Source organism: Octopus sinensis, linkage group LG1 (genome assembly GCF_006345805.1).
Source record: "Octopus sinensis linkage group LG1, ASM634580v1, whole genome shotgun sequence".
Taxonomy (NCBI): domain Eukaryota; kingdom Metazoa; phylum Mollusca; class Cephalopoda; order Octopoda; family Octopodidae; genus Octopus; species Octopus sinensis.
This window is the reverse complement of record NC_042997.1, coordinates 137095936-137168024: the sequence shown is the minus strand read 5'-3', so window position 1 is coordinate 137168024 and position 72089 is coordinate 137095936. Positions and strand designations below refer to the sequence as shown.

The following is a 72089-nucleotide window of genomic DNA, read 5'->3' as shown; positions in this document are numbered from 1 at the left end:
ATCCTGATTATTTACATTGAACAAATAGCAAGAACTTTTTTTTACTGTAATTCATAATTTAGTGAAAATGTACACATAATCCTATTGGCCTTAGTTGTAATGTGTGCCAAATTTTCACATTATCCAGGCATCACTTGTGTGTGTGTGCATGCACCTTTGGCAAGTGTCTACTATAACTCCTTGCCAGCCAAAGCTATGTGAATTGATTTAGTAGATAGAAACGTATGTGTGTGTATCGTTGTCTAGACATTACTTGATAGCTGTAAACAAGCATCATCAAAGTTGGGTTTATTTCCAGTTTCTCATGAAAACATGTCTACCTATGGGAAAATAATACTTAGCTTGGAAACAAGTGAGGGTTGGCAATAGGGAGGCATCAGCCAGAAAAATGACAATGATGATATACATGTGTGTGATTGTGTGTATAGATATATATACAGTGAGCTTCTTTCTGTATCAGTCTACCACATCCATTCACAAGACTGATTAGCACAGAGTTATAGACTACACTTGCCCAAGAGGTAGTGCAGTGAGACTCCCAAAACCACATGGTTGCAAAACAAACTACTTAACCATGTAGCTATACTTATGTGTATATAATTTAAATATAAGCAACTCTATTTAACTATTAAGTGAATACTGGGTTAAAGTAGAGGGGTCAATATAATTGACTAAAACAGATCATATTTTGGAATATAAATCATCATCATCGTTTAACATCCACTTTCCATACCGGCATAGGTTGGACGATTTAACCGAGGACTGGCAAGCCAGTAGGCTGCACCAGGCTCCAATCTGATCTGGCATGGTTTCTACAGCTGGTTGCCCTTCCTAATGCCAACCACTCCGAGAGTTTAGTGGGTGCTTTTTACATGTCACCAGCACAGAAGCCAGTCGGGTTCTAACATCAACCACGTTTGGATGGTACTTTTTATATGCTACCAGAATATAAATTTTGGAATGTAAATGTATTATATGAAATTATCTTGAATATTCTTCTACGAAATTTCTCAACCTATTTTCTGATGATTAAAAATATTTATAGTAGAGATGTATTTTATTATATTTTTCTGATTTTACCTTTCATGAGACTCTTTTTGGTTATCTTATAGGGAGAGCTTAATGATTATTGATGACATCAAAGCTATTATCAGTGAATTAGAACAAGAACAGGACATGCCACCTATAAATGTTGAACTTGTAGAACATGATCTGGCTCTGGTTTATGAAAACAGCAATAGAGCTACTGTGAGTACAAGTTTGTGTGCTAGAGAGTGAAAATTTGATGTTCCAGACAAAGTCGTGTTTTTTTGGTTATGTTACAAAAAAATGATGATTGGAACCATCATTACTTTCCTTAGATTCAAGTTATTTTGTTTTTTACCTTTTTTGTCTTAATGTATATTAGAGTATGACTTTAAACTGCATCTGGTATTGGGCTCCTGGTTCAGTACTTCATGAGTTTTGAGGAGTGTGAAACCACCTCTTAGCCGTTGTTATTCCCAAATCTACTCTGATCTGGAGTAGTAGCACCTGTCAGGGTCCCAGCTGTGAGTTAATTAGCCATTTATGGAACAAACTCCACTTTGATGAGTGTCTTGGGAAAGGAAAAAACTACAGAGCGTCAGCCTCAATGGTATATCAAGGAATGGAGCTCCTCAGGCAGTCTGGTGTCCTCTTTGACACCCTTCTGACAGTACCAGGGTAGATAGAGCTCTTCAGCCCAATAAAGTAATTCACCTAAGAGATGGCTACTCCAGTGTAAAACCTGCAGTTTTCTGGTCAATACAGAAATCCTAGCCTGCTGAGCCACTTTGGTTAGAGTGCACAGACTCTCACTTAAAAATACTAAGCACAGGCAGGAAGAGGGGCCCTGCAGTGTCAAGGATTGGTTGACATAACCACTTAGAGAGTGTGCCGTTATCTTTGAACACAAAGAAATTGCCATCTTTATATTAGTTTTCATAAATAAATTTCGTGTTGTATTTCATTTATTTTCTTTTCCATGTTTTTATTCTTTGATCTTGATAACCATTTGTTAGGTATAACAGATATTCTTTAAGGCAGTAGTCATTTTGAATTTATTACTTTTTCTTTATAGCAGTTTCTCTTTGTATTTATTCTGCATTTTCAAATTTTGTAGACTGATTTTCGTGAATACCCATCAGTACTTCGGCATGCTGTTTCTATAGCACGTCGACTTCAAGACCCCTTAGTTGAATTTGCATCATTATGCAATGCTGATGAAGATATCCTTTGCCTTAAGTATCACCCTTTACAGGTAAATATTTTAAGCATTTGCAAGGTAACTTCTATGATTTTCTTCCTTAGATTGGTATTAAATGTAGAAGCTATTAACTTTTGAATAGATTAGAAATATTTGATACATGCCTTCTAAATTACTTCAAGTTCATCAGTTGAATTTAGAATTTGACATTTTTTGTACCATTTTCTTACAGCAATTCTGCTCAGTTTGTAGAAACAAACAGATAAGTTGTTACTAATTTTATAATGTAGCTAACAGTGTAGGGAACCTGTGGAAGGGGTAGACCCAGGAAGACATGGGACGAGGTGGTGAGGCACAGCCTTCAAATGTTGGACCTCACAGAGGCAATGACAAGCAACCAAGACCTTTGGACATATGCCATGCTTGAGAAGATTGTCAAGCCAAGTGAAATTGTAGTCGCGGCTGATGCCAGCATCGCAAAACTGGCCTGTTAAAAGCACGCTTCAATTGTTGGGCGATATGCTTTGCTTGTGAAGATCTGTCAGACCTAGTGAAATGGTAGTTGTGGCCTATGCCAGTGCTGTCTGGCTGGCACGTAAAAAGCACTGTTTAAGCATTGGGTCTCATGGAGGCAGTGACATCAAGCCAAGTGAGATCGTAATTGTGGCCGATGCCAATGTCGCGTAACTGGCCCATTGAAAGCACCCTTCAATCAATAGAGAATATGCTGTGCTTGTGAAGACCTGTCAAACCAAGTAAAATAGTAGTTGTGGCCGATGCCAGTGCCATCTGACTGGTGTGTAAAATGCACTGTTCAAGCATTAGGCTTCATGGAGGCAATGACAGGTGATCAAGCCCTTTGTGCTTGTGTAGACCTGTCAAGTGGGGCCATAGTCATGGCCAATGCCAGTGTTAGGTCATTGACACGTAAAAAACACCCACTACACTCTTAGAGTGATTAGCGTTAGGAAGGGCAGCCCCCTCTTCCCTGTTTTACCAGTTTTCATTCAAACTGTCCCATGCCAGCATGGAAAGCGGATGTTAAATGATGATGATAACTTCTGTGTGTCCTTAGTTTTATTGTTCCTGCACGTCTGCTACGGATAAAGATTACTTTCTCTGTTATCCTACCTGTGATTCCTCTGCACCTCTTATATGTCCATAGCTTACATGAGTGCATCAAATGGAATTTCTTCCAACACCTCTTCTACATATTGAGCAGGATCATCTACCTGCTTTCAAGCTAACTACTTTGATCTTCACTAGATTAGCTTTAAAGCTCTTTGATTCCAGGTCATACCTGGGATTTCTTATCTAATTCTGCTACAGATTACACTATAGGAGCATGGTCACCAGCATATAGTAGTTCACATGGCAACCAGTCTGAAATTTCTGTTATGGCCTAGAGAACTATGATGAATAAAGGGGGACTGAGAACTGAGCTCTGGTGAACTCCTAGGATGCATTATTCAATAAAGTAATTTAACATTATAATCTACTAGTTTCAATCATTGGACAGTGGCCATGCTAAAATACTGCCTTCAAAGGACATAGTTGTGTGCATACAGAGTTCACTTTCTTAACTTGTATTCTTGAGTTTGATCTCACTATATGGCACCTTGGCAAGCATCTTCTAGTATAATCAATGTCTTGAAAATGAAATACTAGTCGTGATGAAGCCTATTGTGTACATATATGTGTGTGTTATTTTGAATGGTTACATTCTGCATTTCATATAAAAGCATTAAACTGATATTCCCTGTCAAGAAATCATTCTCTAGTTCTGCACTTCCAAAGATAAGCGGGGGAAAATTTTCCTTACATAAACATTAATTTAAGCAAATAGAACCCTTTGAAGGCAGGACTCCAGCATGGTCACTATCCAATGACTGAATTTTGTAAAAGAATATAACAATGTTAATTTCTTTATTGAATAATGTTTCCACTATTTTGTTTTGAGTAATCAATTTATTTTTGTTTTACGTTTTTATTTCCTAACTTTTTGAATTAATACTTTTTTTTATCTTCAAGGATTGTATTGCAAAGGAAGATCTGTTGAATGGTTTACATCTTGAGTTTATCAATAGAGTGAATGAAGTTGGTGTTGATGTCAATCAAGCCCTTGATTTCCCTCATCATGCTTCACTATTACAATTTGTGTGTGGATTAGGACCAAGAAAAGGCTCCCATCTTATAAGGGTAATTCATTAAGTTTTTATATTTAATAGCGATAATTTTCATTTAATTTACAATATAAATATAATAAATAACTAATGAAAGTCTTTCTGCATAGTGAAAGTTACATGTTTTAGTGATGCACCAGATTTTTGCACTTGCGTGAAAGATGATGGTCTTGAATATTATATATGATACAAAACAGTGTTTTGTAATGTCAATGAAAACTTAAAATGTTTTTGATTTGTTTGATGTAATTATTAAATCTGTTTTAATCTCATATTAAAAAAAAATGGCTTATGCTTATATTTATGATTAGATATTTAGGTATTTTTCTGTTAAATATTTTAGATACTCAAACAGAATAATAGTCGTTTGGAAAATCGTACCCAACTAGTCACTGTCTGTCACATGGGACCTAAAGTATTTATTAACTGCTCAGGCTTCATAAAAATTGATACAAGTTCTCTTGGAGACAGGTGAGTGTAAAGAACATATGATATAAGTTTGAAACAATCATTTTTGGGATTATAATTTTTCAGACTAGTAACCTCTTCTTATAACGTTACTGTTGTCTCCCCATTCCTCTGCCCAATGTTGTAATCACTGTATTATTAATTCCTTTCTTAACAGTGTGTTGGAACAAAAAAAAAAAACATAGCACAATGGTCTATCGGTTGCAAATATTATTACACTTTGTTTAGGAATAAAGTCCAAGTCCAGTTTGGGGCTGGACATTCAGAAATAAGACTTCTGGTGTTGACTGAAGATGAAATTGGTCAAAGCACTAAAATCTTGTTTATGCAAATATTAATAAAATGTTTTATCTCTAAAGATGAGGTTATTAGTTCAAAAAATTACAATCATTTTAACAACTTATCTGAAGCATTTAATTTATGTTGGCTTTAAGTATGTATTCTTTTTTTTTTCTTTTTTCCTTTCGTACTGAAACATGTCACTCAAATCATGTCAATAATCCTTTCTACTCTATGAACAAGACCCAAAATTTGTAGGGAGGGGGCCAGTCGATCAGATCAACCTCAGTATGCAACTGGTACTTAATTTATCGACCCTGAAAGGATGAAAGGAAAAGTCGACCTCGGTGGAATTTGAACTCAAAGCATAAAGACAGATGAAATACTGCTAAGCATTTCGCCCGGCATGCTAACATTTCTGTCAACTCATCGCCTTTCAAATCATGTCGTCAACATTTAACGTCCGTTTTCCATGCTAGCATGGGTCGGACAGTTCGACTGGGATCTGGGAAGCCAGGAGGCTGCACCAGGCTCAGTCTGATCTGGCAGAGTTTCTACAGCTAGATGCCCTTTCTAATGCCAACCACTTCGTAAGTGTAGTGGGTGCTTTTACATGTCACTGGCATAGGGGCCAGAGGAGGCTAGCAACAGCCATGATCGGTTGGTGCTTTTTACGTGCCATCGGCATGGAAGCCAGTCAAGGCTGTGCTGGCATTGGCCACGTTTGGATGGTGCTTTTTATGTGCCACCGGCACGGGTATCACAGCTACAATTTCCATTTGATTCTCATTTTGATGTTGATGTACTTGACTCAATAGGTCTCCTCAAGCACAGCAGGTTGCCTTACAATCCAAGGTACTTATGAATGGGCTGGGGCTGATTATGTGAAACTGGTGTAGGACACAGCTGTGAACTCACTTTATTTGCCGGGTCTTTGCAGTCAAGTATATCTCCAGAGGTCTCAGTCTTCCGTCATTGCCTCTGTGAGGCCCAATGTTCAAAGATCATGCTTCACCACCTCATCTCATGTCTTCCTGGGTCTACCTCTACCTCGAATTCCTTCAACTGCCTGGGGGTGGCACTTCTTCACACAGCTCTCCTCATCCATCTCTAGTACACGACCATACCAGCACAAATATCTCTCTTGCACACTATATCCGATGGATGCTTCGTATGTCCAACATTTCTCTTGAGGTGCTTACATCCTGTCGTGCGTGCACACTGACATTACACATCCAGCGGATCATGCCAGCTTCATTTCTTTCGAGCCTACGCATGTCCTCCGCAGTCATGGCCCATGTTTCACTGCTGTGAAGCATGGCAGTTCACACACATGCATCATATAATCTACCTTTCACTCTGAGTGAGAGGCCCTTTGTCACCAGTAGGATTAGAAGCTTTCAAAACTTTGCCCAGACTATTCTTATTCTAGTGGTAACACTCTCTGAGCATCTACCTCCACTACTAACTTGGTCACCTAGGTAGCAGAAGCTCTCAACTACTTCTAGTTTCTCCCCCTGGAGTGTGATGGAATCTGTTTTCTGAGCATCTGTGGTGTTTATTGCCCCTGTGCATCTGCCACACATGAAAGCTATCTTCCCAGTTAATCTTCCTTTGATGTTGTTGCACCACTTATATGTCCATAGCTTACACTGGGTACATCTTATGGAGATTCCTCCTATGCCTTTTCTACAATTCGAGCAGGGCCACCTACCTGAGCGGGTGTGTGATGTGTTCGCCTTCCTACTTATTAGAACTTTGGTCTTTGCTACATTGACTCTAAGGCCTTTTGATTTTAAACCTTGCTTCCACACCTGAAATTTCTTTTCTAGTTCTGGTAATGATTCTGCAATGAGGGCCAGGTCATCAACATAGAGGGGCTCCCAGGGGCAATCCGTCTTGACTTCCTCTTTTATTGCCTGGAGGACTATGTTGAATAAAAGGGGACTGAGGGCTGATCCTTAGTGGACTTCTTCCCGGAATTCTTCACTGTACTCGTTGCCAATCCTAACCTTACCAACGGCCTCTCTGTATAGGGACTGTACAGCCCTTATTAACCATTCGTCAACCTCCAGTTTCCACATCGCCCACCAGATAAGGGATTAGGGGACCCTGTCAAAGGCTTTCTCCAAGTTCACAAAAGCTAAGTATAGGGGTTTATCTTTAGCTAGGTATTTCTCCTGCAGTTGCTGCACCAGGAATATAGCATCAGTGGTGCTTTTACCTGGCACAAAACCAAACTGCATCTCATCTAAGCAGACTCTCTCCCTAATGAGATGCACAATGACCCTCTCCGTGACCTTCATCACCTGATCCAGCAGTTTGATACCCCTGTAGTTATTTCTATCTAAAGCATCACCTTTACCCTTGTAGCAGTTGACTATAGTGCTGCTACGCTAGTCATTGGGTATCTTAAACCAACATTGGCAACATTACATATCTTGTGATAAATAAGAATTTGAAAATACAATTATACTGTGTCTCAATAACGTTTTTTTGTCTAATATTTCAATCTGTAATTGCTCTGTGTAATTCCTTAATGTACTTTCATAGATTTTTAAAATCTTTATTAAATCCATATAAAGTTATAACACTCGGAGCTGCATTTTTATTTTAGTACTGAAGCCTATGTTGAAGTCTTAGATGGCTCTCGTGTTCATCCTGAAACATATGAATGGGCTCGAAAAATGGCAGTAGATGCTTTGGAATATGACGATACAGCAGAAGATGCAAATCCAGCTGGTGCTTTAGAAGAAATCTTAGAAAGTCCTGAAAGATTGAAAGATTTAGACCTTGATGCATTTGCTGAAGAACTAAATAGACAGGTTTGTAATTCGTTAATAATTATTCAACTTAATTTGCTTTATTTAAGCTACCTGTGAGGGCAATGGTTTACTGTGTCTGTAACTTGGTATCACTTATTGATGTTAAGAGATAACTTTCATATAATAGTATTAAAGGTATGGTCAAATATATAGCCAATTCTAACAGGCATTTTAATATTGTTTTTAACTAAATATTAAATTTTAATGAATTTAACTTCAGCATCTGTTTGTGCATTTATATTTAATTTAAATTGTCCTAATGTCATTGATGCAGATCCATATGTCTCATCTTCATACTCTATTCTTGTACTAGGTTTGAATGAGTGTGTGTATACATATATTGAGTCATCCCATAAATAATGCAGTTTTATTTTTCAAAATTAAGAGAAACAAAGTTCTTTTTTAATCTAAAATATACTCTCCTTTATTTTCTATAATGCTTTTCCATCTATCTGGTAGACTTGCAAGGCCCGCCCCTCTTTCAAAATCCGCTTGTCTGTGATGAAAAGCACTCCTCTAGTACTGTTCTGACCTCGTCTACAGAATTCATATTTTTTCCATCCAAATGATTTTGAAGACTGTGGTATTATGATAATCAGTTACGGCACTCTTCAAAATTGCACTAAGAATAAGTACTAGGTAAAATTACTGTCTGCTTTTATAGCAAGTTGATGCAGATAGTTTATCCCATCCCCCTCTGACTTTTTGTTCATGCAATTGATAAAACTACATTATTTATAGGGTAACCCAATATATATATATATATATACACAAGGTGCAGTGGATATATTGTCATCTAAATTAGAAAAAATGAAAATAAGACTGATACCTCATTTTAACGGATATGTTTACCAAAATTACATAAAAATATCATGAAATACTTAAGAATAAATTTATTCAATAAAATCACCATTGGCTTCAACCACTGCCTCCAGACGACTACGGAATCTCCTGCAATTCTTCTGGATGGTCTCCTTGTTTAAGTTAGTGAATGCTGCCATAATCCTTGCCCTCAGTTCAGCTTTGGTGTTACAAGGTGTTTTGTTGGTCTCTAAATCAGCTGCACCCCAGACATGATAATCAAGGGGGTTGCAGTCTGGGGGGTTAGGTGGCCAGATGTTAGGGGTGATGTGATTGCAGAAATTGTCTGACAGCCATGACTGGGTTCTCCTGCTTGTGTGGCATGGTGCAGAGTCCTGTTACTAGACATAGGGTCTTTCAGCAGCCACCCTCTTGACCCAGGGCAGCACTATCTTCTCCAAGCACTTGATGTAGGCCTCCGTGTTGAGTCTGAGGCCATGTGGGAAGATGAATGGAGACATAATGTTGCCGTCACTAGTGTCACTCCAAACACCATGATGTTGACTGACTGTTTGATTTTTATCGCTCTCAGTACATGTTTTGGGGACACCGCAAGCCAGTGGTTGTTTTGTATGTTCACCATCTGTTTGTATTGGAGCTTCCAGCACGAATGCCAAACAGTACATCATGTCATTTCCAAATTTCTGGCAGAGTGGATTGCGTCATGGTGCTGTTTTGTCATAGACAGTGCCCAACTGACCCTACCTTACTGTGTAATCAACAAAATTATAAACAAACAATGCACGAAAATAAAAATATATAAAATGGCAACAATTTACTCATCACACCCTTTGTGTATATATATATATGTGTGTGTGTGTGTGTGTGTATATATATATATATATATACACATACACAGCATACATTATTTTCTGTTATCTTTTTGTAGGGCTATGGAAATAAACATATTACTTTGTATGACATTCGAGCTGAACTAAATCACCGTTATAAAGATCTGAGGACTTCATTTCGTTCTCCATCAAATGAGGAGAAATTTAATATGCTTACCAAAGAAACTCCACAGACATTTTATGCTGGTAAGATTTCATTTTTCTGTACTTCTAATTCAGGCCATTGCATCTTACCTTAAAGGATATGGCATTGTAAACAGTTTTTTTTTATAACAGTAATTAAGGATAGACTTCTGACCTAATCAGTTTCAGTGTGACATAAGTTCATTGTTTCTAGATGGATTGTTTTCACCATAGTTTGAAGAATTATATCAACTCTCTGTAAAATCTGTATGCAAGTATAAAATGCTTAACCATCATTTACTTATGATCTTTTCTAGAGTTGTATTGTGCTCCTGAGCAAGTCGCTTAACCCAATTTGCCCCTTTCTACCAACAGAAACTTCTTTTACCTCACAGTAAATTTGTTAGCAGGAGGTAGATCATCTAGCCATATAAAAACAGTTGTTCAAGGAATGTGGAATTTAAAAAATTTTTAAGTAGAAGCTGCTTAAAATAGATCAAGTTATGAAGATTATCGAAATTGCCACAGTGATGGTAATACAAGCTAATTAGATAGAATATAATTTTAATTTGTACCTCAAAAGTGTTCTTTACACCCCAGGTCAGACCTCTGATCAAAAGTATACCTGCTGTGACCATTGCATCTTTTTTGTGTTCCTAGGACTATAAGTTCTGCATGATGTAATTAGGTTGGTAATAAGAAAATTAACTGTTTAGGTTAGATATGATATTGTTACGGTTGGCTAGGTGCATTTCTGGTGACCCACATAGGAATAATGGCACCATGATGTCTGGTGAAATGTGACGGGTTCTTTGTTTAGTGGGAGACTGATGAGTTTTGGAAGGACCTGTGACCTCGTGCGGTTGAGAAAAGGGTCAGGAGAATGTGAAAGAAAAGGGACAGATTAAGGGCTGAGAGCAAATAGAGATAGAGTATAAGCAGTAAGGGACGGATGGAGAGGCTAAGAGTCTGGCAGGCGATAGAGATTGGCAGTAAGATCAGAGAGCAGATAGAGAGGCTAAGGGACAGTAGGCGATATAGATAGAGTAAGGAATGAGATAGCAAATAGAAAGGCTATATGAGGGAGTTGAAGCGAGGACAGGGACGAAGTGAGGTCTTGGCAGTCGTTGAGCGGTCGTCGAAGAACACAGACGGATCTTGCGGTCGCTGGCCGGTCCTCGAAGAAGACAGACGGACCTTGGATTTAAGGAGCAAGCGTTGGAATTCTTAGGAGCAAGTTGGATGCGAGAAAGCTTGGCGGCACAGAAGGGAATTAGCAGTATTGGGAGGAATGGGACACTGGCAGATTCAATTAGGAATTGAGGTATGTGTTTGTGCATTGATATGTGTCACGGTGTAGGTAACAGTGAAAAGAACAGTCAAGGACTCTGTCGATGTGGTCGATAAAGGACATTGTGAAGAAGAGTAAAGGACTTGTTGATTGTGATGTTTAGGAAGAGACTTTAAAGAACTGTTGTCTTGGGACGTGTACTCTTGAATTGTTACATGATGTTGTATTATGCTTTGAGTTGTACTCTTGAAATGCTGTTGTATTATGTATTGAGTAGTCACGTGCATGCTTTGATGTATCTTGATGTTGTAACAATTGTAATTGTCGTATAAACTGTTGTTTGAATATAAGCCAGTGTTGCCAGTTGTTGCCTTGCCTCTTTGGGTTGTATCTCGGGTTGTGCCTCTGTATCTCTGTGCTGTTGAGGTTGTGGCGGTATCTATCTGTATCTCCTCTCTCCGCCTCTTTGGGTTCCGTGGCGGAACTTGTGTTAGCCGTTCGGGACGGGCGACGACGGGTGATTCCGTAACAATATGTAATAATCATCTCAATGAGTAATTTAATGTATAAATGGGAGTTGATCAAAGCTTTGTTTCTCTCTTTGTAGTTGAAGCCATCACAACTTGATCATGTGACTGTAGTGTAGGAGTTAAATCATTGTATTTTGTAGGTCATTTATTTGTTGGTATTTGAAACAATACCAATGAAATTTTGCCGCTTTTGTCATTTCATGAAGAGAACTAATCCCTGCTTACTCTTATACTTAAAACACTGCATCATTAATTTTGATTTCCTGCTACTAAATAGTATATTTGTCTTGATCATGTTAACTTTCAGACATCCAATTATTGTAGCTCTCATTGATTCTACCTATTTCTTTATTACTCACAAGGGGCTGTATAATCAAATTGCAACATGCAGAAGTTGTGATCATCTATTGTTGAACTCTTTTGTAAAGCAGTGGGGCCATTCCATTACTCTGGAATCTTGTAGAAAAAGTAGAATACCAGAAATTGTTACAACTGCTATCAGTTGAAAAAGAGACTGAATACCAAAAACATTAACTATTACAGACAACTATGAAATGTGATTTGATGAATGATGTGTGAATTGGTGGTGACATGTACACGCAGCACTGGTAGATTTGGTGAAACTGTGTCAGATTTGAGAACTTTGAGCCTTACAGATGTATTGTGATACATTGATACATAAAACGATATAGTCTAAAGTAACCAGCTCTTTCCATTCAACCTCAGAGAATGACCATTGAAATATTGATGAAGCACTTACGTACATACACTCTCACACATTTGTTACATGAATTATATTTGTATTACATCTTCATAGGAAAATTAGTCCTTTGTGGTGTTACTGGTATTGCTCGGAAAAGGCCCCAAGGTGATCAACTGGATGAAGCTAATCCTGTTAGAAATGAAGAAACTGGTCTATGGCAATGTCCTTTTTGCCAGAAAAAAGATTTCCCAGAGTTGAGTGAGGTAAGGATTTATCATTTCATTTAACATATTTCAGATTGATCTTCCTCTCCCTCCATTTAAGATATACTACGTAGATATTATGTTAATGTTAAAGGTATTTTATGGGATAACTGATTTTTCATTAAATGCAGGTGTCATTTTAATGATTTCAACATTTTTTTAACATTGTATCCATCATTAATTTTTATAAAGGTATTAAAGATTCCAGTAAAAGTTTAACTGCTAATTCTTCATAATGTTTTTTTTTTTTACTTCATAAACTTATTTCTAGGTATGGAGTCATTTTGATGCCGGAAATTGTCCTGGATCTGCTGTTGGTGTCAAAGTCCGGTTAGATAATAGTGTATCTGGATTCATTCCAACAAAAATGATAAGTGATAAACTGGTTACTAATCCAGAAGATCGAGTAAAAGTAAGTCTGTTTTACTGTATATTGCTTGACTTAAAGTAGATTAGAATATGTTTAAGACAAACCAAACATTTGAGGCCTTTGTGAATCTGTCAGTATAAGATTTTTGTGGTTATATTTATTGGCAGTGAGTTTAATGTCTGCTATAGAAGTTCAGTTACCATAAATTTGCAGAATCAAACATTTTAGACCTTGTTCTTTCTCTGAGATTGGAGCAAAAATAGAAGTGTTGTTACTTGCTGAAAAGTGGACTTGAGTTCATTGGGATGGCTGCTGATGCAGACAGTTACTACCTGCCTTGGATTCCACAATTGACTCAAGTGCTTACTGTGCTACGTGTACTCTGTGTTGGCACCACAATGAAATAGGTTTGATTGTTAACTTTTATAGGAGGTTATGTGAACATGCCAATGTCTACTGATGTGATTGTGCTATGATGTCTTGTTAGGGTGCAGTCTCTCATCAATAGTTAAAACGCATTGATATTCACTGTGATATTTATGTTGATTTATTGGTTGTATTATATAGAAATAGCTAGATACAGCAAGATTAGTGCTTTTATGTAGAATCCTGTTAGTTTGTACATGTTGTAAGAAAATATTTAATGTTAACTACATCAAAGTGATGTGTGCAGAATGTATAAATGTTGAGTTAGTTTTTCTGTCCAATGAAACTCCTCCTGTAAGACTGCAGTGTTGCTTTCTCTTCATTTACCTATTTGTTATTTCTTGCTTACTTTCTTCATAAGCTACCGTCATACGTTTCTCTTGTCTGCTTTCAAGGTCACATTGTAGAGTTTTGTATTGTATCACACTTCCTGGTTACAATTTTTTCAAACCTCGTCTATTTTCATTTATCTTTTAGATTGGTCAAACACTTCATTGTAGAATTACAAAGATTGATATCGACCGATTTCAAGTAGAATTGACTTGCAGGTCCTCTGATCTTCGAGACAAAGAAAACAACTGGAAGTAAGTAGCTTTATTTCATTTAAAATTTTGAAGATTGCTAATAAGCATTTCACTATTTCTTTTAATTAAATTGAAAGCATCGTCAAGAAATTAATTTTCAAAAATATTCTTCTAGAGATTGTGAAAACTAAAGAATAACCCTTTGAACCTGCAAGAACACTTTAGAGGGTGTGATTTTTTTTTTCTCTTTAGGCTATAGCTTGAGAAGGCACAAAAGTAGGCAGCCATATTGTTTTACCAAGCTGTAAACACAAAACCATATGGCCACTTGCTTTTGCATCTTCCAGAGGTCTAGCCAAACAAAATAGTACCAGCTAAAGAATACAGGTTCAAAAGGTTAAGCATTTCAATCATAGGATAATCATCTATGAAATTATACCCACACACACAGGTGCAGTTAAATAGTGCTTTTATGTAGTGTCCTGTTAGTTTGTACATGTTTGCTTCCCAACCACATGGTTCAAGTTCAGTCAAGCCCTATAAAAGAACTCGGAAGTTTGGGCCTCCCAACCAGGCTTTTTGTGATATCCTTAAAGCCGGAACTTTTCAGCACCCCCTCATATGTGTGTCTGTGTCACCTTGTCTTGACATTGCATGATAGTTGTAAATAAGTGCCACTGTCATATAAGCAATATCATTCATTTCTAATAATCTGTGAAAACATATCTGGCCTTGGGGAAACACTACTTTGTTTTTGATTAGAGAGAGGAACATTTTAACTAAGTGGTTAATTTTTTCTTTTATTTTATATTGTCTTTCTTTCTATAAAGAATACTATATCTAATTCAATTTATTTTTTATATTTTACAGACCCCAAAGAGATTTATATTTTGATTATGAATCAGAGAAAAGTGATGCTGCAAAGGAAGAAGAAAAACGGAAAGTTCAAGCTCGACAAAGTAGATATTAATTTTGAAGATATCTTATTTCTAAAAATATGCAAAAATAGCTTTTGTTTGTTATTTAAATTTTATAGAAATTTGTTTGTTAAACCTGTCTACTTCACCTTTTCTTCTTCTAGCGTACATTAAACGAGTAATTGTACATCCAGCGTTCCATAACATAAGCTTTAAAGAATGTGAGAAATTGATGGCTAACTATGACCAAGGTGAAGTTATAATACGTCCTAGCAGTAAGGTAATTCGTGATTTCTTATTTTGTGACTAATAACACAGTATATGACAACTAAAATATCATTGCTCCCTGATATTAACTTGTGCTAGAAATATATCTGAGATTTATCCTGATTGTACCCTTATAAGCTTTATTTTATTGGTTTATGTGTTCAGTTGACATGGACATTTCTATTGACCAATTAAGAACATGTTGCAATTTATGATAGTAACTTTTGGCATGCAATTTAGTTATCTAATTTAAATAATTTCTTCCTCTTCCTCCCATTCGTTTTTTTTGGGGGGGGGGATATATCCACATGCTACATAACTGACACAAACTAAATGCAAATTTGACGGTTTTTCTCCCTCAGAATTTTGAAAATACTAAATGGACGTTTCTGTTTTACTGTAGATGGCATGGACATTACCATTTTCTGTCAGTAATAGTGAAAATGAAATTAAAGAGGAAAAAATTTTAGAAGTAAATGGCTCACTCAACATTACATAACCAGTTTTCAGGTCTCACACAAAATTTAGATGAAAATACAATTTTTAAAAATACTTTTCCGTGTAGTATTACCACTAGTGAAAAAGCACTATTTAACCAGGTAATATGGAAAAGAAAACATGCAAAAATTGTTCAAAACAAGAAATATGTCAAATATTTAAATATAGAGATTTTTTTTTTCAACTATATTGCATGGTTAAGTTTTACAGGAAATATATCATCAGTTAAGTTGGGAATTTTTTCTTTTTTAAATTTTTAGAAATTTTATTGAAAATTTCATATTGTATTAAAAGATGATATATTCTCAGTTGAACAGTCAGTTTTATAGTAATTTAATCGGCTAAGGAAATTTTGATAAAATTGAAGCATCACAAAGTCCACAAGATGTTTATTAGTGAGTGTCATTTAAAATCTTCTTTAAAAAGTGGATAGACAGCTCCTCCTGTAATTAAGACTTTTATGGCTGCAAGAGAAATAAATAAAGCTGTACACAGTGTAAGCAGAGGGATGAAAAGTTTTAAATTTTGGTCCTAGGTCAGTTTTACTCCTCATCCTTTTGGACTTGATAAACTGACTACCAGTGATATTCTAAAAGTTGATTCAATTTCGCATAAATTTGTGTAACTAGTGAAAAATGATTAAAAATTACACTTTATTAATCTTTGAGATAATCGTTTTGTATGTGTAAAATTTTAAAATTGTACTCTATTTCTTTCTTTCCCAGGGAGCTGACCATTTAACTGTTACTTTGAAAAGTGCTGATGATGTTCTACAACACATAGATGTGAGGGAAGAAGGAAAGGAGAATGCATTTAGCTTAGGGCGATCTCTCTGGATTGGAAACATGGTTAGTTTTGAATGTTTTCTCTTTCATCATCATTATCATGATTTAACATCCGTTGTCCATGCTGGCATGGGTTGGATGGTTTGACTGGGCTGGAAGGCTGCACCAGGCTGATTTGGCATGGTTTTCTATAGTTGGATGTCCTTCCTAATGCCAACCACTCGGAGAGTGTAATGGGTGCTTTTACGTGCCATTTGCATGACATTGGTATCTGCTACAGCTGTGATTTTGCTCATCTTGATGGGTCTTTTCAAGCACAACAATACCAAGGGTCTTGGTCATTGCCTCCATCAGGCCCAACACTTGAAATGAGCTCGGCCACCTTGCCTCCATGAGGCCCAACACTTGAAAGGAACTCGGCCATTTTGCTTCTGTCAAGCCCAATGCTCAAAAGGAACTCGGCCACTATGCCTCCATGAGGCTCAACACTCAAAAGGTACTCAGCCACTTTGCTTCCATGAGGCCCAATGTTCAATGGTTGATTTTTTTTTTGCATGCTACCAACATGAGTGCACTTGGCTTGACAGGTCCTCTTAAGCAGAGCACCTTACCAAAGGTCTCAGTCACTACTCATTGCCTCTGTGAGGTTCGAAGGTCATGTTTCACCACCTCGTCCCATGTCTTCCTGGGTCTAACTCCACCACAGGTTCCCTCCGCAGTTAGAGATTGGCACTTCTTTACACAGCTGTCCTCGTCCATATGCATTGCATGATCATACCAGCACAGTTGTCTCTTTTGCACACCACATCTGATTCCTCTTATGCCTCACTTTTCTGTCAAGAAGCTTACACTCTGTTGTGTATGCACACTGACATTGTACATCCTGCGAAACATACTAGCTTCATTTCTCTCAAGCCTACACGTCCTCCGCTGTTATTGCCCATGTTTTACTACCATGAAGCATAGCTGTTTGTACACAGGCATCAAACAATCTGCCTTTCACTCTGAGAGATAGGCCCTTTGTTGCTAGCTGGAGTAAGAGCTCTCTGAACTTTGCCCAACCTAATCTTATTCTCACAGTTATGCTCTCGGAGCAACCACCTCCACTACTAACCTGTTTGCCTAGCTATCTACTACCTCTAACTTGCTCCCCTGGCAGTTGATGGAGTCTTCTTTCTGCACATGTTCAGCATTTATTATGCCTGTGCACCTTCCACATACAAAAGTTAGTTTTTCTGTTAACCTTCCTTTGATGTTACTGCACCTTTTGTGTGTCCTAAGTTTACACTGGGTGCATCTTATGAAGTTTTTACCTACACCTTTTCTACAGATTGAGCAGAGCATCTACCTGAAGGGATTTGTGATTTGTTTGCCTTCCTATTTACTATGACTGGTTTTTGCTAGGTTAGACCTTGTTTCCATACTTGGAACTTCTTTTCTAGCTCAGGTAGTGATTCAGCTATAAGAGCTAGGTCATCAGCATAGAGGATCTCCCGAGTCAGCCTGTCTTGAATTCCTCTGTTATTGCCTGGAGGACTGTGATGAACAAGAGGGGGCTGAGTACCGATCCTTGGTGAATCCCTACTAGTATCCTGAATTTTTCGCTGTACTCATTGCCTACCTTCACCTTACTGGTACTGTCCATGTACAGGGCTTGTACGGCTCTCACCAACCACTCACCTATCCCTAGTTTCTGCATTGACCACCAGATAACAGATTGGGAGACTGTCAAAAGCTTTCTCCTAGTCAACAAAAGCCAAGTACAGAGGTTTATCTTTGGCTAGGTATTTCTCTTGCAGTTGCCCTACCAGAAATATAGCATCAGTTATGCTTCTCCCTGGCACAAAACCAAACTGCATCTCATCTAAGCTCTCTCCCTAATTAGTTGGGCTATAGCTCTCTCCGCAACTTTCATCATCTGATCCAACAATTTGATGCCTCTGATTATTTCTATCTAAAGCATCACCATTACCTTTGTAGCAGTTGACTATGGTACTGGTACACTAGTCATTGAGTATGACTCTTTCATGAACCACCTGATTTACAATAGGGGTGACTAGACCATAACCCACATTGCCAGATATTTCAAGCATCTCAGTGGTGATTCCTGATGGGCTGGGGGCTTTCCCTGTCTTGTTGAAAGAGATTGTTTATAATACTTTGCACTATAATGCATTATAATTTTACATTGAAAGGGAATCTTACGAGATTAGGTTCATAAGAATTAGAAAAGTTTGAAGTATTCTGCCCGAAGATAAATTTTTATAGGATATGGAATATGATTTTCATTACACAATCCATGTTTTTACGTGTCAGGGCATGTCTCCCATATTTCTTAAGAAATAGCTGCAAGAGAAACTGACATTATGATGATGATACACCTTAAAATTTCTTATTTAAATCTTACCACTACGTTTTGCTCCTAATATTACACAGACAATCAGTTTATGATAAGGCTTCACTCTCTTATAGTTGAGTTGTTAGTGAAAGGAACATTACTTCATAGTCGAGTTTGTAAATTTATGCTATAATAGAAATGTCACAGGAGCATTTCTGTTGATGTTAGCAATGTAAAGAACATAAATGGTTTGTGTGTGTTTGTGTAAATCTAACATAACCACTAAGGTTGCTTAGAATGTGATTTGAGTGAACGATTTAAATATTCTAAAAATTTAAGGTATTTAAACATTTAAATCTTCTAATTGACTGGATAAGGCCAGTTTTATAATTCTCTATTTCTTGGAAATTTTTCAGGAATTTGAAGATTTAGATGAAATAATTGCCCGTTATATTCAACCAATGGCATCCTTTGCACGTGACATTATGCACTTCAAATATTATAAAGAAGGTGTTAGTGCAAAAAAAGATGTAGTTGATAAATATCTGATTGATGAAAAGAAAAAGGCACCCTCTAGGTAACTATAATCACACCTTTATACTTAAGTTGTTCTTAACAATTCCATATACTGTTGTCATTTTTATGTTATTGTACAATGAATTGCCAGTATTTGGCTGCTATGACTACATCTATCAAAGATTAGAGTATATACAAAATATTTTATTTGAAAAATATAGTTTTCCAATTTGAATTAAAAGGAAAAATAATGAACATATTTCTTCTTCAGGATTCCATATGTATTGACTGCTTCACCTCAATATCCTGGAAAATTTATGCTTTCATACTTACCAAGAAACAAACCCAGACATGAATATGTTACTATTTTACCTGATGGATTGCGATATCGATCACAGACTTTTCATTCATTAAATTCCATGATACGTTGGTTCAAAGAACACTTTCGAGAACCAATTCCAGGTTAGTTGCTAACTTACTTAAATTTTCATGTTTTCATTGCTGTAAGTTGGTTTATGGTATTTGTGGCGTAGAAAGATCAAGAGAAACTTAAGAAGTGGTTACTTTGGACTTAAGATATAATCATGTATAATCAACAGGAAAAACAAAAAAAAAACATGTGACTAGGTAAATAGAATACTTTTATGAAGAAGATTTTGTGCAAACTTCTATATTAATATTTATCTTTTACAGGAACTCCGTCAAGCAGTTCTAGAACACCTGCTCCATCGTTTACTACACCTGCTCTGAGCATGCAAGGTATTATATTTCAAATTTTTATAAACTATTTTTTTATTAATGCAAATTATATTCCAATTACTTTTATGAACTACATGTTGTTATATAAATTATAGTTATTGGACTGTATTCATATGTTTCAATATTGTGTCTATAATCATTAGGTGTAGATGCAGCAACAATTCACCGAGCTGCAGCTGGTCTTCCAAACAATATTTACAATACTCTGGCCCAAGTAGCTACTGGAACCCCTCAGCATATTGGAAGCAATTCGAATTACACTGGTGCATATAGTGGTGGCAATTATTATCAGGTGAATTTTTATTTCATATCTAATAATTTACAGAATCTAATTTTATTTAGAATATGTAAATTATTTAATATACCAAACATTTATTGTAAATAATAGTCATAAAAATTAAGATTGTCTACTGATATTACAGTTTGTACTCTTTTTACATTATTATAAGTTTCAAAAAAGGTTTGTATTTCTTTTGAAAAGTTATATTTTATCATTTATTTCAATATATAATTTTCCACTAAATTTTTTCATAATCTTAGTTTATATCTTAAGAAATAAAAATTTCTTTTCTCTTTTAGCCTATGGCCACACCAATGATGACTCCAATGTTAACTCCATCATACCACAGTCAAACACTGCAAGCAACACCAGCACATTCATTGGCTACACCTTCTTATCAGCCTACTCCAAGGTCTGCTATCTGGCCTGGGGCCACACCAAGTCGCACTCCTCAAAGAACACAACCTCGCCCCACAACCAGTAGTACTGATTGGGCAAAAGCTGCCGAAATGTGGGCTAAGAGAAAACAAAGTGGTGCCTCTACTCCTAAACCAGGAACTCCACGGCATGGCAGCAGTCCTGCTGTTAGATCAGTTTCTAACACAACTGAAGGGACTGGAGATGCCACACCACTTATTGATGAACGCTAGTTAATATAGATTTTTTTCTTTATTAGCTAACGGAAATGGAAGACAGTAAAATTTACTTTCCTATTTATAGGAAATCTTTATATATATCCTTTAATATCACTTATTAACTTTGTTCTTTATCATCTTGTGTTTTTTTGCTTTTAAATGATTTCATCTGAAACTAGAAATGTTTTTGCTTTTTATTTTCTTTCGGATTTTTACCATTATTATTGTTTATATACATAATTTTTTCAATTCTAATTTATTCTTCTGAGAATAATGATAGCAAACTTTCCTTAAGAAAATTCCTGATACTGCTGTCATTACTACATCTTGCATATATCAGCAAAAATAAAGTGATCATGTCTTTATTGATTGGATTAATCAGATAAATGCTTGGGTTCAAACTATTTTTCTTATTAATGCAAATTATATTTCAGTTACTTAAGTATTAATTAAAAGCAAAATGCCAAACAAAATATTCCAGTTGTTTTTAATTTTAATGTAAGTCAAATACCTCAAGTTATATTTTATTTTATTTTAGTTATTTTTAGCTGAAGATGTCTTTGAAAGCAAGTTTGTAACTAAATTTATTTGTTCACTGTCTGCTAGCATGTCTTTGTTTTGATTTCTGTAAATAAAACCTTTGCTCCAATCAAATATTTTAAAATTTTATTTTGTTATTCTATTTGAGAAAATCAATGTGCTGAAAGTTGGCACGTAGGTCCATTATAGTGAAAACTCTAACTTGCCAACAGACATTGAAATATTGCTAGCGAACAAAGGAAATTCATAAATACTACAATCGTGAGACTGATCTACCTTCTGTGAAAATATACTTTTCCTCAAAAAAGAGAATTGGTGTGTGGATCAAGAATTAGAACCATTAATTGGCATAGATGATTACTAGGAATTTCTGAGAGAATCGATTGTATTTTTAAGGATGATGCAACAAGTAACAATTGGAATAGTGCCAGACAAAAAAATACCTTGCAGTATTTAGTTACATTCTTATATGTTCTGAATCAAATCTCACCAAGTTTTGCCTTGCCAGTCATAATCCTGAGGTTACTAAAATATGTGCTAGAATAAATTAAATTGGTGTGCTCCATTGTTAAAATCTGTGTTCTTGTGCTAAAACAATGAGTTTTGCATCAAGTAGCAAAATAGTTTTAAAAACCTTGAAAACTTACGAAAGAAGAAAATCGAGAATATTTAATGTTTTTCAAACATTTGTTACTTACAGCTGCCTTAAAAGTTTCTTATTATTTATTGATATAATTGTTTACACATGCTTTTCTGTGCTAGCATAGGTTGAGCGGATACTTAATTAAGGCAGTATTTAATAGCCAAATGATCTTCCTGTCACCAATCTTACCTGTTTTTTATGTTATGGATTATTTTTTTTATTCTACTAAACTTTGAAACAGAACCAGGAATGTAAACATGACATCATGTTCAGCTTGGCACAAATCCATGGAAATGATAGTGTCACACTTATATGTACAATAAGCTTGTAGGCAGTTTTTGTCTGCCAATTGCACTCGTAGACATTGTTGAACCAAGGCTATAGAACACATTTGTCCAAGGTGCCAGGTAGCTGGGCATGCACCTATATTTTTAAGTATATTGTCAATGATTCTTATCTGTTAATGGACAAGTATTGTATATTTGGTAATTATATTAATCCTCTTTGCATTGTATTTGGCATTCTAATTGTTTTGCAAAAATATTAGCTGTACAAAGCAGGGCACTTTCAAATTTCTTGCAGTTAAAAGAACACGTGTAATGTTTTCTGATTTCCAACCCAGTTCACTTTATAACCACATGGTTTGGATTTTACTCACTGCATTGATGTTCTGTTGATTACCTCTACTTATAGCCAATTATTAACCAGTACGAGAGTCAGCTGAAAAGTTCATAGGCTGAATAAGATATTCTTATGCATTGTGATCAAATGAGGTTTACTTTTCAACATAGTCCCCCTCGCAGTCCTCACATTTCCATTGGTGGTGCAGTGCTTGGATCCCATTGGTAAAGAAGCATTCATCCTGTTAGTCAAAAATGTCAACAGCCAAGTGTTTTTTCATGTAAGGGAACAGATGATAGTATGATGTGGCCAAATCAGAAGACTGGGGAACCTGATCAATTTATTCAAAGCTACAGTCATGCACAGCAGCTATTGAAACCAACAACTAATATAATATGCTGGAGCATTGCTCTGGTGAAACAAGACCTCCTTTTGTCAGTTTTCCTGAGCATTTGATCTTGATAGCCTTTCATAACTGCCTCAGTAAGTTGGCATATTACTCTCCATTAGTGGTGTGGACCTCTTGAAGATAGTCAATAAACACAATGCCTTTTTCATCCCAAAAAATAAACAGACCATCACTTTCCTTGCAGATGAAATAACCTTGTTCATTTTTGGATCAGGTGAAGAGAAGTGTTTCCACTGCATGGACTGTCTCTTTGTCTCTGGCTCAAAGTGATGAAGCTAACACTCATCCTGGCTTAGGAAATGTTCAAGAAAATCAGCTGGATTTGCCTCAGATGATGTCAAATTTTCCCATGATGTGATCAGCCTGGTGCACAAAGATGTGACACCCACTGAGCAGAAAACTTCACCATGTCAAATTTTGTCGATTTTCAAGTGAAATCACTACTAGTTACTTTTAAAGTTTTTGAAGAGTCAGAAAGAAAAAATGCAGTTATTAATAAGAAGTGTTGAAATGAATGCATGCAAGATTTCACAGCTCTAGCATCTCTCATTCATAGCCCAGCCTTATACTGTATATGTGAAATTTAGTCAATAGAAATTAGAAGAAGGATGTCTTACATATACATACGTGTGTGTGTGTGTGTGTGTGCACATTGATTGGAAAGCATTCATACAATGTTTGCAATCCTCTGAAAGCATTTCCAGTTTACTTGGAAGCATGATGGTTGGTGATGAGTAAAGCATGTGCCTTAAGAAAATTACAAGAACCTAAAAATCAACTATTAAATTTTGTTATAGTACATCTGATCCATTTTACTTTTCTCTTGTTCATGTGAAGTCTAAACTACATACAAAAAGTGTGTCACCAAATAGGAAATAATTAATAAAATGAAATGAAGGAAAGCTGAAAAATTCTGTAGAATTGCTGAAAAGTATTGTGGGTGCTTTTTTTTTTTTTCATCTATACAGAAAAGGATAAAAGATATATACACATACAAATAAGCCACTGTAGCTAGCGTTTATCAACCTGGAGAAGGCCTATGACAGGATCCTTTGCTCTTTAATCTTGTAGTCACTGGGGAAGCTAGGAGTAGAGGAATGGCTTGCAAGGGTTGTACAAGTACAGTCAATGAGTAAGGCTGCAACTTTAGAATCCTAATAGGAGTCTATCCAGGGTTAGTTCTCAATGTCCCTTCTCTTAGAATTTTAGTATTTAAGTTCCAGATGTGGAAGCAAAACCTTGAATCAAGAGGTTGAAAGTAAAGTTAGCAAAAACTAAAGTATTTGATTACTAGGAAAGAAGACCGGATCCTGCTACTGAAATGAAAATGGTTTGTTGCCAACTTAATGTGGCAGTCCTAGGAAAGGGAAGAATGCTCCTGCTATTTAGACCCAGGAAACATCCTGGGACTGCCACATAAAGTTGGCAACAAAGCATCATATATATATATATACACACACATACATATATATATATAATTTGTTTTAGGTCCAGTAGAAATGAATTGCGATGTCACTAGTGCAAAGCTGTATTGGCCTTTGCCTTTCACTTGGATAACATCAGTGGCATGGAAAGAGGAGGCTGGTATGCATGAATGTTGGTCTTCCACAAAAACAGACTTGTGCCTCGGAGAGGAACTGTCTAGGTGCAATCCCATGTCATTCATGACCAAAGAGGATATATATATATATATACATACATACATATATATATATATAAGAATTTTTTGCATAATAAGATAAAAAAACCAAGGCTGTACAGATATTAGAGCATTTATAGATAGATGGTCTTACAGCTGTTTCTAGGATATTAATTAATAATATCTCTTCATCAGAGATGGTGTGAGAGGAAAAATTAAGTCATAGTTAGCTTCGATGTGATACAAAATAGAGAGTGAGGTGGAGGAAAGAAAATAGATGTAAGATATGTATGGGTATTGAATTTGTAAATCCGTTTTATAGGCATAGTGGTATACCACTCTCTATTTTGTATCACATTGAAACTAAGTATGACTTAATTTTTCCTCTCACACCATCTCCGATGAAGGGATATTAATAATATCCTAGAAACAGCTGTAAGACCTATCTATAAATGCTCTAATATCTATATACCCTTGGTTTTTTTATCTTATTACGCAAAAATTCTTATATACACACGCTGACATAGAACCAACATTGAACCATTTATTCGCAATATTACCAAATCTGGAACTTAACTAAGGTCTGTCTATAGCATTTATGCAGCATTACTTGACACCTTTGGGTCTCAATGACACCATTATCTCTTTTATATATATATATAAACCGTCCAACCCATGCTAGCATGGAGAACGGACGTTAAACGATGATGATATATATATATATAAATGCGTGCGCGTTGGTGTTTGTGTCTGTGTGTTCGTGTATGTGACAGAAAGGTGAATGCATATGCAACAGAAATACAGAGCATAAGATGAATGTCTCAGCATATTGAGTTAAGATGGAATTTATTTACCAGTTCATAAGTGAGGTACACGATAGCAAGTTCTATAACAAGATGTTGTGGCCATGAGGCAGAGGCCAGTTGGGGCACTCAATGCCGTGCTGAGTCTCTTGATACAGAAAGTTCTTTCAGGTAGACTGCAACTGTTTTACATAGGTGTATATTCACAACAGCATGAGTTTAGACCTGGGTGATGTTGATGTGTACATATTGCTGAAGTCGACAGAGTTGGAGACGACATAGAGTTGAAGGACGACGATGGTGATGACGGTGGTGGAGATGGAGAACGTCCTACGCTGCTGGTGTACATTAGCGTCATCGTGGCTGAAGCAGGAGCATGGCTGGCTGATCGTCTGTCACTTGAACTGGAACATGGCCGAGTAGCTCTGTGGTCAGTGATTAGACCTTAGAAGGTCTAGAGCTAAAGACTCGGAATAGTGAATGCTGGCCTTTTTATAGCCTGTGGTAGGCTCAAATGAAGGATCAGAGAAACAGTGTCACAAGACCTTATCCAAAGGCCGTGATTGGTTGGCTTACATACCGGCATGAAATAAGTCAAGACACAAACTGCGACAAATGCCAACCAATCAGAGCAGTGGATACAACAAGGTCAAACTAGCCAAAGATGGTTGTAATCTCAAACAAGATCATTCCTAAAGTGTCTCTCAAACAGTGAGGATATCAGATATGTTACAATTGTTACTTTCATGTCTTATAGAGATTTTATAACTAGCTAATTTGCACACACACACACACACATGCACACGAGGACCAGTTAAAAATTGCATGCACTCTTGTTTCAGTAATTTATTAAAACAAAAGCGGAGAACAGTCCACATGCTTGCTTATTCCATCAGAGAAGAATGTTTTCAGCTCGTTGTGGAATCATTTATGCACTTCTTCATCCATACCTAATCAACTATCTTGTAAAAGATGTTTCAGCATTCCAAAGAGGTAATAGTAGGAAGGGACAAGATCTAAATTGTATGCAGTGTGTTCTAGCAAATCGAAACCCAGTTTTGTAATAGTTTCAAAGGTGTGGGCAGCCATATGGGGATGTGCGTTGTCAAGCAACAAAAACACTTGCTTTGACAGTAGACCTTAGCGTTTGGTGTGAATTACTAGTTTCAGTTTGTTGGTCAGCATTTCCCTGTAACCTTTACTGGTAACTGTAGACCCCTTTTCCAGGTAATGTTTCAGGATAGGCCCTTCTGCATCCACTAAAAACAGGTAGCAGCACTTTTTCTGCAGCAGGTCGAGCCTTGAATTTTGTTTCGCCCTCAATCCACTCATTAACATAGAGCCACTGTTCCCGAATTGTACTGTAGCTTGCGGTGAATTTCAACCCTGACACACCTTCAAACCAGAGAAATCGGAGCAATGGTCTGTTTTCCCCTTGATGCAGACCGCCGCCGAATCGGCCAATGTAAAGGAAGTTTTGGCAAAAGTGCGGATAATTTTTGACTTCCCCTCACGTATATATATGTAGTGGATCTTGCAGGCATGAAGTGGATTCGATCCACCATAGCCAAATTTAAATTAACACTTCAACAGAACTTCTCTCACGGTAAAACAATAGTTTTTCTGTGACAATAGTTTTACATTTGCCAGAGTGAAAAGAAATAAGTAGACATACCATATAGTGTAATCCAGTGTAAGCTGTGGAAACACAAGAGATGCACTGAAATCAAAAGAAGGTAAATGGAGGAAACAGACTTAGCGTTTATTGCTCTTGCACATTGCATACGAAGAATACATGATGGACAGAAGATTACGTGTATGTAATTTGTATGTCAAGTATTTAGCTCCATTGAGTGCGCAATATAACTTTTATCGTCTTAACGATCTCCTAGCCTTGCTTATCGATTTCAATGTTTCTTTTGACATAAACTTCTTTCATTTCTCCTCCTCTTCATTTGCATTTAACTCACGCCTATGTTCCTTTCACTACCATTAAAGTTTTAAGTTGAATGTATATATGTATAAAATACTTCTCTGGATTTTACCTCTGGATTTTTCCGAAGCATATCACCGACCATCTTGGACCTACATCAGCTCCTCTGTGAGGCTCCAAGTCCTAAGATCACCCATCACTATATTATCCTATAGCTTTCTGGATCTGTCTCTCCAAGCTCAATTCATATTAAGTGATCAGTACTACTTTTTTATACAATTATCTTCATCCATACTCGTCACATGTCCATACCAGCGCGGTCTTCTCTATTGCAAATTACATATGATTCTTTTTATAACCCAACTTTTCTCTCAACATATTTGGCTTTGTCAACCAATGATGTCAAATCATTCCAGCTATAACCATCTCGTCCCTCTCTCGGGCATTTCGTATCTAGGATAACACCATACAATGTATCTTCTCCTTCCCAAGAAAGTACTATGTAATTTAAGGAATATTTATCTGTTATTTCTAGCAATTCGAGTGACCACTACAGTAGATTAAAATAAATTGCTGAGAAAAACTGCTTTTCAAAAACGAAGTCAATAGCAGTAATCTCCCTTGCCTTCATCCCTTAATGTCGGTTCCTCTTTAGAACATGCGTCAGACGCTTAAATGTTTATATCATCAGGAAATTTACTCGTTCATAATGTAATTATTCCGTATTATCCATTAAATCTTTAACTGTAAGTATTTATACATTCTCTTTATATAAATTTATGACGTTTAAAAGTAAAGTAGTTTAAAGTGCACATGGTATTTCACTGAAACTAACGCCGTACCTCAAACTCGTTGTTCGCTGAACAAGCTTGAGAAAAGCAACGCGTTATATCTTGCCGTTTCTTCTTTTCCTAATACAGCGAATTTTTGTGTGTGGAATATGATATAAAGCACACTTGTTCAGACCCTAATGCTTAAATAAAATTATATTCATCGGTTTAACGTGTGACATGACAAGGAAGAAAAATCGACACACGAACTAGAAAGTATTTCAATTATTAGTCCCGAAGGGTTGAAACCAAAGTTGACCTTGGTGGAATGTGAACACTGATCCCTGAGAGCCAGAACAAATACCGCAAGCTATTCTCTCCGATTATCTAAAGACACCTTCAAATGTAATTCGCTACCTTAATATACGATTCATTCACTATGTTATTAGTCAAGACAATTCGTTCCCTTATCATTTTTGTCAATGGGCCACTTGAAGATTTTTACCAATATTTTCCACCACTCACTGTCTTATTCTTATTGGGTACTTTATTTTTATCCACTTAAGAGGAATGAAAAGCAAGGTCTTTTCCAGCGTGATTTGGATGTAAAGATGCGTAGAATTTTGTCCAGTAGTTACTTATTCTACTACCTACAACCTCAGTAATGAAAACGTTGATTTCTATCTTGACACTAGGCCACAATTTTAGAGTTAGAGGTATAGTCGCTCAAATATATTCCAATACACAACTAATACTCGTTTTATCGATCTGAGAAGGATAAAAGCCAAAGTTGATCCCAGCGGAACTTTCAATACTTCTCAAGACTTGAAAACGAAAGAAAGTGTGTAGTGAAAATATGTAGTAAAATATGTATGTATGTATCATACCTTTTGATGATTGTCCAGCAAAGCCAAAACCAAATGATTAACAAAAGAATGTGTCACTTAAGATAGACAATTCTTTCGTTTTAGAATATTACACTTTCATCTTTCCAAATCACTTTTCCAATTGTATTTAGTTTAATCTCTTCCACTTTTCTAATTTCACATGTGGAAGCAGCTAATCTTAACATAAAAGCACAGTATTCTTTTTAACTACTACTTCGAATAAGTATTTTTTTCGTTGTATGTATATTTTCATTTTATATGCGTGTCCACAAGTGGTAGCAATATTGAATTAAAAAAGTAGCCAAAGTTGTTGATGGTAGATAATCTTGTGGGCTTCTACTAAGTCATACTCCAGTAAAACTTCCTGGAATTATACATCAATGGGTATGAACTAATTGGTGTTCCCTCAGATTTACGTCAATTTAAAAAGAGGGAAGTATACACACTAGATAAGTAATGTTGTCCTATATACTTCCAAAAACTGTAGAGGATGCTATGGTTGGAATGCCTTTAATCATCAGTTTTTCCAGTCAATGTGAACCTAGAGCTAAACAACAACATTAGTGCATAATTAACCCACAATAAGCACTTTATCTCTATAGCATTGAAAATTATGCAAATATCAAAATTAAAATATTGGGGGCACCAGATCACAAGTTTATAATTAAATGATTATGCTTTGGTATTTTATCTCATAAAGCAGCATTTGAACTCCCAAACATAGAGTGGTGGAACTGAATACCTTTCTCCTAACTCATTAATTTCAGTAAAATAAATGAAAATTATTTTAAGAATACAAAAAAGAAAATTACTCAATAAATCCAAACCTTTCCAAGTGTTGTATCATTTATTGGTAACTTATTAAAATTGATAATTTATATTCTGTTTCTAAATTTTTTTTTCAGATTGTTATTTATATATGGAATAAAAATAAAAGTGTCTTGTATCACAATGAATGAAACTAAAATAAGCAAAGAACCATCTTCGCATGATATCAGCAATTTCAATTTTGTTATTGATCATGTCATCAATCACAAAGTGAAACAAAATGACAGGTTTATTCCATTGGGTGGAATACCTCAACTTACTAGACCACAGGAAGAAATTATGATTAGCCGCATGTTTGAAAGTTGTATTTTCAAATCAGGCATAAGCTGTGTTTTAGGTGAGTAAATGTAATTTTATTTTCATATTTAATAATCAAGTGGTATGTTTTGTTTGATAGAAAACAGACGTTAAACAATGATGATAATGATGTTTTAATACATTGTACTGTATCCTTTTTTTTTTTTTCTTAATTTAAGAGAGAAGTGTACATGACTGGATTTGAATCCACAGTCCCAGAGGACAAAATTTGGTAGCTACTCCACTGGGCTTGGATTCCAAAAAAAAATTCATAATTATGGGTTGCCCAACCTTAATGACTTGGGCTATCAATTCACTTCTTTCATTTCCCACACTTAGATTCTTGACAATATGCCATATCATACCCAAGACTAGAAGCTGGTTTGTTTTTGAGTTCAGATATGAATGTGACTTTGTCAAAAAGATTAAACCATGCATCCATAATTCTATAACAGTACTGTAGAATAAGTGCTGGACTGTACCAGAATTGTGCACTTGAGTTATGCAAATAACACAATTTTACATTGAGGTAATTTGAACTGAAATTCAAAGAAACTTTGGGTAACAAAAATTCATGTGTAAATTTAGTTTTTGAAATTAATCTTTTCCTGTGGATTTAGGCTAGCAGGTTAGCAAAAGTTATTCAGGTAAATATGTATGGACTCTAGAGATGGACAAGTGTAATGAACTTTTAGATGTTTCCAGTTATCAACATGTTGTGATTAGATACTGTTAAACAAAATAGAAATGGTAGCAATGAAGCCATAAAAACCATACCAGAGCAGACTGTGGAGCTTGGTACATTCCTCTGGCTTACCATCTCCTATCAAACCATCCAATCTATGCTTGCGTGAACACAGATGTTAAACGATGATGATGGTGATGAGATTAGTTTAATAGTATTGAAAACATACCAGAGCCTGAGTTTTAAGTTGTTGATGTTATTTAGACTCAGATAAGCCCTGATTGAACAAATCTGTTATTAAAAGCATTAAAGCCCAAATCATCTCATACAAATCATCTTTTTTTTAAGACCGTAGGGTATTATTTGAGAGAGATTAGGTTATTATTTCAAGCAGGTTGAGTGACCATGTAAAGGCTGGCTCCCTTTTTAGTTCATATTTAGAGAAGGTCATGATTCAAAGCATTAAGTACTAAGAGAGAAGATAAGAGTTAAGTATAAATTTCTAGAGGAAATCTGCATGAATTTTAGAGTGCACTGTTAATACTCTTTATTATTTAATTTTCTAAGGCTGCATGATGGCAGAATCATTAGCGCACTGGGCAAAATGCTTAGCAGCATTTCTTCCAACTTTATATTCTGAGTTTACAATGCTGCAGAGGTTGATTTTGTCTTTCATTCTTTTCGGGTTCAACAAAAATAAGTACCAGTTGACTACTGGGGTTAATGCAATTGACTAGCTGCTCCCACCTTTATAATTTCAGGCCTTGTGCCTTTAGTAGAAAGAATTATTTAGTTTTCTACAGAGCCTAATCAGTTTTCATGAATCATTCACATATATCTTTTTCATAGATTTATTCATCAGACCACAGCATCTGGTCTGTTATTAATGTAAATTCTTTTGTATTTTACATCTGTCTCATGACAAATTCAAAAGTAAAGAAGTAATTGAGACATTTTTTTTTCATTTCTAAGGTTTTGCACTTGGTGGTGCTTTTGGTCTATTTACTGCTGGTATTGACCCAATGTCAACTATGAGCACAGAGACTCCAACTACTAAATTGGTACTAAAAGAAATGAAGGCACGCACACTTTCATATGGAAAAAACTTTGCATTGGTTGGTGCTATGTTTGCAGGTACTGAATGCACTTTAGAAACAGTAAGTATGTTTTATATATTGCCAAACAATGTTATATCATTTCTATGTTTGTTTAGGTGGATGGAACTTCAGAATTATCTCACTCTATTATTTTCACTTTGGTAAAAGGTTTCATTTAATGACTCAGTTCTACTTCAGCCTACTTCTACACTAGTGATTATATTCCATAAATAAATAAGTGATTGTAGGTGCAGACATGACCATGTGGTTAAGAAGCTTGCCTCTCAACTATGTGGTTTTGGGTTTAGTCCCACTGTGCAGCACCTTGAACAAGTGTCTTCTACTATAGCTCCAGGCTGACCAGAGCCTTGTGAGTGGGTCTGGTTGACAGAAACTGAAAGAAGTCTGTTGTGTGTGTGTTTGTGTGCCCCATGTCTTGACATCATGTGATGGATGTAAATTAAGCATCACCATCTTACAAGTGATGAATTTCTGTGAAAAATATGTCTGTCCATGGGGAAATATTATCTTGCTTGGAAACAGGTGAAGATTGGCATCAGGAAGGGCATCTAACCATAGAAAATCTGCTTCAATGAATTCCATCTGACCTATGCAAACATGGAAAAGTTGGGCATTGAAATGATGGTGGTGAAATGATAATGATGATGATTGTTAACATAATTTTCTTCGTTTATTTATGTTACAACATTATTTGAAAATCTTAATCTCACTTCTGTTCTGTCTCTTAAATGTCACATCCCCTCAACTGTGCATGGGTTTCTTTTTAGTTTACATTTTTAAAGACTAAAGAAACTATATAGGTCATGGTCTCAAAGCAATGAAAATATTTTGAAAAATTAAATTTAAATGTTGAAGTGAATCTAACGGTTTTTGTGAGTTTCTTAAATGGCTTATAAACACCTTCCATGCTGCAAACTATATAGAATTATATTAGTAATCTAGTCAGTTCACTGAACTTGTGTTTACATAGAAAAAGACAGCCTTAAAAGAAGATTGTATATGGCTACTGATTCAGTTGCACCAACTTTTAGTTTTTATTTTACTCTTCTAATACCTTACTTTCGTAGCTGTTGTCATCAAGCCTTTAGTATTAACACTTAATGATTCTTTCAATCTTATCTATCTTTAAGAAATTATTACAGTGCTAGTGGAGTGGCCAACTTTCTCATATTTAAGCATATTTTATTACCATTTTGAATTTGAATAACTTATATAAAATTTACATTCACATTACTTTTATTCTGTTCATACACCTTTGTTTCAACCACTCATAAACAGTTTACACATTGATTGCTTATCAAATGATAGTAATATATATATATATATGTGTTACCAGATGTATATATATATGTGTTACCAGATGTATATATATATGTGTTACCAGTGCTGGTGGCATGTAAGAGAACCATCCGTTTGTGACCGTTGCCAGCGCCGCCCCGACTGGCCTCGTGCCGGTGGCATGTAAAAAGCACCATCCGTTCGTGTCCGTTGCCAGCCTCGCCTGGCCCCCGTGCCGGTGGCACATAAAAAGCACCATCCGTTCGTGGCCGTTTGCCAGCTCTGTCTGGCACCTGTGCGGGTGGCACGTAAAAAGCATCCGCTACACTCACGGAGTGGTTGGCGTTAGGAAGGGCATCCAGCCGTAGAAACACTGCCAGATCTGACTAGGCCTGATGAAGCCTTCCGGCTTCACAGACCCCAGTTGAACCGTCCAACCCATGCTAGCATGGAAAACGGACGTTAAACGATGATGATGATGATGGCTGAAACAGCTGTAAGATGTAGTTTATATTTATATTTATTTATATTCACTTATACATATTGTACTTATTGTATCATATTACTCATTGAGGTGCATTGTTTTGTTCTATACTATTATGTTTGACCTTGATGTTCATATGTAGTGGTTTAATAAATTATGTGATTGGGTACTATCTGGTAGTTGATTATTGATTAAGGTGTATTTCTCCATTTTCTTATGTTGTATTATATATATATATATATATATATATTTATGTATATATGTGTGTGTGTGTATATTTAGCTCTACACACAGTTATCAAATGATATCTCACAGTGTTGTCAACTTTGCAAGCTCAATCCAGACTTCAGTATCATCAATAAGGCCTGTAGTTGTAGATCTGCTTTGTGGTTTCAATATTTGATAGTGTCTGCCTCCCTCAGTGATTCCTACAGGGACTGTATTTGTAGATATTCAGTGATATTTGATGACATTTGCTGCAAGTGTTTCAGTCTATTTTTATGTCATCATCATTATCATTTAATGTCTGTTGTCCATGCTATATTTAACATAAATAGGCTGGTTTTGACTAATAATGAGCAGCATATCTTAACTTTGTAGAAACGGGGCCAGTTCTTCACCGGACCTTCACTGAATGCATCAGAATAAATTTTATGGATAGAAAATAATTGTAGAAAACCTAAGATTATTTCACTACATTTACTCAAAATATTTCATGTTTTTATATTCTTTCTACATATGCTAATGACTGAATATAATTTAGTGAAAATATTTTATTCCTATAGATCAGAGGCAAAACAGAATTGCTAAATGGTACATTATCTGGTGGTATTGTTGGGGGTGTACTAGGACTTCGTGGTAAGTTATCAGTAAATTTTTTAATAACTCTTTAAATTTTCATTATATTTGTTTGTAATGAGGTGTAGTTTTTTTAATACATCATGGATATATTATAATTGTCATGTTTCTCTTTAACCCTTTTGTTACCATATTCCTGTTGAAATACTTTGCCTTTGTTTCAATTAATTTTGAAAATAGTGAAGAATTTTGTAAAATTCCTGTCATTATTAAGCTAGTGCGTGGAAAGTATTTTAACATGAAAGTTTGAATAAAGGTTTCAACTTAGCTCAATTTGCAAAAGGAAATTTGTATCATAGAACCAAGGGCAGTCTCAGGCAGGTTGGTATCAAAACAGTTAAAGAAATAAGTTTATAAATAATAATTTGATATATCTAATTCAATAGTTAGCAAATCACTTTTGTTCTGTACTATTTTAAAAACTTTTCATTTGGAAAACATAAGCACTATATAATAGAGACTGACTACTCATTCACTTGAATGTTTTCCATCAAATGATGTACTGCATACAGTGGATACATATACTTAACACATACATATTGAACCTTTACTCTAGATTTTATTTTTTGTTGTACATTGCCGATTAAAACATGCACTGTCTTTTATTATTTTCAGTTAACTCATTAATTAATTAAGCAATTCCTTGACTGATCAGATTCCTTTGTTACAAACTATATTCCTTGTATTTTTTCCACATTATTTATAGTTTGGATTGTGTGTAGCTTGTATATGAAATTATGTGTGTTCATGTGCATGCACATGCGTGTGTCAGTGTTTGCTTCCATAGTCCTAAACCTATAAATTTCCTCCCCTTCCACTCAGGGCTATCTACCTATAATTTAAAATATTGATACCTTTGTAAATGATATTAAATAACCAAGTACTTATTGCATATTGATAATTTTTCTTTCCAATATAAATGAAAAGGTGATTTTACTAATTTAAAAAATTCTATTTGCCATGAACACTATACATAAACTGATGTTTCCACATTCATCAAAAGAAATCTATTAATATTAATCTCTTTGCAAATATTGTCACTAATCGCTCATTTCATATTAACAAGATACAGTAACTCAGAAATATTCCGTGGGACTTAGTTATTCCCGCTTATAGAAATGGAGCCAATTCTTTGGTTGAATACCTTGTAATTAAATGTGTCTTTGTCTTGTTGATATAACACAGTTCTTGTTGGAATATGCTATATATCTGGAGGCGCAGTGGCTCAGTGGTTAGGGCAGCGGACTCGCAGTCGTAGGATCATGGTTTCGATTCCCAGACCGGGCGTTGTGAGTGTTTATTGAGCTAAAGCACCTAAAAAGCTCCACGAGGCTCCAGCAGGGATGGTGGTGATTCCTGCTGTACTCTTTCACCACAACTTTCTCTCACTCTTACTTCCTGTTTCTGTTGTACCTGTATTTCAAAGGGCCGGCCTTGTCACTCTCTGTGTCACGCTGAATATCCCCAAGAACTACGTTAAGGGTACACGTGTCTGTGGAGTGCTCAGCCACTTACACGTTAATTTCACGAGCAGGCTATTCCATTGGTCGGATCAACCGGAACCCTCGTCGTCGTAACCGACGGAGTGCTTCCATCCATGCTATATATCTGTGGATAACATCATTTTTAATGAATTATGTAATATTAATCTGTGCACAAGCTATCGGTTCTGTATGATTGCTGATTTGTTATTAGGATATTTTTGGCTTAAACACTGATTTGTAAAATCATTTAATTATATTTGGTATTATTATATGATTGTTTTATATTTGCTTTACTGATATCTGATTATTTGTTTTTAATTTCAGCTGGTCTGAAAGCTGGAGTATTTGGTGCACTTGGTTTTGCTGCATTTTCTACAGCCATTGATTATTATTTACGTCACTAAATCTTGCCAAAACAAAGTTTCTATTGTTGTTGGGTTTTTTTTTTGTGACACTTCTACTCACTCCATATTTTGGGAGGCCACCTTGACACCTCATCACCACTCTCTCTCTCCATCTCCACTCTTGTCACTCCCACCTTCTCTTCTATAATGTGAGTAGTCAAATAGCTCCCCTATAGGAAGAACTATGCTCTCTGCTGGCCTCTTCTCATACATTAACCACTCAACTCCTAGCATAGAACCACTTCCCTCTCTACTATAGACCCACTCAGCCAAAGGGAAACTTAGTCTGGCAAGTTGCTTGGTGACGTCACTAGTGTTGGCATTCAATACATGCTGCAAAGTGGTTGGCATTAGGAAGGGTATCTGGCTGTAAAAACCATACCAAAGCAGACATTGGAGTTTGATGTAGTCTCAGAACCATTTGATCCTGTCAATCCATCCAACCCATGCAAGCATGGAACATGGACATTAATGATGATGATGATGATGAGGAGGAGGAGGACGACTTCATCTTTGAATTAGTCAATCAAACATTAAAAATGTCATTCAAACATTACAAATATTTACCTTTCTTGTAAACATATTTCAGATTGTCTGTGGAAAGATGCTCAGATACTACTATTGTATATACACTTGTTAAACTATGTACATTTTAAAGAAAATTCACATAAGGAAAAAAAATAAACACAAAAATACTGATGGTGGGTCTTCAGTTTATTTATTTTGTTGTTTATGAAATTCATATTAAATTTATCATAAAGTTGTTGTTTATATATTTTTTAGCACAAGTTGTATGAGTTGGAAAATGGGATTTCTCTCTCATATTAGCAGCTTATAAGGTCTGTTCAGAGTTGTCTCTCTTAGGTATATCCCATCAATAACAGCTAAGAGCTAGAAACCTGATGTCTGGGAATCCTGACAGATGGTGACACTGAACAGGTATGGTGTTTTTACACCTTTTTACCATAAGAGAAATTTTTCTCTTCAGTAGCTGCAGTGAATTTGCCTTTTAGCAGTTGAAATATGTTTGTCATATTTCAACTAACCTAAACTTTACTAAATATTTTAATAACCATTCAAATGTAAAATAACACTGTTTGTTGTTTTCAGTCAGATGAGTTGAACGTAATTAAAATTGATAATTCAATATTTCACTTTTCTTGCACATTACTCTGATATTAATCCTTTAGCATTTATGCCAGCCACATCATGCTCAAATGTTATACCAGTTTTATGTTCAAACCAGTCAAATCTGGCCTCTCAGACTGATGCTACAATGTCATTCTATAGATAAACAATCACATCATCAAAATCTTAAAGCTACGAGATAATGCATGATTAATTTAAAACAATGAATAAATACGTTTTACATCTGACAAAGTAATCTGAATGCTAAAGGGTTTCATGAGAAGAAAGCAAGCACTGCCTTGAGTCCTAAGACTCACAGGGCAAGTTACCCAGTTTCCATGGTGTGTAACTGAGATCACAACATTCCCACTGAATGGGACACCTGTCCAATGCAGGTTTTGTCACTATACAGCTGAGTGAAATGAAATGTTTTACTCTAGAACACAATGCTCCACCCTGTCTGGGAATTGAAACTGTAACCTTGCTATCATGAGTGCAACACTATAACTACTTGGTCACACACTTTCACATTAAATGAGAAATGTACTAAATATTCTCTCAGCTGCAGTTTGATTTTGGAGTATTTCTTCAAAGTATATTACACTTGCATGGTTTGGAGTAGTCTGCTTTGTTTCAATTCTAAGTTGTAACCATTTCTCAACTTTAGCTGTCCCCACTAGCATGACCAATGTAAAAATCAGAACATCACACACTCTTATTTTTCTTCCACTAATTTTAAATCAACCATGTTCAGAAAAAGATCACAACCATTTTAATCAGAAAATACAGCTAGAAATCTTAATTTTAATATTGAATTTTGTCTTGTTACTTGTCCATTATACAATGTTTAGTATATATGTTTATATATGGGCCGTGACTGCTGAGGATATGCGTAAGCTCGCAAGAAATGAAGCCAGTATGCTCCGATGGATGTGTAATGTCAGTGTTCATAATCGTCAGAGTGTAAGTACCTTGAGAGAAAAGTTGAACCTAAGAAGCGTCAGTTGTGGTGTGCAAGAGAGACGGCTGCGCTGGTATGGTCATATGACGAGAATGGCTGAAGATAGTTGTGTGCAAAAGTGCTACACCCTAGCAGTTGAGGGAACCTGTGGAAGAGGTAGACCCAGGAAAACCTGGGACGAAGTGGTGAAGCACGACCTACGAAGTTTAGGTCTCACCAAGGAAATGACTAGAGACCGAGACCTATGGAAGTATGCTGTGCGTGAGAAGACCCGGCAAGACTAGTCAGGCCATAACCTGTGGCCCCTACCTGGGACGTAGTCAGGCCACCTGTGCATACCTTCCTTCTTGTGATACTTGTGAAGACCTGTTGAGGCAAGTGAAAATCAAACAAAATCAAAATAGATGAACATCAATGGAATTTGTATCTTGGTGGTACCAGTGCCGGTGGCACACAAGAAAACCATCCGAACGTGGCCGTAGCCAGTACCGCACCGACTGGCCTCCATGCTGTGGGCACGTAACAATCACCATCCAATCGTGGCCGATCGCCAGCCAAATCTGGCTCCTGTGTCGGTGGCACATAAAAAACACCATCCGAGCGTGGTCGTCTGCTAGCCCTGTCTGGCACCTGTGTCGGTGGCACATGAAAACACCATCCGAGCGTGGCCGTTCGCCAGCCTCATCTGGCACCTGTGTCGGTGGCACATAAAATCACCCACTACACTCTCGGAGTGGTTGGCGTTAGGAAGGGCATCCAGCTGTAGAAACACTGCCAGATCTGACTGGCCTGGTGCAGCCTTCGGGCTCCCCAGACCCCAGTTGAACCGTCCAACCCATGTTGGCATGGGAAGCAGACGTTAAATGATGATGATGATATGAGAAATTATGTGAGATAAGGCATTTCATATCCATGTGTTTTGATGCATTTTGTTACAAGACAAATGTTCATAGAAAAACGGTTTCTATTGAATGATATTAAAATTGTACGTATGTACACATCTGTTCATTTTGTGAAACAAATTTATTTAATCGAGTCACATTTACTGTACATTTCAGAATAGCTATTGCCTTTCCTCTTTAAAAAAATAGAGAGAAAAATCAAGAGCATCAAACAAAACACTGTGAGGTATTTGGGTAAATCCTTAATGTTCTGAGTTCAAATCCTACCTAGGTTTGCTCAGTATGGCCATTGTTCAATGACTGAAAATAGTAAAAGAATATCAGGGTTCATAGTCTAGCAAGCTGCATAGCCACCTCACAAGTACTGAGGGAATGAAACAAGGTTCCCAGTATACTATGTAAAGTGGTTATAGGTGTACATATAAATTCATTTGATAGTGTTTGAATGATGTAAACATTTATGATATGATTTTAATGAACTTTATTAAAAATACACATCTATAATATCCACAAAATGGCTTCCTGAGACAATCATTACTACCATTTTGGTAATGTACTTATTCTTGTATTCATGAGTAGCTGTAATGCTTTTGTCTAATAGCCTGGCAAGTAACAAGACCATTTGCATACAATTTGCTCACCAATTTCTCATTTGGTGAGACTGTTTAGCATAGCTTTTGGCACTGTCTTGAGTTCTTTTATATTTCTAACACATGAAACTTCCTCTCTGTACTGATTTCTTTTTTCCATGTTTAGTAAAATGCAACTTAAAACCAGCCTCATTTCTTGATCCTATCCCTTCAGTGTTCATGGTTTACTTTTTCTGTAACCATATACTTCTGGAAATATACTGAATTTTTTTCAGCATTTCTGCCAACTAATCAGTGTACAAACAAGTAAAAAGATTCAGGCAGAGATGAGCAATATAACATGTTTTGTTATAGTGGTGTTTATTTTGTAGCAAAATTGAATTCTCCATAAGTGACTGTGTTTGTTTTAATGTATGCCATCAACTTATATTTGTTTACAACAGGAATGTCAAATATATGGCCCTTGGCTATATTTAATCTAGTTCCTGGCTCATTTTTAAAAAAAATCTTATTGTTTCAATTTTAAAATATTCTGTAAAATATACAACACTAGTATGCATTCAAAGTTGGAGCCTAGTTACAAGCACGATTATAGTTCCAATTATTCAAATTAGAGCACCTCATGGATTCTTTTATCTCATCAACCAATGAGAAAGAAGCTTATAAATACATACACTAGAAACATGCAACCTATTTCCTCAAATGGATTCTAGTGATATTGAACGGTTTTCCTGTTGAAACAGTGCCAACTTTCTATCAAATATTTGTTTTATCCAGATCTTGTTGCATTCATTTGGACAATATTTAACTCCATTCTTACTCTAAGATCTCTTACTTAATAGGATTATATATATATATATATAAATATACTATATGGATGAGTTTTCCTTGCATATCTCTAAATACAAACTTTGCTAACAACTCATATTCTTTCTTGTTAATAAAGTTACATTATGTTTTTCGGAGTAATGATTGTCTCTACCAGTCTGCAAGATCTAGTTTTTGCTTCCATCTGGCCTTCAAAACCAAAAGACCTTGATGCCCTTGGTTTACCACATTAGTCTTCATATTGACTACATAGTGACATGTGCAACCTGCCCTAGAGACTTAATCATTTTGCTAAGGTGTATTGTATGATTTTAATGCAAGCTCAAGCTGTGAATTTCTTAGGTGTTTTTCATGCTTGCTTTTGAGTAAAAAAACAACTTATCTTTTTCAGAGGATCTCTCTTATTCAAGTAAGATATCTACCTAAAGCAGATGTCTATCCATGACTTCCAAAGGTGATTGAATTCTGATGTATAATATATTCAGAGTCAAAACCAGGTTCCAGATCTATTGACATGAGTGACAAAGATGACTCCTGGTCTCACCTGAACAATTTCTAATCATTCTCTCCAAGCCCATAGAATGACTTGAACACAAGTACTTTAAATTATTTAGTACACCCTCTGTGTTTGGTTGTATTGTAATTTCAGCAAATGAATCAGCTAATGTTTGTTAGACATAGTGAAATGCTGATGATTAGATACTTACCAACTGTATCCGAGGTCAATTCAATTCTCTATGATCCTCTCTTACAAACTTGTGGCTTTGTGCCATATTTTGAAATCATTATTATAAGCATTACTGAATAGTGGGATTTTAATAATTTTTTTCTGAAGAGAAATAGGGAGGACAAAAGTGATGTAAAATGTGAGCTTTAGAGTTGAAATTAGATTTTTAACATTATGGTCAATAGCATGGAGAGGAATGGTTTAACTATATTATAATTTAACATTCTTAATGAACCACCTAGCAATGGTTAAACTATAATGTGATTAAATCATGCCTCTTAATGCTATTAACCATAATTTAGAAATTCCAAATACCAAACGAAAGTTTGACCAAAAACTGACTCTGTATTACAGATCCGGTAACTTACTACTACTTCATGGTGCTTGAATATATATTATAGTACAAAACTTGACTAAAATATGATGAAACAATGAAATAATATTCAGATATAAAGCATATATGGCATAATTATATGTATACTCCCAGATGACAATGAAATGTAAAAAAGCAATAATATAAAGCATAAAAATACTGTCACTTTGTGCACAGGTAAAGCATGAAAATTAAATTACAAATAAAGTTTCTTAATAAAAAGAAAGTAATATCAAGAGTCAGTATATTTTGAACTTTACATGTTTACAATTTTTTTAAGTAAAAAAAAAAAAGTTTCAAAAAGAGATTTAAAAATATGTTGATAATAACAAATTTTATTTTTCTATAATTTTTTTATAAATTTATTGCAACAAAAGATTGGAAAAAAAGTTCCTTTTTCATATATGATTATTACAAAAACTGGTCCTTCCAATTATGTATGAAAAATTAAAACTGCATAACAAAAAATAAAATGATATATTTCTTGACAACTACTTTTGAATGTCTAAATGTAAATATTTGTTAAATTAACTATTATGCTTAAGACAAAATATTACATGAGGCAGTGTTTCAATCTTCATACTTTCTATCAATATATAATAAATACACATTAAAAAAAATCTTAAATGTTATTTGGAACCATAGAAAAAAAATATTAATTTAGATATAAAGAATACAAGTTTAATTACACAGAACTTTGGTTTTGTTATTTTAATCAATTGCACTCATAGTAAACTCTAATCTCAACATTATTAGTTTAAGTAGTTATCTTAATTATTAAATTATTTGTATAAATCATTGAAATGGGAGCAATTGAATTTAAATATATACACTTCCCCACCCCTCTAAAACCCACAACAAAAGTAATTGGCAACCATTTGAATTCCTGATCTCCATCTCTTATCAAGCCAGTATTCTTATAAACCACTCTATAACTGAGGCTATTCAAAACATTCCTTGTTTTATTCAAGACTCCTTTTTCAAATTGCCAAAATAACATTTTATCACAGACTATCAGCATGCCAAAATGTATTTCTTTGGTGACTTGTTTTTTTAATATTTGTATCACAACCCTAAAAGTATAAAATTTCACCTCTACATTGCTTGCAGTTTGACAATTTCAAATGTTTTTTTAAAAATTGTTCTTTCTTTTACAGAAACGACTGCTACCACTTTCCGAGGCATTTTTTCTTTTGTAAAATGATATTTCAACAATATGTAGGTGTCTTGACTAGATCATGTAATAACCTGAGCACAGTTAGTACTTTAAATATTCTACACTATCTCAAAAAAAAAAAAAAAGCCATTTGTGGCCAGCCAATATATTTATGATATATATTCTAATTGGAGCCATCAGCTAGTCTTAACAATTTATGTCCTACTAATACTGCTGTATTATATCCATAGGAATGATAATTAACTCTTATTAGCCCAATCCATCTGGAGTAGTACAACTTACCCACTTTATGTACTGAGAAAATTGTATATTTGAAAAGGGTTTTGTTGACTTATACTACCAACCTGAAATTCTACAATGAATGTGGCTTGGAAATATACAATCCTCAAGTCCATAAAGCCAATAATAATTTATTAATGGAAGTAGTAATTTACTTATCTCACTTCCATAAGACAAATAAACTTGACTGATGTTCCTATTACAACAAAAATAATTTTTTCTATGAATATTCACTTCTATATTTTTGTAATTATCAGACTGACAATCTATGAAAGTAATATCAAAGCTAACATTTATTTATAATTTGAAACAAAATACACAAATAAATGAGAATCTGCTGCTGTAATGACCACCATCACATTGTTGAAAGTCATATTTTACAGAGCCATTTAGAGAAACCAGCTAAATGTAATCAAAAACTAAAATTTTGGAAACCTCATTAAATGTCGTCTGGAATATATAATGGTCTCTTAGGTAGAAGACCAGCAATTTTGATGGGAGAAGATTACTCAATCCTAGTACCTGACTAGAACTTTATTTTTTTGATCCAAAAAGGATAAAAGGCAAAGTTGATCGTGTTGAGACTTGAACTTCGAACTGGAACAAATACTGCAAAACACTTTTTTTTCTCAAGTTTTAACAATTCTGTCAACTTGCCAAGTTATCCAGAATTAATAATAAAAATTGTAATAATAAAGGAACTGATATGTATGCATATTAAAAAAAAATTAATTTTTTTATTACAGAAGTAGTTTAGTTTTATGGAGGGGAAAGAATAAACCTAAGTTATTTCACCTATTCTAGAAAATAAGTTCCTATCAGAATCTCTTCGTGATTATTCCTATAAAATAATTTTACTAATAATGTTAATCAGAATTTGCTCTCAATTTAGTCCTTTTCTTAAAAAGCAAAATAAAATCAAACTTTAGATAGCAATAAATGTGCTTTGGTAAACATTTATGATTAAGACTATCAATTATAATAATTATATACAAATTAATATATTTGATGATAATAGATTTAAATTATAGATGCAATTACAGTAAACACATATATGTGAAAGTTTGAATTTATCAATTCATCTGTTTAATTAGAAATAGCATCTAAATAGAAAAATCAAACTCGTTGTTACTCAATTTACATAATATTCTTGTGCTTTAAAATTAAAACAATATTAGTTGCCCAACCTGCTCAATGAACCAACCAAATTCCTTTTAACAAACTCTCTGCTACCATCTATAAAACAAGAATCACATGTTTAAGTCAAATTTTAGGACAACATGCCCACAAAGGCAGGTTAACCTGAGTTAAAGCAGTGATGGAACAAATCTTTGATTAGCAATCATTAAGCCATAGGCTTACTCAAATAGAGCTGACTGGGCTACTCAACAACAACAACAGCGACAACAATTAAACAGTACTCAATTGTGCCAAGTCTTCCTCTTAGATGAAATCATCTCATAATTTTTCTAGCAAAGGAAATTTTTTCTTCATGACCTGATTATATAAGATTTGATAAAATATTGATTTTGTACAAGTAAAGTTTACTTATATAATTGTCAGTGTAGTAAAATGAAACAAGTGCAGTTACTTTTCAATATTTGGTAACACAGTATTCATTTTATTTTTTTAATGAGTTTCATTGAATATATTACTCGATATATTCAGCAACATTTAGAAATTTTAAATGACATTTAAATTTCAATAAAATGAAGGCATTAGATTTAATAATTATTATTACATTAAAAACATGGCTTCATCAAGTGATGTTCAAAAAATTTGCGGCTTTTGGTTTTCAATGTCTATATCTACTGTACATAGTAGAAGTGACTAAAACACTACTAATTTGCTGATTGATATATTATGTAGTGGTCATTTGATGAGATCAGTTCATTTATAATAAATATCTGTTTGGAATGATCACTGGGAAATACAATGTAAAGATTTACTTGACTTGGAATGCATAGACGAACTGCAGGAGAGTTTGAATATTTGACTCTCCACAGTCGTATCATCAGGATTTTACATTTATAAAATGCGAAGTTTCTTCAAAATACTGCAGTGACTGAATCTGTAAGAATAGAAAATTATACTTTACTATTTTTATACAGGCTATGTAAAAAGTTTTTTAAAAAAACCCATAAAATTTTAACCCTTTAACATTCAGGTTAAATATGCTTAGTTATTCACAATGTTTTGAATGAAATCATGCATTATCTCATAGCTTCAAGATTTTGATGATGTGATTGTTTATTTTTAGAAATGTGTAAGAAGCTGGATTTGGTCAGTTTGAATAAAAAACAGGTAGGATATTTGAGCCAGATAAGACCAGTTTAAATACTAAAGGGTTAAGAAAGAAAGATAAATTTTCTGAAGAATGTTCTCAGTAAATTGCAATTAAAAAAAAATATGTATGTAAATGTCATCATAATCAACCAAAGACAGACTACTTACAATATTCAATAGTATGTGTTAATGTGAAATTTCCACAAACACTTATACAGTCCTATTAACAGGGCTCAATTTGACCCCTACTCAATTAACTTGATTATACTTTAGATAGATTATGTGCCTCACACTTTCTGAATGAACTACTCACTTAAAACCAAATACATGCATTCCTACATAAATGACACTATTGCTCACTCCATTCTAACATTCTATGCATGGCTGTTATCCACAAACAATCCAGACACATTCTACTCAATTTACATAACCTCCTAAAGCAGAAACCTTGTAAACAACTCATAATGGGTTCATAAATTTAAAGTCTTATTTAAAAGTACCATGACAGACACACACATACCAGGAAGACCCACCTACAATATTACACTTTTCCAACATGTAAATAACATGCAAAATATTTCATACTCATTGTCTCTAATGCCATTTCTTGTTCATCACACATGTATTACATAGCTGAGACTATTGTTTCATCTTCAGCATTACAAAATCTTTCTGCTTTGAACAGTTGTTTAGTTTTATTTAAAAGCAAAGCTAAAGAGTAAGTAAAGTAAATACTAGCCTTGTCTTTCAGTTGCTGTAATTGTTGAATTGCAAGAGTAAACAACATAATGGCTTCATTTAACCACTTTACAGTACATTCAACCTGAAAAGGTTTGGTAACATTAGGTTTATAATTTACACTGAATTATAAAAGATAGTCATTCAATGATATGCTAATTAAACAAAAGACAAATATATTGATTTCAGTATTATCAGGCTGCATATTCTGTCTGATTTTTAGTATTTATTTAAAAGTATATATTTAATATTGCAAACTTAATTATCTGTAAAAGTTTCTTAATTTTGTATCACTTCTTTCCATTGTAAGTTTTTCAGTATCTAATTTGAAAAATACCTTGAGTTTTGAAGCCAGATCTGACTGGCCTGGTGCAGCCTTCGGGCTCCCCAGACTCCAGTTGAACCGTCCAACCCATGCTAGCATGGAAAGCGGACGTTAAATGAGGATGATTTAATGCATTTTCTATGTCTTCTTTGCTGACCATACTTTCCTCATCTAAATAAATACAAGTCTAACAGAGTAATATCTGGGAAGTATGGAGAGAATCCAAACAATTCCAGAACATTTTTATTGACTTGTGTGGTGTGAAGTTGAGCATTTTCTTAATGAAAGAGACCCCACCACAGGCTCTTCTGTAGAATATTAAGGCAAGACATTTTCCTTCTAAAGCAGTCTTCAAATCTTTGTTTTGAGTTTAAAGATTAAATTTGATTAGAAGGAAGATAAATTTTATAGTACAAGAAGATAGATGAAAATGTTCTTACATGGCCTAAGGAAACATACATTCAGTCAAGTCTGGGACGACTGAGAAGTGAATTATAAATAACTGAAGCAACTAACATAGATGATTACCATGAGTAGGTTTCAATATTCCTTTACGGACCAAGTTTCAAATGAAATACATTGGCAGTGTTTCAATTAATTTTGAAAATAATGAAGAATTTAGGCAGGAAGGAATTCCAACCCCATTTTGGGGTTCACTACCTCAACAGCTCCTTTATAGGATCCAGTGGCTAAAGACATCATCAGGAGGAACCACATCCAGTTTCGGCCCCTACTCTTCTACCATTTTCGATGGAAGTGTCTTCAGCTCTGGTGTTGAGTGCATTTCTTCTTTCTACTTTTTTTTGTTCTTTGGTTTCTTTGATGCAATGTCAACAAATGTCAGTGGGCAAATGACCATCCTGCCAAATTTCCCTTTATATACTCGCCAGTAGGCTCCAACAGCCAGCACCAGCTGTTACATGACACTGCCTAAGCTTCAACTAACCAATGGAGGGGAAGGGCACATAGTTTTAGCCCGTGCCCTCTCTAAACCTGCCTTCCAATAGTGTCATGTTAGACAGATATAATAAAATAAAAATACTATTTGTCATCAAGTTGGTACATGGAAGACAAAAAGTTCAACATTTAATAATTATTACATTTCTAATATCCAAAGTTTAAATCAAATAGCACAAAAATATTCAGCTCTTAGCTACAACATTCAAGTACAAAAATGATAATATACTATATACATTTAAAACAAAGCAAACCATATAGATTACATTTGAGAAAAAGTAAAGCTTCTCAATAATGTGATCTTTATTTCTGTAAGTTTTTCTGTTTTAAAAGTAAACATGTTTGCTATTCAATCCCAGTTAAGAATAAGAAAATTGTAATAAATAACAAAATTTAGAGCAAAGAAAGGTGTAAAGTGTAAAATATAAGCTTCTATATTGGAACAGCATAAAAAAAAAATTCTCAAAATGAAAAATTAATGAATTTTTAACCCTTTAGCATTCAGATTATTCTGTCAACTATAATGCTTATTTATTCATATTGTTTTGAATTAATCTTGTAACTTTGAGGTTTCAATGAGATTTAGAATGACATTGTAGGGTAGGTGTGAGAGACCAGATCTGGCCATTTTGAAAATAAAACAAAGAATATATGGGCCTGATATGGCTGGCTTAAATGCTAAAGGGTTAAATCATCATGATGAATTGAAAATAAATATCATTACAACACTGAACCATCATTTTCTAATAAAAAGTTTTTTTAAATAAAAAATTTATATACCTGGTGTCGTGACAAAACTTCTATTTTTTGATTGTTGCGATGTATCTGATACAGAGCAAGTATCAATTTGGATGTATGGATGTAAAAACTTAAAGCAACAGTATTTGGTACAGCTGGGTGAAATACTTGCTAAATGGTAAAAACAAAATTAAAAAGGTCAAATTATTTCATACTCCAATAAGCTATTGGATTGATAATAGTGATGAAACATTATAACACATGGCTTCTAGATACACTATTCTCGACAAAAAAGACTGGATTTTCATGACTCCTAATCTCCTCCATATGGACTCTTGTGGATTTAAACAACATAAGTTTGAATTAATGTGTAAAAGTTTTGATTTATATCTTAATATATTTCATCCATTTATAAACTATATTATTCAATGAGGCCTAATTTAGGGAAGATTCTAATGTTTTTTCCTAGCAAGCTAACAACTAAGTGAAGGTTTTCTGAGAATGCTAAACAGAGTGTATGTTTCCTTAGGCCACCTAAGAATATTATTTAAGTGCAAAAGATATCAAAAGTAATTTAAATTTCAGATGTAACCTAAGGTTATTCATTAGTTATTTGCAATGCATTCCCTACAGTATCTTTCCCTGTGATTCTTGCTTAATATTAGTAGCATTACACATTTGAAGATGATGCCAAATTAGAATGCTGTGGATGAAAACTAATAGAATATTTTTATAGAAATTAGAAAGCATTTCAAGAAATATTAAAGTTTATTGCTAAATTTAATATTAAATTAATAATAAACAATAATTGATAATTAAATAATTATTTAGATAATCATTAGGAACACATTTCTTTGTAATTACTTAATGAATTAATAACATTGGAATACAATTTCCTCTTTCTTTGAAAAAGAATATTTGCAGTATCCTAACTTATTTCACTTTAAGTTTTTTATAAAATTTATTCCAAGTGTCATAACGTAACATCAAAATCAACTGACTTGAGTTAAAACATTAAAACAATTTATAAATGGATGAAATATATTAAGATATAAATCAAAACTTTTACACATTAATTCAAACTTATGTTGTTTAAATCCACAAGAGTCCATATGGAGGAGATTAGGAGTCATGAAAATCCAGTCTTTTTTGTCAAGAATAATGTATCTAGAACTATATTATTCAATGAGGCCTAATTTTTTTCCTAGCAAGCAAACACCAAGTAGAGGTTTTCTAATTATAAGATGTTGCTGAGCAATATAACAATGTTTATTGAAATTATTAGCTCAAAAGAAAAGAGATATTTTCAAGTAGCAAGTAAACTTCACATAGTAGAAACAATAGTTTGCTGGTTGAAAATTCATTAAATTGTTCAAACAGCTATCCCAAGATTACTTTCAATTAAAATTTTGTCATAGCTTTGTTTAAAGATGAAATTCTTATCTGTATCAGCTGATAGATTTTTCTGGAATTACAATCTCAGCCATTTAAATCATAATGCATTATATTTAAATATTAATCAAGCAAATTATTTTCTAATCGATGCATGTATTAAATAAAACCTCAAAGCTGATATCGAGATTTCTTAACTAAAGTCTCAAATAATTACTTTCTTTTGGAGATTAAACAAAAGTAACTAAAAAAAAAAAGAATTATCAGAAAATATTTATTAAAAGCTTGAAATAGTCCTGAAGGTATAAATGAATATTAATAATCCAGATAATAAAACACAATTCCTTAAGAAGTAAATCAATCTAAATCAAATCTTACCATATTTTGATTATTTAACAATTCTTCAACAGATTTACGACGTGGAAATGTCAAACAAGTCCTTCCTTTTTTAATACTTTCCATGACTTCATCAATAAACTGAAAATTCAGAATAACAAAAAAAGAGTTCAGTATTTTACTTTTTAAGACAATTTTTTTTTGTTTTTGGTTTCCTTTCTCTTATTTTTAATATATTTACTTTCTACTTCTCTTGTTTGTTTATCTTTTTTAAGAAGACGAGGACTGGGGTCGTGTGTCATTCACTATGATCTTTCATAATATGTGTAGGTTTTAAATTAGATTGTTTATACATTTATTTACAGGCACAAATATGCATATATAAAAAAAAATCCATATATATACAGGGTGGCCCAAAAGTAGATTTACAGTTATTCAACTAACTTTTAGCTACATTTTTTAAGACAAAAAATAAAAGGGGGTGGGGCTGAAGAAAGGAAGATTTTGATCTCACATTAGCAATTTGAACAACTGTCTAGAAGATCCTACTTCAACATATTCCCCCCTCTAGCCAAGCTTTCTCTAATTTATTTGAATACAGGTACAGAACTATTTATCCATTTTAGTTGACATAAGTTTTCATAAGATCAGGGCTTAAAGGGTTAATCTAAAAAGTGAAAGAAAATTTTAAATTACCAAAGTAACTTCTCTGACAGACTTAAAAGCATAATTTTCTTTTAAAGATATGCAATATGCTGCAGATTTTAGATGGTTGTATGCATCTTGAATCTGAAAATAAAAATATCAGCAAGTTACTATTAAACTACATCGTAACAAATAGTGTTTGAATATCATTCAACTTTTTCAAAGAAAGAAAAAAAATCAAAATATGACAATGTTTATTTTCAAGATTGAGTGTTACCACCTATAAATATTTGCAATATTTTCTTCAGGTTTTAGTTAAAGGAAGAATTTCAATGTTCATCATCAGAATGTTGGCTAATGCCTATAGGGAAAATGTGAACAAAGACTGAGTCGTAAAGAATTGCAGCACTCATGATAAAGATTTGAGCAAGGAGTGTAGTATGGATAATTTGAGAATAGGCAGATTAATCAGGTAAGCATAGTTAGGATAGTGCATGCTTACTTTTAGTTTAGAGAAACAGGAACTGTTCTAGTAATGGCAGAAGAGACAGAGAATATATAGTGTTTGTGTGCAATAGGTTAAAGTGTGTGAGTGAGTTACACAATCAGTTGAATGGGGCTTTTTTTAAGCAGTTTAAAAGTTAATTGCATGAGTAGCAGCTGTTCCATCTCAGGTGTGTAACACGCTAGTGTGGGATATATTTAGACTTTGTATTGGATTAGCAGATATTCAAAGTTGAAACAGTTTCTGCTCTAAAAAGATCACCTAGTCATTGTGATGCAGTTTTGGTTTTGTAATACATAAGTGAACTACATCAGTGATCACTAAACTTTTTTTTACAGACTTTCTAAAATTTTTCAAAAAGAAAGAATTGTAAAAACACTATCAGAAATCTCAGAACTTTTAGCAACCCAGAATTCATTGTTAATATTATTACAAAAGAACTACTCTTTAATGTTATTTAAAAAAAAAAGGTTTTTGACTTGAATAATAGGTAATAATGAAAATTTTGCAAAAAGCAATTAAGAAAAGATATAGAATCAAAGAGCTGAATGAATTCTGAAGTGAAAATATAGTTTGTACAATATATAAAAATAAAACAAATGATGAATTAAAATAAATAGTTTGACAGTCATTTTCTGTCTCATTCTACTTGAAAGATTTTATAAAACAGTTAATTTACTAAGTTGTATAACTTAATGAATGAGCAATTAAAGAGCAAATAAAGACTTACTTGCTGTAATTTCCAGGGTAAACTTTGATGTATTGAAGTCTTGAATAAACTATGATGGTTCCCTTGTTTATGTTTGAAGTTTATATCCTGGTTAGGTAATTAAAAAGAAAATTTAACAAAACTGATTTAGAAAATTGTTTTTAATAATATAAATATATTATTTTATTACATCATTATTTTAATGACACATGGAGAAAATCATTGACTGCTCACAATTGGACATAATTCATTTGTAAATATGGACAATGCAAGAGAACTATTGAGAGTGTAAAAGCTACAATTATAATAACCTAATGTTACAGAAATCTCTATAACTAAATTCCTGTCCCTTACCTGAAGTATGTCTTTCAAGTTTCTTGAATACTCCCATTTTTCTCTAGTCCACCTTAATAAATTACACAATAAACCACTCTTCTTTATTTCACAGTTGATTTTACACCCACAACAAAACTACTGCCAAGTGAATTTGATGTTACTAAAAGTTCAACAAGATTTGGCAGTATCATAGCCATTAGCATGAAACTGTGTACATCTGAGGTCTTCAATTTGTCTATGCATTAATATTCATAAAGATAGAGGAGAAAAGACAGATTTGAAGATCTGCTGAAAACATGTACATGTCAATGTTTAACCCAATATCAATTTTGATTGAGTTAACCTATGATCATAAGCATTCCAGCCCTAACCATCCCATTTTTTGTATATCAGGGACAACATTGTCCAATGTATACTTCTTATTCAAGAGGATACAATTTGAGAGAGATTTGGGTGATATTTCCAGCAAATCAAGCTTCCTTGTAACAGCTCTCCTATTAATTTGTGCCTGTTACATCCCCAGGAATGCAATTTCTCAATCTTCAGTAAATATCCCATTGAGCTCAGATCTAATAACTTTAATAGAGAACTAATCTTTGAAAAAGCAGCTTCCACAAAAACTTTCAATTTTTTTCAGTGATTTCTACATATACTAGTTGCACAAAAGCAGGCTTACAAAAGACTTAGTTTCTTATCTTACATCACGGAGCTCTAGTAAAAACTTTGGAAAAGCAAAATAGTGGTTGTGACATAACAAAAGACTTCAATTGCATCTGACAGAGCTATAGAAGGTAAAATACGATCTTTATTTTTCATGAATACAAAAATGAAAGCAAACTTATGCACATGAAGCAGAAATATTTATTCAGACCTTGAGAACTTTAAACAATTTTGATTTACAAAATTGAAATAATCTTTTTTTTTTGTTGCAACTTAAAGACAATGATAAAGAATATATTTACCGCTTCAGTTATGTTATCACCAAATAATGTCAAGACACATTTAATGTGAGCAGTTCCACTGTTTTAAAAAAAAACAATAATATTGTTACTTTACTGGTATATATATAGACAGAGAGATACATATACATATATCCATTATAATATAACATAAAACATGAAGTATAGAAGTTAGAGAAAAATTATAACAGTGCAAAGGTACATACAAATGTGTCTCTCTCTCACTCTCTCTTCCTCACTTTACTCTGTATATGTGTGTGTCATCATCATCATTTAATGTCCATTGTCCATGCTGATATGGGTTGGATGGTTTGACCAGGGCTGGTAAGCTGGAAGGCTGCACCAGACTCCAGTCTGATTTGGCATGGTTTTCAACCAATCCCAGAGTGTAATGGGGGCTTTTATGTGCCACCAGCACAGATGTCATTTGCATGATACCAGTAACTGCCATGACTGAAATTTTGCTCGGTTTGATGGGTCTTCTTCTCAAGCATGATGTAACACCAAAGGTTTTGGTCATTGCTACCATGAGGGTCAACACTTGAAAGGAACTCAGCCACTGTGCCTCCATGAAGCCCAATGTTCAAAAGGTGCTCTTTACATGTCACCAGCATGGGTGCCAGTTACATGACACCAACATCAGCCATGACTATGATTTCACTTGGTTTGACTGGTCTTCTCAAGCATAGCATGTCACTAAAGGTCTCAGTCACTAGTCATTGCCTCTGTGAGGCTCGAAGTTCGAAGATCATGCTTCACCACTTCATCCCATATCTTCCTGGGTCTACCCCTACCATAGGTTCCCTCAACAGTTAGAGATCAGCACATCTTTACACAGCTGTCCTCATCTATAAGCATCACATGACCATACAAGCACAGTTGTCTCTCTGGCACACCACATCTGATGCCTCTTATGCCTAACTTTACCAAAGATTTAACTTTTTCATAAGGTAAAGAAATAGAGAGAATATTCCATAAAGACGCTTGAACGGTGCTTTTTATGTCATTGGCACAGAGCCAGTCAGGCGGCACTGGCATCAACCACGCTTAAATGGTGCTTTTTATGTGCCACCGGCACAGGTGCCAATCAGGTGATACTGTCATTGGCCACAACGACAACTTCACTTGCCTCAACAGGTCTTTGCAAGTGCAGTTTATTGCCCAATGATTGCAGGGTATTCTTAAATGGTTTGGTTATGCTGCACTGGCACAGGCCACAGTTACAGTCTTACTTGGCTTGCCGGGTCTTCTCAAGCACAGCATATCTCCAAAGGTCTCAGTCACTTGTCATCACCTCAGTGAGGCCCAACATTCGAAGGCCGTGCTTCAACACCTCATCCCAGGTCTATTTCTTCCACAGGTTCCCTTTACTGCTAGGGTATGACCCTTTTTCACACAGCTGTCCTCATCTATACTAGTGCAGTCATCTCTCTTGAACACCATATCTGATACTTCTTATATCAAACTTTTCTCTCAGGGCACTTACACTCTGTTGGGTATGAACACTGACATTACACATCCAGCAGAGCATACTGGCTTCATTCCTCGTACGCTCATGCATGTCCTCAACAGTCATGGCCCATGTTTCACTGCCATGTAGCATGGCTGTTCGCACACATGCGTTATACAGTCTACCTTTTACTCTGAGCGAGAGGCCCTTTGTCACCAGCAGAGGTAGGAGCTCACTGAACTTTGCCCAGGCTATTCTCATTCTAGCAGCTACATTTTCAGAGCATCCACCCCAGCTACTGACTTGGTCCCCTCATCATCATCACCATCATTTTAACATTCACTTTTCCATGCTTGCTTAAAAAGTGCATCAGAGAGAATTCATTGAAGCAATTTTCTACAGCTCATTAATCCTCACTTAATTCCAAGCAATGTAATATTTCTCCAAGAACAGATAATCTTTATGGAAGACTGAAAATGAACAACATCACTTGTATGATGGCAATCTTCATTTACAGCCATAATGTGATGTCGAGACAAGTATACGTGCACACACATACACATATATACAACGAGCTACTTTCAGTTTCTATCAACCAAATCCACTCACAAGGCCCAAAATTATAATAGAAGGCACTTGGCTAAGGTGCTATACAAAGGGACTGAACCAAAAATCCATGTGGTTGAGAAGCAAGCTTCTCAACCACACAAAGAATATATATACTGTATTTACTAATGTATAAGTTGCACTATTTCATACTTGATTTTAACTCACAAAACCTAGGGTGCAGCTTATACAGAAGTCAAAGCAAAAACTATGACTGAAAAAAATTTGTATCAAGATTTAACACTAAATTTAGGGTGCAACTTACAACATGAATAAATATAGCATGTGAGTGAGTGTCATCTTCATTGTTTCAATGTTTATTTTTCCATGCTTGGAAAAATAAACAGGTCAGACAGAATTTGTTGAGGCAAATCTACAGCTGGATGCCCTTGCTGTCACCAAAGCTAACTTGTTTCCAAACAAGATGATATTTACTCATGGCTGGACATGTTTTTACAAAAGACTGGAAAGGACACTGATTGTTTGTATAACTGTAACATTTGCTTTACAATTTTTGCACGATGTCATGACAAAAGGGCACAAACACATATATACACATGCAATGAGTGTAATTAATTTATAGAAGCACAATACATCATCATCATTTAATGTCCTCTTTCCATGCTGGCATGAGTTGGACAGTTTGACTGAAAACTGGAAAACAGGGAGCTGCACCAGGTTCCAATTTGATTTGGCATGGTTTCTACAGCTGGATGGTCTTCCTAACACCAACCACTCCAAGAGTATAGTGGGTGCATCTTATGTGCCACCAGAATGGGTGCTATTGACATGACACTGGCATTGGCCACAACTACAATCTCACTTCACTTGACTGGTCTTCATAAGCATGGTGTATTGCCAAAGATCTGTCAACTGTCACTGCCTCCATCAGGATCAAACAATGCTATTTACATGCTACCGGCAGGGGTAACAGTCAGACAGCACTGGCATTGGCCACAACTATGATTTCACTTGGCTTGACAAGTCTTCTCAAACACAGCATTTTGCCCAACATTTGAAGGGCGCTTTTTATGTGCCAGTTATGCAACACTAGCATCAGCCATAACTACTATCTCACTTGGCTTAATGAGCCTTCTGAAGCATGGCATATCTACAAAGGTTTTGGTCATTTGTCATTGTTGTTGAATAAATAAGGATGTAAGATTAACTTATAAGCAAGTATTTTTAGTAAACATACATTTTTACCCTTGTTATGAAAAGTAGATACAATGGTCAAAACAAGATTTTTTTCTGTCTGAAGTTGTAAGAAATGCTGAAACTAGTCAGGCCAATCACTTTTATAGGTCACAGAGAGAAAAACATGATTTAACCACAGTATTTAGTTTTTTGCAGCAAGGCTAAAAAATGTGTCTACAACAAAACACATAAGTTTAAATTTACATGAAATTTACACCTTTATCGTAATGCTGTGAAGTGCCTCTGTTAAACAAGTAATTTGTGTCAACAACATTTGCAGTGTTATGCAAATTAGAACAGACAAATTCAATTCAATCTGAGATTGTGTGTGTATATTACAAATAGCTATATGCTACTATTTTCCTTGTGGAGAACTAAATTGAGCAAAATTAGTCTTTTAGTGTTGTCAAGTTGTCAACTTAAATTAATTAACTAAATTAAAAAGCTCTTCACAGAACTGGGATAGAGATATAATTCAAAACATCTTTAGCAATGATATGAGAAATAGATACACTAGCTAAATCATGTTTTTCTCTTTGTGATTAATTTCAGAATTTCTTACCACTTTATCAAAGAGAAAAATAATACAGTAACTAATTTTCAATCACAGTGCCTAATCTTTATATCAAGGCATTATATCAAGCCATCATCATCTAACATCCATTTTCCATGCTGGCATGGTTTGGATGGTTTGACAGGAGCTGGCCTGCTGAAGAGCTACCTGGGCTCCAAGTCTGTTTTGGCATGGTTTCTATAGCTGGATGCCCTACCTAATGCCAACCACTTTACAGAGTGTATTGAGTGCTTTTAAGTGGAACAAGCAAAGGTGCTTTTTACATGACACCAGCACCCACTAGCACACAAAATTAGGATTGCTCAACTGAAGAGGGGTATTGGGGATATGCCTGTATGCAAGGACAACTGCAATTGTACTTGGCTTAATGTATCTTCTCAAGCACAGCAAATCACACAAAGTCTTGGTCCCTTGTCATCGCCTCTGTGAAACCCAACATCTGAAGATCCTTTTTCACCACTTTGTCTACCTGGGTCTGCCCTTTCCACATGTTCTCTCCACATAATCACAAACACATACAATGTGCTTCTTTAAGTTTATGCTTACCAAATCCACTCACAAGTAAAGGACACCTACTCAATTTTCCACACAGTGGGACTGAACCCAAAACTATGTGGTTAGGAAGCAAACCTTTTAACCACACAGCCACGTGTGTGTGTATATGTATGTATGAACATGTTCATATTTATACATCTATATATTCAAATATATCCATATGTTCATATATGTACTGTAAGTATATAATTGCATATTTTCTACTTTTAAAACAAAGGTTAACAATAATGAAAACAATTTAAGTGAAAAAGGAGTAACAGTAACTGAGTGATTAGTGTAGTAGAACAGTGGCTAAATTGATGATATTCATAATATATATTAGCATGTGGCATGTCTAGGCTGTGGATACTTAGCCCCACAATTTTATTCCACTAGGCTATTGTTACAATGGGTGATGATAAATTATCATTTCAGCAGAGAGAATGTTCTCTCAGGTTGGACATAGTGGTAGGTAAACAGAAATCACTCAGTGTATACTCCTCCAGCAAACCCTAATATTGGCAAGATTATGATCAAGAAATATCTAGTTGCATCAACAGTATAAAATGACAGATAAATTACATTAAAATTTTATTTTATTGAAAATTAAGTGTATTTGCTTACTTTGGGCCAGACAGTAATATCTTCTGTGGTTTGATATGGCAAACAGTTGAGTCATCTGAAAACAAAAAAAATACAAACATTACACAACATAATAATCATAAATATAACATAAGGTATTTATTGTTGGTGATGCACATTATTCATTACATTAAGCCAAATTTATTAAATAAGTTTTGTAGCATTTTCATTTCATAACTGTTTTTATGGAATTGTTTTAATTGCAAGGACTTCTCGCTTGTTTGGGGAGGTGGATGGCTTCTTTAATTCATCATCATCATCATCGTTTAACGTCCGCTTTCCATGCTAGCATGGGTTGGACGATTTGACTGAGGTTCTGGCGAACCAGATGGCTGCACCAGACTCCAATCTGATCTGGCAGAGTTTCTACGGCTGGATGCCCTTCCTAACACCAACTACTCTGAGAGTGTAGTGGATGCTTTTACATGCCACCGGCATGAGGGCCAGTCAGGTGGTACTGGCAGCAGCCACGTTCAAATGGTGCTTTTTATGTGCCACCTGTACAGGAGCCAGTCCAGTGGCACTGGCAACGACCTTGCTTGAATGTTTTTTCACGTGCCACCAGCACAAGTGCCAGTAAGGCGACTTAGATAACAATCACACTTGAATGGTGCTTTTTACGTGTCATCAGCACAGAGGCCAGCTTGTTGCTCTGGCAACAATCATGCTCGTATGGTATTCTTAGCGCTCCACTAGCATGGATGCCAATTATCGAATTTGATTTTGATTTCGATTTAACTTGCCTCAACAGGTCTTTGCAAGTAGAATTTAGTGTCCAGTGAAGGAAAGGTACGCATAAGTGGGCTGGTTACACCCCTGGCATAGGTCACAAGGTTATGGTCTTACTTGAGCTTGCCGAGTCTTCTCAAGCACAGCATATTTCCAAAGGTCCCGGTCACTAGTCATTGCCTCGATGAGGCCCAATGTTTAAAGGTCATGCTTCACCACCTCATCCCAAGTCTTCCTGGGTCTACTTCTTCCACAGGTTCCCTCAACCACAAGGGTGTGGCACTTTTTCACACAGCTATCCACATTAATTCTCACCACATGGCCATACCAGCACAGTTGCCTCTCTTGCACACTACATCTGATGCTTCTTAGGTCCAACTTTTCTCTCAAGGTACTTACACTCTGTTGTGTATGCACACTGACATTACACATCCATCAGAGCATACTGGCTTCATTCCTTGCGAGCTTACGCATGTCCTCAGCAGTCACGGCCCATGTTTCACTGCCATGTAGCATGGCTGTTCGTACACATGCATCATACAGTCTACCTTTTACTCTGAGCGAGAGGCCCTTTGTCACCAGCAGAGGTAAGAGCTCTCTCAACTTTGCCCAGGCTATTCTAGTGTCTACACATTCAGTGCACCCTCCCCTGCTACTGACTTGGTCACCTCCGTAATGGAAGCTATCAACTACTTCTAGTTTTTCTCCCTGGAAAGTGGCGGAGGTTGTTCTCTTTCTTTATAATTAATTTGCATATATATAAAGAAATTATTAAAAACTTGCTTGATCAAGGGCTAAACTACGCTAGACAAAATAATGAAGAAATCATCTAAAAGATTCTTGAAAAGAAACAGAAGTGTTAATAGTCTACATGCACCATGGTAGTAATGAAATTTCACATCAAAATACAACCTTCTGAAAGATATAAGTAATAAAAACATATAAAATTATTATACTACATATTTAATGTGTATAACATACAATCCAAATCACTTCATTACTTGTAAATGCACTGATATCCACTCTGTAGTTTAAGCTCCTACTTCTAGATGACTCTGTTACATCAAGAGAAATCTTGCAGGAACCAAAAAAAAGGAGCTCCTACTGATTCCTTAACTTGCTAGAATAAGACAGAGGGAGCCAACTCATACTCTGCCATCAGTGGTAAAGAAAGATGCAATAGACAATGTAATCCTATATAACCCTAAAAAGACAAGATGGTCAGACTGCTTAAGGTTGACTTAGGGCTAAACAACATCATTAATCCACTACTTGTAATTCACTGCCAAAAAGTATAGACATGTAGATAATTGATCAAGATCTGTGCTTATAATCAGTTACCAAACACAACAACATAAATTTTGGAGGCATCTTTTAGATATTAACATGCACAGACAAATTAGCAAAGACAGTGGCTTCTGACACATTCCAAATAAAGAACTTTGGACAGTAAAATACAGAACATTAAGTAGGTGCCAAAATGAAGTAGAAACTCTAGTAAGAGCTCCAATATTGGAATGGGTTTATTATGTGAATCAGATAAGGTTTGGAAAAGCAGAAAAAGAAAACCTACCTTTATTGGATTCTTTGTCTTTATCAGTAAGGAATCGTTGATTACATTCCTGTAATAATAATTAAAAGATGAAGTGATCATTTCTGACAATTGCTAAAATATTTCTTTGTCAGGTCTTTGTATTAAAAGCATTTTATTTCTAAAACATTTTGGAAACCATGAAAAAATTTTGAAGAAAAAATGGAAATAACATTACATTATTAGAATATTTGTTGAGTCAGCTAAAAAGATGCTATCATACTGTAAAAAAAAAAGACTACCTAACTATTACTCTTTTACTCTTTTACTTGTTTCAGTCATTGACTGCGGCCATGCTGGAGCACCGCCTTTAGTCGAGCAAATCAACCCCGGGACTTATTCTTTGTAGGCCCAGTACTTATTCTATCGGTCTCTTTTGCCGAACCGCTAAGTGACGGGGACGTAAACACGCCAGCATCGGTTGTCAAGCAATGCTAGAGGGACAAATACAGACACACAAACTATATTTAGTTTTCTCCTAAAACTGTAAGAATGATTTAGCACATTATTTCTTCAAGATACAGAAAATACATATTGGAAAAATTTGAATTGACCATACTTCCCTTTTTTATAAAAATGACTTGTACTTGGGAAAGAAATTCTTACTGGGTAAAATTTAAAGTAATGGACAAATAAATAATAAACAAATTTTTAAAAAATTTTCCATTTTTATAGGAATAAGTAATTAGTGAATTAATGGCTTATGACATATTTAGAAAAATGGAAACTGTAATGTTAGATTACACTGTGTAACACAACTTTTGTCACTATTACTTCCCTAGAAAGTATGAAGAATGACTAATATTTCCTTCAAATTTTGCTTTTGTTACATTTATTCAAACTCCAAAGAATCCTTCTCAGCACATGGCTATGATGCTCCCCAACTATTTCTGCTCATGATCAGAGATGCACATATTGTCAGCCAATAAGGGACATGCCCAAGTGGTTAAGGTCAAGCAACTGACATGCAAATCTGTGGTATTAAACTAAATATTTGGCTTCAGCAACTCAACGCTGAATCTCTCTGAAATGTAATAGAAATAGGTCGGTTTCAAAACATTGATGTCCAGGTCACAAAAGTAAGGATTGAAGGAAATAATAGTCAATTTCTTTGATTTCTAGATAGAAGCAAATAGGAAATAATACTTACTGACCAAAGACGAAAAAATAAAATAAAATAAAATTGTCACACAGTGTTATTGGTAATCAGAGATTTAAAAAATAAACTATTTTAAAGACTACAATAATCATGTTCACAGCATTTGCTCTTAAGGCAAGACTAACACCTCAGATGTAGGAAAACACTCCTAAATTGAAGATGCTCTCACTCAGCAGGAATAAAACCCAGGCAAACCAAATATGACATACATCAAGAAAAATGTTAGTTCTATCAAAAAAACATAATATTCAAATTTCCACATTATCTATTCATGACCTAATTATAAATTCAAAATGACCGACAAGGCAAACACACCCTTATTTTAGGTCAATTTTTCTACCAAACTACCAAAGATAATATGCTCTAACTTGGAATTCCAACAGATTGGGGTACAGACTAGATGTTGAATCAAGGACATTGATGAAGTTGGCCTAGATTCCGTTGTGGGATCACTCATAGCCATATGCAGCAGTTCAAGTGCTTTTGACCCTTGGGTAGTAGCATTCAAGTGTCTCTGGAAGATGAACAAATGAAGTGTATCTAATCACACTAGCACAGCATCTAGGCAAGTATCAAAGTAATACACATGCAAAAGTTCAGCCAATTACATCAACTGTTCTAGGAGATATCGTGACCTAAAGATTGCTACTCATAGTCAGACATGTCATTCTGAGAAAAACGCAAAAAAAAACAGGAAATGGTTGATTTTACAACAATGTCCAACTACACAAGGATAATATCCACATTTTAGTGAAATATTTGCAGTTTTGCATATCCTTTGCTATTTTTCTGAGATTTTTGCTATCTGAAATCTGAGGTATTAGTCTTGCCTTAAGCAACTTTAGTTAAATCTCACCACCAGTAGGTTCATCTTTTTTTGAATGCAACTATTGTACATTTTTATGTTCTTTATAAATTAACCATAACTATTTCCATATTGTAAATAGCTAATCTGAATTTTTACATCCATTGTATGTTTATATTCTATTTAGCATACGTCATTTCATAACTTTAATCAGAAGTATCTTAATTCTTAATTTATATTTACAAGTATATTTCTCTCTAATTATCAAGGTTGATGCAGTATAGATATGTAAAATAAGGGCAATAAATGCAGATGAGTAGAATAGTATGGGAAAAACATATGAAAAGCAGCATGATCCTCCTACTGACTATACTTATTCTGAGCAAGCACTTTCACAACTTATTTATGCTAGTTGTTTCAGAGAAATGTCTTCAGTGAGATTTGTTTATCCCAGTTTTTATGGTTCTCTTAGCATGAAAGCCTGTGTACCAACAGTTTTATTCACATGACACAGAACTTACCATTGTAGAAAATGAAACACTTGTAATAATGGAAAGATTAATGTCAACTTACAGTTAAAGTGTACTGCACTTGCTGAAGGACATGATGAAGTTCTTCATTCAACAACCAACTTAATTCCTTCTGCTGAAAAGTAATAAAATTTTATTCAATGATTATAAACCAGTGTGTATGTTTGCATAAATAAAGTTTATTATATTATTTGTAACTAGAATAGTAATTACTTTTGTTATTACTTGTCATCATCATCATCATCATAATTTAGCAACTGTTTTCCATGCTGGCATAGGTTAGATGGTTTAACTGGAACTGGTAAGCCAGAGAGCTGTATCAGGCTCCAGTCTGATTTTGGCTTGGCTTCTACAACTGGATGCCCTTCCTAACACCAATCACTCCGGAGTGTAGTTGGTGCTTTTACGTGTCACTATCACAGGTGCCTTTTATGTGTCACCAGCACTGTCCACAATGATTTCACTTGGCCTGGTGAATCTTCTCAAGCACACCAAACCATCAAAGGTCTCAATCATTTGACAATGCCTCTGTGAGACCTAATATCTAAAGATTCACCTCTTCATCTCATGTCTTCCTGGGTTGACCTCTTCCACAGGTTCCTTCCAGTTAGAGACTGGCACTTCTTCACGCAGCTGACTTCATTCATATGCATCACATGACCATACAAGAGCAGTCTTCTCTCTTGCAAACTATATCTGCCTCATGCCCAATTTTTCTCTCAAGATGCTTGCACTCTGTTGTACATGCACAGCAACATTGCACATCCAGCAAAACATACTAGCTACATTTCTTTCAAGCCTTCACATGTCCTCTGCAGTCACAACCCATGTTTCACTGCCATGTAGCATGGTTGTCTGCACACAGGCATCATACAATCTGCCTTTCACTCTGAGGGAAAGGCCCTTAGTTACCAATAAAGGTAGAAGCTTTCTGAACTTTGCCCAGCCTATTCTTATTCTAGCCACTATGCTCTCAGAGCATCTACCTCCATTGCTGACTTGGTCACCCTGATAACGGAAGTTATCAATTATTTCTAAGTATCCTACTGAGCATTTGATGAAGTCTATTTTCTGTACATTTCTTGTGTTTATTGTACATCTACATCTGCCACACACACACACACAATTTTCCGTTAACCTCCTCTGCTATTGCTGCACCTCGTGTGTCCATAGCTTGCACCAGATACATCTTATTGATATGCCTTTATTCTACATATGGAGCAGGGCAATCTCCCTGAAGAGATCTGTGATTTGTCTGCTTTCCTACTTATTAAGTCCTTGGTCTTTGCTAAATTAACTCTAAGGCGCTTTGATTCCAGACCTTGCTTCCACACCTGGAATTTTTTCTATAGTTCTGGTAGTGATTCAGCTATAAGAATAAGATCATCAGTAGCTCAGGGGCAGCCCAACTTAAATTCCTGTTATTGCCTGGAAGACTATGATGAATGGGATGGTGGTGGGGGCTAAGGACCAATCCTTGGTGAACTACTTGTACACTGAATTTATTGCTATACTTGTTGCCAACCCTTACCTTATTAACAGTATCCCTGTACATGGCTTATACAGCTCTCACCAACCACTCATCTATCCCTAGTTTCTGCATTGACCATCAGATGAGGGAGCAGAGGACTCTGTCAAAGGCTTTCTCCATATCAACAAAAACCAAGTACAATGGTTTAATTTGGGCTATGTTTTTCTCCTGTAGCTGTCTTACCAGGAACAGAGTACCAGTGATGCTTCTCCCTGGCACAAAACTAAACAGCATTTCACCTAGACTCTCTTTCTAATTAGTTGGGCTATGACGCTCTCCATAACTTTCACCACCTGATCCATCAATTTGATATCTCTAATTATTTCTAAGGTGTCACCTTTACCTTTGTAGCAGTTGACTATGGTGCTGCTACACCAGTCATTAGGTATGACTCCTTTGTGTACAACCTGATTAGTGAAATTTAAAATGAACCTATTCAATAATTCAATTTAACTGCAGAATTTTGAAAGAAAAACAAAATAGACAACAGCATTCTATTTTTCTATCAATTTCATTACTTTATTATGGAAAATGCAATAAATGCTGTCAAAGATGGGAATATGTTCATAATTGATATGAAAAACTGCACTGTGTTGAGGTCGACTTTGCCTTTCATTTTAACGAATTTCAGTTAAGCTCTGAGGTCAATGTGCTAAAATCTAAGGATTATTGTTATTACTAAGAGCATTTACCGCAAGATAAAATGAAATGTATATAAGACTCATGTGTTGTATCAAACTATAGTCTTAAATAAATCACAATCTCTTACAATAAATGAAAATATTTTTGAAAGAAAATTATTAGTTGACCATTGCTTTCAAATCCAGAATTTATCTAACAACTTCAAGCAGATTAATAACATCCCCTTAGGGAAAACACGTAAAAATCTTAATGACCAATTTCTAACCGAAATCAAAAGCAATGCAGTGAAAAGGTTAAACTAATCGAGTACAAGATACTACAGTAAAATAGACATTTAATAGAACGTAAAATAACCCAAATGAAACAATAATATATTAGAAACATAAAACATTAAGATTATATTGAAATGTTTGCATAATAAACAACTTCATCCAAATATTTGTTATGTTGATAATTTATTAACTTCTATATTATCATGAAATTAACATTATCACTTAAATATTAATATATAAATATAAAACAATCGGGGACAGTTGCGAGACGAAATAGGCAAATGGGGTTAATGTGTATCAAACGAGCAACATTACAATCAAGATGTTTTAGAGTCGAATAGGTGAGAGACAGGTGAACGATTATCGAACGGTGATTGAGAATGATACTTAGTGAAAATAAGCTCAAATAGAAGTATACTGCATTGAAAGAAAAAAATTCTAAACAAAGATTATTGCTAATTGTCAATAAGAAAATCATAATACGTAGGAATGTCATATATGTAACAACCAAAGATGCCATATAATGTTTTTCTGTTGTTTTGACATTGAAATTTACAAAATATTTTATTCATAACAAAAAATCCTTATTACATAATAAACATTGCAAGCTCGAAATGAGATGAATACTAATAATGATAATACTAATAACGTTCTCTAAACAATAAAAGAAACAGTCGATGGACATATTCTTAGAATTTCCTTCCATATTTACAAAATGTTATGAATCTATTATTAATTCTTTCTAAATTTTTTTAAAGTACCTTCATGTTTCGACTCAACACAAAGCCATCACTAAGAATTTTAGCAGTATAAATTGATTTAATGTCTTCGGAATTACTATACCATAGATAAAAGGCAAAGTTAACACTATCAGCACCAACAACTAAATAAAAGACGAACCTCTACGTGGTTGCTTAGCCTGCTAAAAATAATTTCATTTAAATCATACTATGATGTCTATTAAAAAAAATGCAATGAAGTCAAATGTCATTGAACACAGGTCTGTCAATCAGGAGTGACAACGTGGGGCTACAACACTAAATAAAAGAGCCTGCTCGAAAAAGCAACAGAATCTCCCCTATTATTAAAAAAACAAAAACAGAAAAAGAAACATTGTACAATATAGTTCTAGATACAAGTAAAGGTACTACACCACCATCATCATCATCATCATCATCATCATCATCCGATTGCATTTTTAGCAGACGGCTACAATCCTCTTCCACTTATTTCATATTATTTCATGATCAGATGTGGTTCCGGGTTGGGTGATTAGCCATGAACATCAACCGGATTTCGAAACTAAGGCAGAATCTGAACCCAAAGATCTGAGAAAGATATTGCAAGAAATCTTGTCCGACGCTGTTATAGTCATGGGTTTGCTAACAGAGCTCACCTGGGACAATAACTGAATAAATAATTGTGATACACCAGATATTTTTAATGATCTACAATCTAATTTTATAGTTTTATTAAAGTAAAAGTCCAAATGTTTAAGTTTTAAAGTTACAATTTCGAAAAGCAAGAATCTCAAAAGAAGTTGGCATTACAATCTGGTGACGAACATTAAAAAAAATTTAATGCATCGTGTTTGAGTTCAAAATATATTCGACTATATATTTATTCTTTTAAAATCTCTTGATTTTTTTTCTATGACATTCTATTTCATAATCAAATTCTTTAGTGGATTATTACCAATCTGTTGTAGACATCTAAAAATAGCTACACTGCAGGAATCTTTGATCTGTCAAATAAATTAAATTAATACAAATGACAAATTTGAATATTGATAAATGAAACAGAAGATTGCTAATTATCTACTTAGAAACTTTGCTGAAATATCAATATATTTCAGCGCCCCAAAACAGTAAGTATATGTCAAATAACGGAATGGTAATTAGAACACAAATAAACACTTACTAATGCACAAATCTCTTCTTCAATATCAGCACCCGCCATTGTATTGTAGGGCAAAGGTTGATGATGACATCACTTCCGGGTGATAATTTTTTTTCTTCTTTCTTGCAGTCATAATATAAAGGTATATAACTCAGAGCTCAGGATAACGTTCTCATAAAACATGCATGAGGCAGTCGTAGTTGTCGTGGATACTTTCAAATAAATATTAATTTCTGATTTTGGTACAAGGCTTGAGGATTTTTTTTTCAGGTGATAGGGGAAATACAGTCTATTATATCGATCCAGAAACTTGACTGGTGGTACATGACTTCACAAGAAAGCAAATCGACCCCGGTGGGATTTGAACTCAAAATATAAAGGGACATAACTACATGATACACCACCTCTGATTCAGTCTACTGATTCTGTCAATCTACCTATAAACAAATGTTGACACATCAACAACATATGGGCCTAAACTGTTGGGGGTCATTTAGTCATCTGACATCCCTCAGATGATTCCTGTCTGACAACCCCTTTATTTAAAGTGTTTGTTTTTGATATTCCGTTGGATTAAGATATTGATAAGTGTTATCCTGTTTGACGCATTTTTAAAGCAAAGCGGCGTTTGTTAAAATTATATCCAGTTGAAACAATGTACAAGAATAATTTAGCTATTCGGGTGATGAAATATAATATGAGCCAGTGTATTGCATTTTTTCAATTCTTGTCAGAACAGGCTTGCGCCTCCTTTCATAAATCTCACTTCAGAAAAATTTCAAATGTTACCTCTACTGGCTTTGTAGCTGTAGCTCTACCGTGGAGTTAAATATTTAAAACAGTATGGTGCCTGATTTACATCCTTCTTAATGCATTGTCAACTACAAGGTCAATGAAGTATTAGACATGGTACCAACACTCAATAAAGTAGGATAATCCATATTGACTTGTGTATGTAAAATTCACCTTCAGTTCTCTCCTATTTAACATAATGTTTAACATGGCTTTGTTTTTCACTAGCCATCAAGTACACTAACCTTTTCATCACATGCATTCATAATTTTGCAAAAATTATGTTGGGAATTATAATCGATGTTCGTATGGATAACAACGATGTTGGATAATATATAATCTTTGATTTTATATCCTACATACCAGTAGTAAATATACCTCTTCCGATCTTATTGGTAGAATAACGTAATGATAATTAGTCAGCACTGAGTCTGAGAATGTGAATTTGAAACAGAATTCAGAGATCGAGTATTTCAGATCTTAATTTACATCAGATCAGGCAAATATTAACCTAAATATTTTCAGTTTTACAAAGTCAATTGAATCATGTGGTGTGGAAAATAAACTCGTATATTTTAATAATAATAATAATAATAATAATAATAATAATAATTGTGTACAGTGCTCAGGTGCACTACAACTCATCTAAAGTGTATATATAATCAGGTGTAGTTTCGGCGGATTTCGGAAAGCATGAGGGCCTTAAAGGATGCAGTGTCATGGCAGTCAACAACTGACGCAGGCAGTTTATTCCATGCTTCAGCAACTCTGAGCGTGAAAAAATGTTTCCGAAAGTCATGGGAGCTGTGTTGTTTTCTGACTTTGTAGGCATGTCCACGTGTGTTAGACACATGGAGATCAAAAAGGTGTTCAGTGTTGTTGTTGGTGAGGTGGTTGATAACTTTGTGGGTGTTTACCAAGTCCGTCGCCAGACGCCGGAGCTTCAGTGAATCCATGTTCAGGGAAACAAGGCGCTCAGAATATGGTAGGTGTCTGATGGAGGGTATGCGTTTGGTTGCACGTCTCTGGACAGATTCCAGGAGGTCAATGTTCTGAGCAAGATAGGAATTCGAAACTGATGATGCGAATTCCAAGTGTGGTCGTACCATAGCTGTATACAGTTTTAAATAGATGGCTGGAGAGCGGCTAACAAAAGTCTTGCTGAGTGATGCCAAGACATCCTCGGCCTTCTTGACAATTTTAGAGATATTCTTTGTCCAACGCAAATCACTGCTGACAGTGATGCCTAGGTCACGCTCGCAAGAGGATTTCTTGATATCAGTGTTGTGGAGGGAGTATGTGGACGCAGGGTTTTTTCTCCCAAAATGCATGGTGGTACACTTGTCCACAGCCAGTTTCAGTTGCCAGTCTGTGATCCATTGCTGCATTGTGTCTAGGTCTGATTGCAGGAAAGAGTTGTAGACATCAGGATCTGTCCTCTTGATTTCAAGGTACAGCTTGATGTCGTCTGCATATTTCAATACTGTGGCATTCTTTAAATTGGCATCTATGTCATTAATGTATGCCACAAAGAAGAGGGGACCAAGGACAGATCCCTGTGGTACACCCGATGACATCTCATATGGTGTAGAGTGCTGTCCTAGAACTGTGACTACCTCCTTTCGGCTGAGAATGAAGGATTTCAACCAGTTAAAAAGGTCATCCCTCACACCCATTGCAGAGAGTTTCACCATAAGCCTTTTGTGTGGCACAGAGTTGAAAGCCTTAGCAAAGTCAAGGTAGACAACATCCACCCATGAGCCACTGTCAGTGATCTGAGTAATGTCCTCAAGGAACTCGACAAGCTGATCACTGCAGCTGGAGTTAGGGACAAATCCATATTGTGAGGGTCGGATGAGACTGTGAGAGCTCCAGAAGTTCCAGAGTGTTTCTCTGACACACGATTCCATCAGTTTTGCAATACAGCTAGTGAGACTGACTGGGCGATAGTTGACAGGTGATGTGCGGTCGCCCTTTTTGAACAGAGGAATGACACTGGCAGTTTTCCACTGCTCCGGAGTAGCACCATTGTTGAGACAGTACTGGAAGAAAATAGAAAGCTGGTGTAAAAGGAAGTACCTGCTACGTTTGAGAAGCAGGTATGTAACTCCATCGAGACCAGGGGAGGCATAGTTGCGCTTATTTTCTCAAACTGAACTAAAAGGCTGTTCTTTAAAAACCCCAATTACCTCGACAAAAGCAAGTCTCAAAAATAAAGTTTTCACCGTTTTCATCATCATTATATTTTACCATAGCACGTTATTTTTATGACTAAAATCGTCAGTAAACTCACCAGCAAGAAAACAGTATTTTCTTGCTTTTATATTGTTTTCCCAACAAGGGACAATCCCATTTTGAATAACCAGTGAACACTTACTTTGGTGCAATCGAAGGTTTTCAAAGCAACTTCCCTTACCATACTTCTTGACGGCATCATAAATATGACCGATACTGCTAACAGAGCGATGACAACACAATCCAACCGCAAGTTCTATTTCACATTTTAAACTTCCTAGGAGAATTTTGTCTTTGGAAAATTAGCTCCTACTAAGTGCATCAATCGTGGGTCAACAGAGCTTATTGAAGCCAACACGCTCGTGGCATTACCGCGGGTGATAGCGAGGCTAAGGCGTTGGAATAGCCGAGTACCTTCACAGGCATCACCTAACACGTCACTAACGATGACAAGAATTTCGATATCAGTGGCTCAATTCCTCTAAATGTGTTAAACGCTACAGGCTGGAAGAAATGGTTCACTGACAAGTCACAATACTTTAGGATTTTATTCCGTTCGGTTACGGAAGAAGTGACTCTCCCATTTTCTGTAATATCGAGGATGTGGGAGAGAGCAATGGAGTCACTGACTGTAGTGTCCTAGATGAGACACCTGTCACTTACCCAGAGACAGAAGATAAGACCATCTGTCTGGTCTCTTCCCATCACTTTTGGACTATCTCGACGGCTCCAGAACAGAAGGGAAATTTACCCGAGCTAGAGCCCGCTTAATGATCAGGTTTAGCTCGGTGTGACGAGCGAAACGTCCAGCATAGGCGGCAAGACAAACCGTGAAGGCCTTTGAGGTCAAGGGGCCTACCATAACGACATCTCAGTCCCCCACAGACGTTGGTTCCCACTCTGAGTGCAATGGAGATAGAGAGCTCATCCAGACTGAGCAAACTGCCAATGTTGGCTACAGTTAGGGCATTAACCCAACCCCACGAGAATTTCGCACTTGCAGAAAGTAGACGACACCTTGAAAATTGATCAGATTGATCAAAGAGAGTTGAAAATATCACTTGAACGCAGATTGTCCCATACTCCCTATATCCGTCTATCCTTATCTGTATCAGAAACTTTCAAATCCAGCTCACTCCATTGTAGCAGAGCTTCATTCATCTCCCTCTTGGAACTAGTCCATATTGGAAGGGAGAGAATGTTGCCTACAAAAGAAAAGCAAGCGTGGATGGCGAAAAGAAAACAGGTAAGAGACAGAGATGAGCACTTACACTGACTTAGACCCCCAAACTGTTTGGGAAAATCAGCTTGGTTGTGAGACTCTGGAGAGAGTCTGATATTCACCAAATATTCCAGTTCCCTGAAAATAAGGTCGTCAAGGCATTTAAGTTTCTCTCTACTTTCTCAACA

General features: G+C 35.2%; 3 protein-coding genes across 5 annotated transcripts in view; 2 read left to right on the top strand and 1 right to left on the bottom strand.

Annotated features, from left to right (window-relative positions):
• The window catches only part of LOC115210605 (transcription elongation factor SPT6), a 40125-nt gene extending 18552 nt beyond the window's left edge, over nt 1-21573 (top strand). The window contains exons 21-37 of the mRNA XM_029779211.2: nt 1113-1248; nt 2144-2281; nt 4259-4426; nt 4754-4881; nt 7775-7982; nt 9733-9880; nt 12456-12604; nt 12876-13016; nt 13878-13984; nt 14795-14883; nt 15006-15121; nt 16332-16454; nt 19146-19306; nt 19517-19707; nt 19939-20004; nt 20148-20296; nt 20584-21573. Of these exons, the coding sequence (XP_029635071.1) occupies nt 1113-1248; nt 2144-2281; nt 4259-4426; nt 4754-4881; nt 7775-7982; nt 9733-9880; nt 12456-12604; nt 12876-13016; nt 13878-13984; nt 14795-14883; nt 15006-15121; nt 16332-16454; nt 19146-19306; nt 19517-19707; nt 19939-20004; nt 20148-20296; nt 20584-20934 (2569 nt within the window). The 3' untranslated portion in view covers nt 20935-21573. The remainder of the gene's footprint in view (nt 1-1112; nt 1249-2143; nt 2282-4258; nt 4427-4753; nt 4882-7774; nt 7983-9732; nt 9881-12455; nt 12605-12875; nt 13017-13877; nt 13985-14794; nt 14884-15005; nt 15122-16331; nt 16455-19145; nt 19307-19516; nt 19708-19938; nt 20005-20147; nt 20297-20583) is intronic.
• Nucleotides 21574-28109: 6536 nt separating this feature from the next.
• On the top strand, nt 28110-37300 carry LOC115218650 (mitochondrial import inner membrane translocase subunit Tim22). Of its 2 annotated transcripts, XM_036505090.1 has the most exons (6): nt 28127-28253; nt 28428-28682; nt 30070-30329; nt 31947-32131; nt 34640-34712; nt 36521-37300. In XM_036505090.1, exons 3-6 carry the CDS (start codon nt 30116-30118, stop codon nt 36598-36600), a joined length of 552 nt encoding a protein of 183 aa, XP_036360983.1. In that variant the 5' UTR covers nt 28127-28253; nt 28428-28682; nt 30070-30115; the 3' UTR covers nt 36601-37300. The 2 variants fall into 2 exon arrangements, with proteins under 2 accessions (XP_029644431.1, XP_036360983.1); XM_029788571.2 differs by lacking the exon at nt 28428-28682 and having other exon boundaries at nt 28110-28253.
• Nucleotides 37301-43247: 5947 nt separating this feature from the next.
• Nucleotides 43248-68005, bottom strand: LOC115212880 (protein rogdi). 2 transcript variants are annotated; one of them, XM_029781676.2, is made up of 11 exons: nt 67674-67989; nt 63352-63423; nt 60797-60845; nt 58477-58531; nt 53495-53552; nt 52218-52304; nt 51034-51126; nt 50380-50478; nt 48652-48780; nt 46591-46674; nt 43248-45636 (listed from the first exon to the last, which is right to left on the bottom strand). In XM_029781676.2, exons 1-11 carry the CDS (start codon nt 67710-67712, stop codon nt 45580-45582), a joined length of 822 nt encoding a protein of 273 aa, XP_029637536.1. In that variant the 5' UTR covers nt 67713-67989; the 3' UTR covers nt 43248-45579. The 2 variants fall into 2 exon arrangements, with proteins under 2 accessions (XP_029637536.1, XP_029637551.1); XM_029781691.2 differs by lacking the exon at nt 50380-50478 and having other exon boundaries at nt 67674-68005.
• Between the last annotated feature and the right edge of the window lie 4084 nt (nt 68006-72089).

Bases quoted from the DNA above. Each gene is read 5' to 3' on its own strand.
- LOC115212880 (XM_029781676.2), bottom strand. From the start codon at position 67,712: ATGGCGGGTGCTGATATTGAAGAAGAGATTTGTGCATTA. The intron at 51,127-52,217 runs GTAAGTCTTTAT...TTTTATTTTCAG, and splicing joins TACCCTGGAAATTACAGCAA to ATTCAAGATGCATACAACCA. The intron at 45,637-46,590 runs GCTAGTATTTAC...CTATTCTTACAG, and splicing joins TACAGCAACTGAAAGACAAG to ATTCAGTCACTGCAGTATTT.
- LOC115218650 (XM_029788571.2), top strand. From the start codon at position 30,116: ATGAATGAAACTAAAATAAGCAAAGAACCATCTTCGCATGATATCAGC. The intron at 30,330-31,946 runs GTGAGTAAATGT...TTCATTTCTAAG, and splicing joins AGGCATAAGCTGTGTTTTAG to GTTTTGCACTTGGTGGTGCT. The intron at 32,132-34,639 runs GTAAGTATGTTT...TTATTCCTATAG, and splicing joins CTGAATGCACTTTAGAAACA to ATCAGAGGCAAAACAGAATT.